General features: G+C 38.2%; 1 protein-coding gene and 1 long non-coding RNA gene across 2 annotated transcripts; one reads left to right on the plus strand and one right to left on the minus strand.

The window, feature by feature from the left end:
- Positions 1–18,459: 18,459 nt before the first annotated feature.
- On the minus strand, positions 18,460–24,092 carry LOC108987255. The gene is made up of 2 exons (XR_004801350.1): positions 23,618–24,092; positions 18,460–19,289 (listed from the first exon to the last, which is right to left on the minus strand). It is a non-coding gene; the product is annotated as an uncharacterized LOC108987255 (long non-coding RNA).
- A 1,173-nt stretch (positions 24,093–25,265) lies between these two features.
- Positions 25,266–32,748, plus strand: LOC109019071 (quinone oxidoreductase PIG3-like). The gene is made up of 6 exons (XM_019001296.2): positions 25,266–25,693; positions 26,360–26,539; positions 30,241–30,322; positions 30,396–30,503; positions 30,619–30,777; positions 32,298–32,748. Exons 1-6 carry the CDS (start codon positions 25,286–25,288, stop codon positions 32,492–32,494), a joined length of 1,134 nt encoding a protein of 377 aa, XP_018856841.2. The 5' UTR covers positions 25,266–25,285; the 3' UTR covers positions 32,495–32,748.
- The last annotated feature ends 30,538 nt before the right edge of the window (positions 32,749–63,286 follow it).

Here is a 63,286-nt window from a genome sequence, read left to right on the forward strand (position 1 = left end):
TTATATATAAAAATATAATTTGTATTATATATAAAAATATAATTATATATAAAGTAATTTTGTATTATATGATAAATTACTAATTAATATAATATTAAATTTTAAAATCATATATAAATAATTATATATTATCACTATAGTCTATTGTATTAATAGTTATTAAATATTATATTGCTATATATTATAATATACTGTAATATATCACTATATATAGTTTATAATACAATTATATTATAAATTATAGTATACTACAATATATTATCACTATATTATTATGTACTATAATATACTGGAAAAAAGAGACCGAATTGGACCGGAATCGATAAAACCGGAAGTATCGGTTTAGGGGCATAATCGGTGCGGTATTGGTTCTTCAAATGTCAAAATCGGTATATACCGATTCGGTTCTAAAATATGTCCAAAATCAAGTCGAGCCAGACCGGTTACACCCCTAAAACTAGCCCTGTTAGCCTGAGGGCATACAAGTGTCATTACATCATAGTTGGACACAAAGAGATTTATATACTTAAAACAATGAAAAAGTTTTGTGAGGGTGATATTGGCAACCAAAGTAGGAAGGATTGTGTCCTAGCTTTCCTTGTGCCCTGATAGCCATAGTAACAATCAAACACGGATAGCAGCAAAAACGAACTACTAGCACTAGTGCTTAATGGTCATTGGTAACTCCAAAGAAATTTCTGGGATAGTAATCGAATATGGGTTCACTTTAAATTATTGATATTAGCCGCATGAAGATCCATTTAATTCCTTACTAAGGCTAGCTAGGATCTAAGCTATTACCCAAATACGGCTTGAGAAAGTGCTTGCTGCTTCTTGGTGTCTAGGGCTCTACTATCCAAGTCTCAATGGGTACAATGCTACAATAGTCATGCCCAAATAGGAAAGCTACGTACCCTCATTGCCCAAAGTTCCAACTTACCAATTTTTTTTTATTAATTTATATAAATGAACTACTAACCATTAATGGACCATAAAATGAAAATGAATAACTATGATTCGATTTGCTTTCTGGAAGCCAAACTGTCTTCATGGAAGTCACTCGTTGGAAGTCAAAGTTCCTTAAACTTAAAATAATAAACATAGAAAGTGAAAGTGGGAAAATGACGAAAATGAAATCAATTTTTTTTCCAACAAATTTGCATTGAAATTAAAAGAGAAAATACAAGAAGTAAGGGGTGGGGAACCACGGCAAAAACCCATTTATAGAAATTGGAGTGAATACAATAGAAAATAATAATAAACGTGTAATGAGACCAATAAATTAGAGATGGACCCCTGTTTAAAGGGACCGCTACAATAGCGTTTAAAAAATCTAATTGGTGGATTCTTTTTTTTTTGTTTTGAATAAACCTCTTTATTTCATTGATGAATCAAGTAATACAATTTGAATTGTTATCTCTGTTTAAACATCCCACTATACAATCTGGGATAGCCTCTAGCCAAACTTTTTTTCCTTCTAAAAACAAAGCTCTTTTTGCTAAAGTATGAGCAACCATATTTTTCTCTCTATAAGCAAATTGAATAGACCAGCTTGTACTATTTTTGAAATAAAACCTAACATCTTCTACTAAAGAACCATAAGAAGTAAGCATTTCTTCTTCACTGTACACTGCCATGATGATCTCCTTTGCATCCCCTTCAAAGTTTGCTTTCTGAATATTAAGATTACTGCATAATTCTACTGCAACCCTCAGTGCATAGCCTTCTGCAATAGCTGCCTCTTCAACATTTTCTTTTTGATCACAAACAACTGCTACAACCTTTCCTTCATCATCTCTAACAATGATGCCAATACCCATTCTCCTCTTTTTCTGATTCAAAGAAGCATCCCAATTCACTTTGATACATCATTTTTCTAGTTTTTCCCACCTCTGGTTATTATCCATTCTGTTTTGTACTTTTCTGTCTGGTTTCTCAGAATTCCTCATTGCTTGATAGTCTCTTACAGTAGCCTTAGTAGATAACAATAAACTCATAGGACTTTCCATTCTATTTTCAAACAACACTCCATTCCTCCTCAACCAAACCTTCCTAAGAGTCACTGTTATTTCCTCCAGTTGGCTCTTGTTAAGAGAAGTAATACACTTCTCCCACAGCAACCAAAAGTCAGCTTCATGTCTACTCCACTTTTGAACACATCTTTTCTCACTTCCCCAAATATCATTTGCTGAATATCACTCCCATAAAACATGTATAAGAGTTTCATCTTCAGTTTCATACATAGGACAAGTTTTATCCTTCACCACTTCTCTTTTAAACAAATTTACTTTGGTAGGTAATAAGTCATCCCCAGCTTTCCATAGAAACATTTTTGTAACATTAGGAACTTCTAGATCCCATATCATTCTCCACCTTTCATCACCATCAACTACTCTAGAACACTCACAATTACTCTTCTCCATTTTTTCCATAAGCACAAAGTATGCACTTCTCACCGAGAAGATACCATTTTTTGAAGGCCCCCAAACCAACTTATCTGTTACTCTACTCTACTCAAAGGAATGGTCAATATTTTGAAAATGGATCTAATCACATCTTCCTTCCATTCTCCCTTCTGCTGATCAATTAGAGCTTCAACTCTTGCACCCTCCTGCAACACAGAAACTGGTGATTGCACCATAAAAGAAGAAGGGCTTGGAAGCCACTTGTGCCCTCATATCTTGATGATGTCTCTCCCATCCCCCACCTTCCATCTAATTCCTTCTTTTAATAAATCCCTAGCTGAGGTAATACTTCTCCATATAAGGGATGGCTGTGAACCCAGTTTAGCTTCCAAAAAGCTGGATTTTCTATAATACTTCTCCTTGAAAGTAGTAGCTACCAAGGAATTAGGAAACTTAAGAAGCCTCCATCCTTGTTTTGCAAGAAGGGCTATATTGAAGCTCTCCAAATCCCTAAATCTCATACCACCCCTACCTTTATGAGTTCCCATCTTTTCCCATTTTCTCCACACAATCCCCTTACCCCCTGCTGTCTACCCCACCAAAACTTCACAAATAATCCATTGATCTCATTACAAAGTCTCTTTGGTAGCTCGAAAACACACAGAGTGTACGTAGGAATGACCTGCAGAACAGCTTTGATCAAGATCTCTTTACCAGCTTGTGAAATAAAATTGTTCTCCCAGCTATTCATTTTCTGCCATATTCTTTCTTTGAGGTTCCTAAATGTATTAAACTTTGATTTCCTGCCATAGCAGGAAGACCAAGGTAGTTCTCATAGATTCCACAAACAAAAGAATTCCCAACATCCATAATGGCCTTCTTATCAATTGTTTGGCATTACTGCTGAAAAAAATAGTAGTTTTGTCTTTGTTGAGAAATTGGCCTGAAGCCTTTTCATATAATTGCAGTACCTCTTGTAACCTTCTCCACTCCTCTAACCTTGCTCTACCAAATAGAATACAATCATCTGCAAAAAGTAGATGATTGATACTAGTACCTCCTCAAACTACTTGCACCTCTCTAGTGATATTCCTTTTCTCATAATGATTAAGAGAGAACTCAAATCTTCAGCACAAATAAGGAAAAGATAGGGTGACAATGGATCACCTTGTCTCAACCCCCTTGATGGGTTAAACTTGTGCCCTGGAAGACCATTTATTAAAACAAAGAAAGAAACTGATTTAACACATTTCATAACAAGGCTCATCCACTTCTCACAGAACCCCAACCTTGTCATGATAGCCTCCAAAAAATCCCACTCTATACGATCATAGGCTTTAGACATATCTAACTTCATGGCCATACTCCCCACTTTTCCTTTCTTTCTAGTTTTCATGGAATGCAATAACTCATAAGCCACCATTGTATTATCATTTATCAATCTATTAGGGAGAAAGGCATTTTGGTTTGGGGATATGATTTCAGCTAAGACCAATTTGAACCTATTAGAGATAGCTTTGGAGACTATTTTATACATGACATTACACAAACTTATAGGTCTGAAATCACTCACTTTTGTTTTGGGTTTTTTGACTTTGGAATCAAGGCTATGTGTGTGTAGTTAAAGGAAGGGTCAAGAGGGTTACCATTAAGGATATCCATTGCTGCTTTACAAACTTCACCAGAGACTAAACTCCAATGACTTTGGTAGAAACATGGCCCAAATCGATCTAGACTAAGGGCTTTTAGTGGGGCCATCTACTTCACTGCATCTTCCACCTCGATTTCAGTAAAGTTTCTGGATAGCTTTTCATTCATAGCTTCTGTGACCCTTGAATTCAACCCCACGAGACAGCTCTCAATCACTTCATCACTTGGCTTTGTAGTTTGAAAAAGATTACCAAAGTACCTTTTGAAAGTTTCTTCAATATTCTTAAAGCCCACAACCACTCTATTGTTTCCATCCTCTAATTCTTTAATGAAATTTCTTTTCCTTCTTTTATTGGCACAAGCATGAAAATATTTAGTATTCATATATCCATGCTTGTACCAATTATTTTTTGCCCTTTGTTTCCAACATAGATATTCCTTTTCTAATAACATATTCAGCTCAGCCTTCAACTCTTTAATCTCCTCTACATTACTATGGCATTCCTCAGCTTGTAACCTTTTTAACAACTTTATTTTTTCTTCTATTTCCTTCATTCCCCCCTTCTTCCTCACCTTCCACCTTTGAAAAGCTTCTTTACTTCTCTGCAATAAGCCAGTTACCCTTATAACTCCTTCAGCTTCTCTTTCTTCCATACTTCTTTAACAACTCCTTCACAATCTTCTTCTAGAGCCCAACTGGCTTCATACCTGAATGGTTTTTGTTTCCACCGACACCTTTCATTAGTAGTTGCTCTTCTAGTAATTAAATGAACTACTAGGGGTTTATGATCTGATGTGCTAGCTACCATTACTTCAACCCATGCATCCTGATAAATTTCTAACCACTTAGGATTAGCCACTGCCCTATCCAACCTTTCCTTAGTAAAGCTTTCATCATTGTGAGCATTACTCCATGTAAACTTATCCCCCTTCCATCCTAGATCATATAAGTTCCTCTCAGTCAATACCTCCCTAAACCACTCCATTTGACCCTCTGGTCTTGCGCTCCCCACTTCTCATCATTTATAAGAATTTCATTGAAGTCTCCTACAATGCACCATCCTTTTCCACCTTTTGGTTTCATAGATTTCAGCATCAACCATGTTTTATTTCTCTTTATTGTCTCTGGATGTCCATAGAAACAAGTAAGCAATCATCTACTTTCACCCTCATCTTCTATCCATGCATTTATATGTCTTTGGGAGAAGTTAACAATTTCCACATTCACCCTTTGATCCCATAACAACATCAGTCCACCCCTTGTTCCCACTCCCTCTACCTCGAAACATTCCTCACAATCCAACCTTTTTTTTTTTTCATGTTCCAATAGCTTTTTTTAATCTTGGTTTCCATAAGAAAAACTAAGTTGGGTTTATTCTTCTCTGCCAAAGAACAGAGATCTTGATCTGAGTACTCCCTAATCCTCAGCAATTCCAACTTAGTATTTTCATAATACTTGGCAGCGCTGACTTCTAGCCACCGCTAACAAACCAGATTTCTCATCTGTATTACCTCTACTCTCCACCTTTCCTCACTTACTCAACTTCTCAGGACCTCTTTCTTCTATCTCTACATTGCCTTTTTTTTTTTCATTATCACTGGCTCCTTCTTTCTAGATTTTACTCTAGCCTTTCTCCTCCACACCCCCTTTTTCGCTAGCTTCTTCTCCTCCACCATACTTCCCTCCTCAAAAATAACTGTAACCTCCTAAAGACCTCCCTCCCCCTACTGGACAGGTCCTGTTCGTGTTGTTGTAATGGGGAATAAACTCTCTCCCACACTCCTTCTGCCAAACTCCACTCACCATCACTCCTCCTTATTTCACCCAACCCTTCACTGTTTTTTCTCCCTTCTAGTTCTTCCCCATTATGGTCTTTTTCACAATTAACCATATTTTCACTATTTTAAGCTTCACTTACTCCCTTTCCCTTATTTTCCTCACTCTCTTTTTCAACTCCATTGTCCCCTATATGATATGAGTTTCCCCCTTCCTTCCTCCACCAACTACATCTGATCTGCCTCTCCCATTGTAGAATGGTTTGCTTCTATGGACCTGCTTAGCCCTCAACCATGACCCATATTGCTGTTCTTTCCCTACGATACTCTCCCCTCCACTACTACATCTCTCAGTCCCATGCATTATAGATCCACATGAAAAGCATATTTTTGGCATTTTTTTCATAACTAAAAGGAACCAAAAGATTATTTCCTTTTACTTTTAGCATTCTTCCTCTAGCCAATGGCTGAGTTAAATCCATCATGATTTGAACTCTTTAAAAAATTCCCCACCCACTTCCATCATCCCTCACATCCACATCCTTAACTTTACCAACCGTACCCCCTATTTGTTTTCCTTTATCTTTTGTCATACACGATAGTGGTAAGTTGTGTAATCTAACCCAAAAAACTTCTGAATCAAACCTAATGTTCTGTAAAAGAGTATACCCATCAAACTCCTTCATAACCTACAACTGGTTATCAAACAACCAGGGTCTACCTGACCATACTCTCTGTTTATCCTCCAGATTTTGAAGTACATTGACATAGGTATTCGGGCTCACCTAAGTAAATTGGGCATCTTGCTAATTCTCCAAATCTTTGCCATCGTTGCACCCACCACTTCTCCACTTATCATCCTTGTAGGGCAAATTTTACCCATTAGAGACCTTTGTTCCTTCAAACCCAGTTCACTCGACTCTTCCTCCTCTATCTCTATCATAGCTTGCTCCTCATCCCAAAATCGAAAACTCTTCCATTTTTCCTCTAAATCCTCCATCATACGCCATTGAGTTCTCTCTTTTGTCAGCAATTTCCACCAAGACCACCGTAATCTGCCGTAACCTGCTGCCCACCAATGTTAGTAACCACCCAAATCTTCTCCGTGTATCACAGGGACCACCTTATTTCCTTTCCTTTTTTGTTATAACCACCTCCCACTCACTCATGTGCCTCTAGCACTCACTCTCCCACTCACTCACGTGCCTCTAGCACTCACTCTCGCTCCACCTCTTTTCCTGAGAGAAAAGAGAGAAGAATTTTGGTACGTAATTGGTGGATCTTTTGAATGTTGTTGTGATTCGTATTCACGATTGAGGCACGCACTGGTGGAGATGGGGTAGAGGGACCAAGATTCGAAGGATCCGGAAGTGGGGAATCTAATTGTGCCATGCGTGTGGTGGTTGGAGGTCGGAAAATGCATGGGCTAGTCAAAAAGCCGCACAACTTGGGCAGTCGTTTGGCTACTCCTCGGCTAGGGCGCATGGGACAGCTTGAAGGTCGGATTGTGATAAACCAGACATTTTCGATATAGTGAAATTAGAGAAACAAACCAAAAAAACTAATATCCAGAGGTTGAGGAGGAGGAGTCGAGCTCCTCCCAGTGCTCCCACCCCTCCCACAAAGGTTAACGGTAGAGTTTGGTTAAAGATGCCCGGTCACATTCAGTGGGTCTCAGGCTCAAAGGGTTAGAAAAATAAAATCAATATAGAATTGTTTAAACTTGGAAAAACATAAAGGAAAAAAGAAAAATAAAAAGGGAAATATGCCCTAAACTTAAAAATCTCGTTTGAATCGAAGATGTGTCATGTCCCATGGGATTTTGGCTTTAAATGGAGATGTCAGAAGCAGCAAATCAAGAAGATGATGGAGGGAAGATGACAGACGGGTGGATGGTCGTAGAAAGCTTTCCTTAGCTCATACAACAATTTGGCGGATGGGAGAATCACAACTAGATTTCACTAAGCTATTTTTTTTTTTGTTTTTCAAAAAAATAAAAAATCAATTCAAAGATTGTGAGGGTTGAATGAAGGAAAATGATCGCCATGTTACCGGTTTTTTTTTAAAATATAAAAATAAAAATGATTTATTATTCATTTGTGTTGTGGATGTATTTCGGGCCCCTATTAACACCCTCAGCGAACTTGCACCAGAAGAAGCAGAAAAGGCTTGAAGGGTATTAAATGCCTCCAACGCCTAAGTCAGATTGTGTAACGCTCGTTCTTGTGGTGAAATTTTAGAAAATAATTTAAGAAAACGAGACGAGAATTACTAAACCTTTTAAAACTTTTTTCTTTCCTTTCTAGGATATAAAAGATTCTATATTTAAAATTAAAACCTACTTTGTAAATTAAAAAGTCCTTTTACAAAATGTTGCTTTCATACATTAGATAAAAAAATGTCTAGGCTTCTATCACTCTTCACTTGGGTCATGTCTGTTCTGACGCTTCTTCCTCATTTTATTCTTGAGAGGGGGAGGGACATACATAAAAACAAAATGAGTCGAATATTCAGTAAGCATTACTTCATACTGTAAAAATATACTAATATGGGTTTTCATTCATTCATTTATCATTCTTCTCCATACTTTACATAAAATATTCATTTCCTTTGAAAACATTACAAGGTGAGATTTTTCTTAAAAAATGTTTTCATTTCTTACACCTTATACATTCATTCATTCATAAAGAAACTAAATCATTCATATATTCAATTACTCTTATCGCTTTTCCACTGGCTGGTACACACTGTTATGCCCCGTATGTTTGGTTTAACGGTCTTTTGAACCTGGATTCTGCTTGTGGCCACAGGTTGGGAATCTGTTTCAGTCAAGAGCAGCACTGGGTGCACTACTAGTACTACTTACCCAGCATTGCAATCTACCTAGTCCATTAGTACCATCATTCATTCATTTAGTCATAGTCGTTACGTAGCTTCATACATTAAAACATTCATTTCATTTCATTCATTCATTCCTTTCAGTCCTTTTCTTTCCCTTCTTTTCAGTCACTAGTCCATTTCATTTCATGAACAACATTTTGGAGCATAAGCATAAACATCATCATTAAACATCATTTCATCCCATCCTTTAAACATCATTTCATAGTATCATTTAAACTTCATTTTATAGCCTCATTTAAACATTATTTCATGGCGTCATTTAAACATTCTTTCATCGCATCATTTTCATTTTATGGAACATAAATACATTAAGTACTATATATAACATCCATTCATGTGCATAAAACTATTCTTTGAGGTGCATCAATAGGGGCTGTCAAATAAAGCTATTACATACGTATACCTTAAAACATTATTACTTAGCATACTTTCATAAACATCATTTCATTTTCCTCCATTGCATAAAAAAAAAAAAAAAATCATAAAAGCTTTATGTTATTTTTTTCATAATATTTAGAAAACCCTAGAAGAATATGAACATAATACTTACCTGGACACCATGCCATTTTCATTTCATGTAGTCCATTCATATGCGTGTCAGATGGCAACCTACATGCATACATAACCTTAACATAATTTCATTTTCAAGTGCATACATAACTTAAGTTTAGAATTTACATAATACTACCATATACTTAAACTTCCTTCACTTAGACATTCTCTACTATCCAAGTCCATCCTTCATACATTCTTTTATCACCCTTTTCTAAATTCTCAAGTTTGTAGCCTGTAACCCACTTGAGGTCACCTTCACAACTCCTAGCATTCTACTTCATGTTCTTATCATTTAAAGTGAGCCTCCTTTAAAGTGAACCTCATTGATTGTGAATGTTGTAATTGTAGCCTGGGACCCACCTGACACTTCATAACACACTATCATATCAGCAACTACATTACACTACACAACACCCCAACACTTCACACTACACAGCCACAACTTAAACTGTTCAATAATCCAATCACTTTAACTACACAGTCACATCACAAATCATTCCATTCACAATCCACAGTTCACAATACAACATATTTCACAATATTCCATTTCAATTTCACAAACATAATATTTCTTGTGATAAAGAGATAGAGATATATACCCAAAATTAAGGGGCTGAATTTCTGCTTGCCGCTTGATGTCTAGTGGTCTCATGGTGGTGGCTACAGATGTGCAAAAAAGGGCTAGATTGTGGCTTGGAAGAGATTGTTGTGACTGTGGGTGTTGCTACTGACTCGGGTGGTTGAGCATGGAGGTTTGGTGTTCTGTTTTTGGTGCAAGGGCAGTGATTGTGGCTCACGCATGGGCTTTCACGGTGGTGAAGGACGGTGGTGCTGGACTGAGGAGTAGAGGACTTGATCTGTTTAGAGGGGAAGGACCTGAGGTGATAAACGCCACAAGAAGGCTAGTTGGTGGGGGAAATGGTGCGGCAAAGCTGCTCGACAGTGGCACGGTCAGGGAGGAGGCTCATAGTGGTGGCAACTTCTATTAGTGGGTTTGAGTTACGGAAGGGAGGGGCTCCAACTTGGGGCATCTCCATGGGGCTCACAGCTTTAATGGTATATGGATGAAGGGGACGGTGGGGCTGGGCGTTTGGTAGTGCTGTAGGCGGTGGTTGGTAGCTAGTGTTTGGCGACTGTGGATGGAGGCCAATAATGAGAGAATTAGAAGGAGCTCTTGGGATGCACAACGATGGGTCGAGAGAGAGGAGAGGGGTGGTTGCGGTGAGGCTCGACGGCGTGTGCCTGGGGCTACTCACGGTGGTGCCCGACGGCGCAGCTGGTGGTGTGGTGCTGATAGATAGATATAGAGAGAGAGAGAGAGAGAGAGAGAGAGAGAGAGAGAGAGAGAGAGAGAGAGATCTACGGGATAAGGTGAGGCTACGGTGGAGGAAGGGCTAGTTGCAGGCAATGCACAACAGAGAAGACGGTGTGGTCGACGACGGCATGGCTGGTGGTGTTGTGCCGTGAGAAGAGGAGCTGAGGGACATGGGAGAGAGCTACAGGGGGTGACAGTGCCTAGAGGGAGGGGAGAGAGAGAAGAGAGGAAATGAGGGAAAATCAGAACTTTTGGGGAATTAATCTAGGCCCTACATTTTGGGGTTCCTAACCTAGACCAACGATGGAAATAAATCCAACTAAAATAAAAGACTAATAGAAATAAAGACTAGAAATAATTGGAAGGGAAATACACTGAGTTTTAGTATGGGATGTGCATGGAAGTACGGTCGCAGGTGACGGGCTGCTACCACGGGTGCGACCACTGACATTTCCACTTTAGGTTATAGGTCCCGGCTCCCCTTAAGGCTCGGCTTATGTAGTAAACTAGCTTCTATACCTTTCCCTCCTCGCATATCAGGGCTACAAACACGGCTTCCAACATGAATGAGAAATGTAAGAGCAGGGTCTCTCCTTGCTTCGCTTGACTCAAGATTCGAGGGTGTGATAAATATTCCTTGAGTTGTACGAATGACTTTTCACATTCGGCATCCCAATCATGTACCTTCCATAGGATTCGGAAGAACAGTAGGCACTTGTCCATCAACCTTGATACGAATTTGTTGAGTGCCACCACTCTCCCAACTAGCCTTTTGCACTTCATTCAGGTTCCTCGGTGGCTCCATTCTGATGATCGCCTGGACTTTTTCAGGATTAGACTCAATCCCTCTTTTGGACACCATGAAACTTAGAAACTTGCCTACATGTACCCCGAATGTACACTTTGTTGGATTGAGCTTCATTTTGTATCATCGTAGCACGCCGAAGGCTTCCGTCAAATCTTCTACGTGCTATTCTAGCCTTTTGCTCTTGACAAGCAAGTCATCAATGTACACTTCCATATTCTGCCCAATCAGTTCTTTAAACATTTAGTTCACTAGCCTCTGGTATGTTGCTCCGACGTTCTTAAAGCCGAAAGACATTACTTTGTTGCAATATTATCCTCGGTCGGTTATAAACACCATTTTGTCTTGGTCGTTTGGGCTCATCCGAATCTGGCTGTATCTGAAGTAGGTGTCCATGAAACTTAGCATCCAGTGTCCTGCTATGGAGTCCACTATGAGATCAATTCGTCGTAACGGAAAGCCATCTTTGGGGCAAGCCTTACTAAGGTCCGTAAAGTTGACGCACATTCACCATTTTCCATTGGATGTTTTTACTAGAACCACGTTTGAGAGCCATTCTGGGTAGTGGGTTTCTCTGATAAATCCTATCGCTAAGAGGCAATCGACTTCCTCAGCTATAGCTGTGTATTTCTCAGTACTAGAGCTTTTTTTTCTTTGCTTGACCGCTGTTATCTCAGGGTTGGAGCTCATTTGATGTCCTACAACCTCGGCATCAATCGCTGGCATGTCCTCATAGCTCTAGGAGAAGACATCGTTATGCTCGGTGAGTAGTTGTTTGAGCTACTGCCTTCCTCCCATTTGGTCCTCATCCTCATTGTGGCCTTTGGGTGAGTTGGATCGAGAGTAGTTAGTTTGGGAGTTTCATCGACTTCGCCTTGTTTTAGGGCTCCTTCATCCCGGGTCTCTACCTCATGTACAATGATCTTGAGAGGAAGGGGAGGGTTTTGGTCGCCTAGTTTGGGAAGCTTGACCATTCTGATGTTCTTTTCTCCATCTTTGAGCTCCTGTACATAACATTCTCTTATGAGAACCTGCTCACCATTCACCTCCCTAACACTTACTTTTGTGGAGAATTTCATCTTCTAGTGGTATGTAGAGGTAATGGCTTTGAGAGCATTCAGGGTCAATCCTCCAATAATGGCATGCCAGACGAATGAATTTTGACTACCAAGAAATATGTCATTATGGTGGTTGTATTGGGCCGGACCCTATTGATACTGGTAGGGCGATGGATCCAACTGGCCGAACCGCTTATCCTTAAAACCCTTTCAAAGGGGTGGGTATCGTTCGCAGTCTGCTCTTGTTGGTCCCCATCTTAATGAAAGCATTCCAAAAGAGGATGTCAGCCTAACTGCCATTATTGCCCAGTATCCTTTGTGTGGTGTAATTGTCTACCAACATAGTTACTACCAACACATCATCATGCAGGTAAATCACTCCCTTGCAATCATCATCGTTGAAGGATATAATGGTCCTTGGTCGTAACTTTGGTTGTTTTACTAATCTTCTGATGCTGAAAACTTCTTCGAATCTGGCCTTGCGAGCATAGACTTCTCGTCTAGAAGAGGTTGGGCCCCCCAACGAACCCTCAAGCAATGGTGCGTATTTCCACAAGAGGTTCTTGATTTTGACCAGGAGCTCAATCGTGGTTTTCTCTCAAGGTTCTTCTCTTTCTAAGGCTTCCACTCCTTCACCACCTTTGCTCTTGGTCTTGCCTCCTTTCGCCTGGTCACCTTGGGGGCAAGGAATTCCAAGTGACTAGACACTTAAGCTCGTTGTTGTTTTGCATTTCCTCAATTTTTCACTTCAAGGTATGGCAGTCTTCTATTCGATGGCCCCTTACATTATGATTGGTGCAAAATTGTTGAGTTCTTTGAGCAAGGTCATTGTTGCCTTGAATTGGCTCCTCGATCTTGTCTTGGACATTCATGTTGGAATATTGTACCCTGGGATTCAACGTTCGCATTAGAATGCCTCTTTCTCACCTTATTTCGTTCATGTTCTTTGAGCAAGGTCGTTGTTGCCTTGAATTGGCTCCTTAGTCTATCTTGGACATTCGAGCATTATACCCTGGGATTTAACGTTCGTGTTGGAACACCTCTTTCTCTCCTTCTTTCGCACAAGTTCTTTTTTGCCCTCAAATCCCTCTCTCGGTCTCTTCCCTAGGGGCCTCTTTTTGTTTAGTCCTCCGATTTCTCCGCTTCTGACTTTCTCGGTGCGGTCAAGGACCTTGACAAAGTCATCCGCCCTATCCATGAATTTGCATAGAGTGGTTGGGGTCTTTCTCACCAACTCTGTCATGAATGGGTTTATGGGCTAGATTCTTGCCAATAAGGCCGCTAATGTGATCTTTTCGTCTTAGTCGTCTGTCATCATGCATTCCTTGTTGAAACAAGCGAGGTAAGCCTTCAAGTTTTCATCCTCCCTTTGCTTTGTGGTGAGGAGATACACAGCTGGCCTCCTTTTGCTTCTACTCACCATAAATTGGGTCAGGAATTACCTACCCAGCTCCTCAAAGCTATCTATGGAGCCCGACTGCAATGCGCCAAACCATCCCCAAGGGCCTTCTTTTAGTATTAAAGGGAATGCCTAGTATGCGATCTCCCCGAAAAATAGTGGAGTGTCATATAAGCTTTGAACGTTTCTAGATGTTTGACGAGATCCTTAGATCCTTTATAGATCTCGACCTGTGGAACCTTGAACTTTGGCAGGAGTGGTATCGCCTTGATCTTCGCACTATATGGTAGGTTAGTGCTGGTGAGCATCTGGTTGGCAGCCATGTTGTGGTTCTACCTCTGCCCATTCAACATGGCTTGGCGCAGCATCTTCCCCCGAGATGACATTCCTACGCATCAGGGTTCATTCTCGCACTAGAGAGCCTCCCTTTCTACTGTCATTCTTCTTAACCTTTCTTCCATTTTGGCTAGTCCTCCCTCCATGTTCGTAGAAGTGGCTTCCTGGTCTGGAGTTGCAAGAGAGCATGCTGTTATAGGCATGCGAAAGCCACGTTTAGATGCAAAAATCCCATAGACGGCGCCAACTGTAGTGGACGTGTTTCGCACCCTTGTGAACACCCTTAGTGAACCTGCACCAAAAGAACCAGAGAAGGCTTGAAGGGTATTAAACGCCTCCGATGCCTAAGTCAGATTGCTTGTATAATATCTTTGTGAATCAACTATCAAAGACTCTAATCAACTTACCTCGATTGTGAATTTTCTCTAGTATATGTAGAGTAGGGGAGTGCTTGCTCAGGCTCGCATAACAATCCAATCTCTTCATTCAAATTGGGTTCGGGTTTGTTACCATTTGAATTTCCCATTATCTGGTCCAAGGTGGTTATCCGAGGTCGGACTGTTCATCCAGGTTTCAGACTAGATATCCGGGTATACCCAGCTCGAAACCGGGGTTTCAAACCCGGGCCGATTTTCGGCCCGAGTGTACGCGGGTTAGAACCCGGTTCGGAACCCGAGTTTTTGAAACCCGAAATCTGGATTTCAGGCTCTTTTTTATTTTATTTTTTTTAAAAAAACCAAAAACCTATATCATTCAGTTTCTTTCAAGAAGCTTTTTTTTTTTATTATTCTAAGAGCCTATATCTTATTGTAAATTTTTCAAGAAAAAATATTCATATTCTTATATATATAAAAATAATTACCTTTATAACTAAATGCATCTAAAAAAACATAATGCAATTACTACATATTTCATTATTTAGTATTTATACATTACATTACAAAACACAAATTACAATATATAAAATTACATGTCAAAAGGGGATTACATAGAGCCACCAATACATAATATGTCTGCTTCATTCAATCAATGCATTCCTCCACAATTGAGTTTAGTTTCTAATGAATTTCCTGTCTTAGAATAGCCATTGTTGGTCCAAGCTTATCAGCAAGATGTATTCAACAGAAAGGTGAAAACTGCAACTCTGTGGCATTAGTTGAATCTGGGACTACATGACCATTCCTTCATTAAAGAAATAATTAAAACATCTACACAAAGGAATGGGAAGTGGGAAACCAACCACAGGTAAATAATTAAAACATGCTTAAAAAGACCAGAGAAAGAGGGAGACAGTGACCCATAACATTTTGCTGACATTTCTAGCACCAAAAACCTTGTGAACAATGGCAAACTTGTGTGGGTCATCAGAAGGGACAAGGCGGGCTCCATTTGGGTCTTACACTTGCACAGTTACATGTGTCCATTACACAACAAACATCATACTTGGTAACCAGAAAATATGTCCATTACACAAAAAATGGACGTAATGGCATAAAAGAGTTCAGAAAATACCGAGTCCCTTGCAACCAGCTTCTTGTGGTTCACGAATGTGCTTCACCCAGTTGTCAACAGAGCATAATGGCATAAAAGAGTCCAGAAAATACCGAGTCCCTTGCAACCAGCCACGAATGTGCTCCACCCAGTCATCAACAAAGCATAATGGCATAAAAGAGTTCAGATAGAAAAATAACAAAAAAACCCATGTTTACACCCATGTTTAACTGCATATACTTTATACCCAAGTTTAACAAAATAACAAAAAAAAAACCAAGATCTATCAAAGATTCTTCCCTTCAAACATTTTCATCAAAACAAACCCAAATCAACAAAGTAATAAAACGAAAAAACCCTAAAAAAATTGTTGTCGAGAAAGCAAGCCAAGACCAGTACTACTTGTTGCTTCGAGGGTGAGTTTTTTCCCCTTTTCATTTTCTGTACCACACTCCATTCTGGATCGTTATTCATTTTCTACACAAATGTTATAGAGAAATATTGCCTTGGTTCTTCGTTTTCTACACAAATGTTACGCAAATCACAGAGAACAAACCTTGGGGTCAAAACTTTAGGGGTGCTAAAAAAAATCGTCTTCTATGTAGCCGACAGGGAAAGGCAGACAAGAGTCATAAGTTTGGGAGTGAAAAAGTAAACTATGTGGCCGACAAGAAAAGGGCGATGAGAGACAACCACAAAGGCATGCAAGAAGGAATATTCTTTAAAAAAAATTGATATGCAAATACAAGAGTAAAGAGAGAGATACTTAAAAGTACAATAAAGAGAAGTATGTTGAGAGAGTCACAATGAGTGAGAAGAGATGTTTGTGTTAGAAGTGAGAATGCTCTTTTTGTTCTATTGTTGAGTTCAAACTTAAGTTCTCTTACTTTGTTTGAGTCCTACATTTTCTTTATAGCCCTCACCCTAGCCTTACATTACAAGCTTAATAAATACCTATTAATCCCTAGTGATAGTTTCTGTTCTATATTAGTAGAGAGTGATTTAACAAGCCTATGGAGTGTTTGGAGATTCATTACTTATTTGCTTGTTTGCATAACACTATCCAGGGAGCTATTGGTGAAGTGAGAATGAGAGGTATGCATGAATAGGAGATTGGATAATGCGGTGGATTTGAGCTTTCAATTAACTGTTGGACTTGGTTGATTGTGAATGATTCCTTTGAATTATAAACTTTAGGCAATCTATGAGGAAAAAAAAAATTGAAATAACCCAATGCTTGTTTTAATTGTTTTTCTCTTCTTCTTTGCTCAGGGGCGAGCAAAGCTTAAGCTTGGGGGTATTTGATAAGTGTGTTTTTTATGTGATTTTTATTACTCCTTCATTTATGAAAAGTGTCAGTTTTCCTTCAATAATTTTGATTTTATTTATTTCTACATATTTTTCTTTATTTTGAAGGAATGAAAAGATTTAGTATAAAATGAGAGCATTTTGGTACAAAAGAAGAAACCAAGGATCCAGACCGAAGAGAGGCAATGAGATTCAAAGAGAGCCGAGGAGATTTGGGCAATGAGCCTTGTACCGTGGGAAGCAAAGAGAAGTCGTTCCTCTCGATAAGCGAGGAGACCCAATGGCGATCAGAATTGGTGACAAGAGTTAGGCGATAAGCGATATATTTTACCTCTCAGTAGGCGAGAAGAGCTGGCGACAATGCTCTATGTTGTTAGATTGGACGACCAGTCTAACGACCAATTCAAAAGACTAACCTGAACGACATCGTAGGCAACAACTAGCAATGCAAAGCAGCTTTACCGCTCGGAACGTAAACGCACACACATGGCACCCAGCAAAGTCGATGGAAGAAATAATTGACTGTGAAAAAAAAGCACATGCATGCTTGGACACCTTGGGACTTGGTGGAGCCTGACGCCTTGGGACTTGGTGGAGTTGACATGCTGGAACCCCTAGGGACTTAGTGGGACTTTTTGAAGCCTACATAAAGGCTTGTAATTGGGAGGAAAAAAAAAAAGGTTGAGAAAGTCGAGAGTTTAAGTTCGGAGTTTGAGTCTAAGTTGTAGCTTGAGTTTGAGAGTTTTTATCTTTAAATTTCGTTGTTCAATTGTTTTTCCTTTCAGTTTTATTATGACCTAATTTTATTTTCTAGAGCATTGATGTACTCTAGCGTTGAACACATAATTTACATTCTAAATTATTTTATATTCAATATTTTTATAATTGAGTGTTTATTCTTTGTTCTTAATACTTGCAATTTTCTAGCTAACGATTGCTCAATCTATTGGATTGAAATGAGACCGAGAGGTGATTTGTGATTAGAGCTCTAGGATTAAAAACCATTAGTAGAGTGAAAGTAGAGATACTTTACCACAATTAGTGTGATTTTCAAGAAAACTCCAAAGAACTTATGAGTTTCCAATTGATTAAACTCACATAGAGATATGGAGTTATTAATTGAAGATATTTTTTATATTATTTGAGAAAAAATATTGAATACTTAAGAGATATTTATCATCAATGTGTGATAATTGGAATTATATAATAAGGAAGAATAAATTGTGTGAGATTCGTTAGGTGAAATCAAACGCTCTAGATCTGTTCTTATTATCTTTTAAAAATTAAAATTTTAATGCTCTTTTATTTAGTTTAAGTTAGATCATCTATTCTCCAAATTTTCTAAATAGTAATTAATTTAGTCAATTTCAATACCCAATAGCATAATTAATCCTTGTGGGTTCGATATCTATTTTTTTGAAAACACTTTACTACTTGTTATGATTTTGTGCACTTGCAGATAATTACCAAAAGAAGTAACAATATTAACTTCCTCCCTTATCCTCAAGAACTTCTCCCATCCAATGCCTCTGTCATCAACCTGGACAGTTATTACTCTACCAATATTTTCACCAATCTGGACTCCAACCTCGTATGTCATGCTTGCAAGTGGCATGTTATGAGCCTGCACCCAGAACTCTTCTTTATTGAAGGGAACTTCATTTATGGATATGTTGCGTTCAAACACTTGTAGACACAGCAGCCATTTGTCAAAGGACCAACATTTGCCACTAATAACTTACTGAAGAACCTTCTCTTTGTTAAACTCGATTAGCAACTTGTTCATGCCAACTTCTGAGAATTTAAACCAACTCTGACATCTTCATATATTGGCCATTGAAGACTTAAAAGCTTCTCGGTTGACTGGTCTTTCTACAATGGTCAGGGCCAACAAACAAAACTTGCCAAGTTGTGATTCTTTGGCAATCAAGTTTGGATAAAGCCTTCCCATTATCTAGCTAAATCCTCCTCCATTGCAACCTCATCAAACCAACCAAGCTCGTCTAAGAGACCGAACGCTCCCTAGAGAGAAAAACCTCACCCTGCTAGGAGAGGATAGGTCAATCCTTGCTTTTTCCTCCTTTTACATGGCATGGATAGGTGTATTAACAAAAACTGCTAAACTAGACAACTCAATGAAGTTAGCTCCACCTGCTATGTTGTAATCAAAACGAGATGAGCAGGTGCCTAGAAATAATGAGATCAGAAAATTGCCATTTGGCTCTTTGAATCATTGGAAAGGATCCCCATCTCTGGTTCCTTCATCTTGCTATAAACATCAATTGGCAACCTGGGAAGCATAAGTGTAAATATGAGACTCTAAAGTAGTAGACTTTGAATGGTGAAAAGTTAGTATAAAAAATATATCGAGAAAGGAAGTGGGTATGTGAAGAGGAAAACTAAATGAAGAACTGAATTCGACTTCTTCAAACAAGAAATCATGAAATAAAACAAAATAGAAAGGAAAATCACAATTTGGAGCATTTCCAAAACATTCCACATTAAGCATTTGGTTTGAAAATTGCACTGCATGCCTGCAAACCATGTCAATCTCCAAGACATCTACCACTCAAACCTTCTGATTTTTCTTGATGACAACAATTCTCATTCTTATTAAAAATTGCAAAATTCGGCAAAAAAAAAAAAGGATGAAGAAGAAGAGGCGAAGATGCCTCTACAGACTACTACAAGATCATATGTCAATAAAGTATTTGTCCTGAATGTTTCTTGGGAAACCGCTAACCATCCTAAGCCAATAATATCTTCAAGCCATGCCAGTATGAAATTTCTCTTTAAGATGTTGAGGATAAAGTTGAAATTTCCCCACTTTGATGGACATAATAACTCAGGTTCATCAATCCACAAAAAAATGTTTGGTTTATGAAGACATCTAAGAAAAGCAAAGTCACAAATTGATGTAATATATCATATTGTAAAAAAAAAAAAAAAAATCCTATAAAGCAGATTTAATGTATCACACATAAACACGTTAATTTGTGAGCTTTACTTAAATCTCTTTCTAAACATAACACTCCCAAAATCTATTTTAGACAATCTATTTATTTTAGTCAAAATAATCTATTACAGAATAAAGCTCCTATGATCCTATCCAGTCCGATCACCACTTCCCCTTTATGTTATTAAATAAAAATTAGAAATGCCAACTCTCTTAAAACAGAGATGTAACGCCCCGATCCCGCAGGGATCGAAGAGTTACTCCTTATAACTTAAAACTCACAATTCATCAATAAATTTATAGACTCCAAAATATAACATCATCAGAATACTACAAAGTCTCTTAATAAAATCCTCCACTTCTCAGAAATCTTCTATGAGTAACCCCACTATGCTTAAATAATCATCTCATCGATACTCCATAATCCTGATCCTTAGCTGGTCTATTCAAAAATCATCTGAAAAATAAATGGAGATAAGAGGTGAGTTATCAACAACTCAGTAAGCAGAGGACATATACTAGTATGTAAACATGAGCATTTTTACATAGTTCAGAATGCAGAAACAAAACATTTCAGTATCAATATGCAAATCTCAAAAATACATATTATCATAAAATCAGAACGACTTTTCAAACATTTCATATTCAAAAACCCAACTTTTCATGTTCAAAGACTCATTTGGCACAACATGACTGAACATCTTCGTCTTATCATATCATATCATAGCATCATATCAGAACAGAGACCATGTTTAACCCCCGTGGTAGGGTTGTGCATCCTGCGGAAAGCCAAGCAGAACATAAATCACCGTGTTACCAAAGCGATTGCACTCTGAACAGAAAACCACTATTATATCCCGTGGTGGGCCAGAGGTCACTATTGTATCCAGTGACAGGACCAGAGGTCACTATTATCTCCCGTGACAGGGCCAGAGGTCACTATTGTATCCCGTCACAGGGCCAGATATCACTATTATCTCCAGTGACATGGCCACATATCAGAGCAAAACATAATCTGAATCACCATATCAGAGTCAGAATCAGAGTCAGAAAGTCATGCCAAAAGTTTTTCAGAAGCCACATCATAACAAAGTACAGAACAGAACAGAATCAGATCACAAAACATACTTTATGCACAAAATTTCATATTCGCTCTATTTTCAAAGTTCAGAAACAGAATGTCAAAAATAAGCTCATGTCTACACCAGTCATGATAGAAAATAATTTATTCTTAAACAGAATCTCATGGGTAATGCAGAACAAATAACTGAGGCAGTTCAAATTTCTTTTCAACATCAAATATGTATATTTTCCAAAAATAACCTCAACTCATTTTATTTTAAATGCAAAGTTTAGCATAAGAACCCCGCTTACCTGAACTTCTTAACTTTTTCGAAATTCCTCAAAAACATCGGACAATAATTAATTATCACCTATAAAATAATCACATAATTCTCATAAATTTTCAATTTATCACGTATTTCGATATTTAATCCTAAGCTTATAAAATAATCTATTTAATTCCTCAAAACCTAAAATTACCAATCATCACTTTCTAAAATCGTCAATGCTAATTTAATACTATAACTAAAACATTTAAAAGTCAGACCTATTTACTAATGAAAACAACTTATGAAGCTTAATACTAAGTAATATAATTATTCCAAAATATTTTAAAATAAACCATAACTATTATTAATTAGACTAAAATATATCTAAAATGTAGAAATAACATTACACCAATATTGTTTGCTCTTAAAATAAACATTTACTTAATAACATGTTAAAATACTTAAGCGATTTAAGGTAAGTACAAATAAAAAAAATTCGTTAAATAATAATAAACAAATAGCTTTAATCGTAATTTAAAAGTTTAAAATAAAATTTCACAATTACTAAAATAATTTGCTACCAAAGTGCAATTTGAAAATCCTATTTATTGTCTGTAAAATTTTCTTATACCACCCGTATAAACCACATAAAAACAGACCAAAAATATCAACTTGAACACATTCTAAAAATAAGGGTAAAACTGTAATTCCCTTTCAAATACTATGCAAAATAAAAGTTTATGTAGACTACAAATGCATTCACGCAGTCTTGGTGCAAAAACCGTAAGAACAGGGGCACGAGGTACTCACCGCCAAGGGAGGAGCTGCGCGCGACGCGGCGAAGAAGGTCACGGTGGTGAGGCACTGAGAGAGAGAGAGAGAGAGAGAGAGAGAGAGAGAACAACACAATGAGAGAGAGAAACACGATGAGAGAGTATGGTATGCGGAAGGGGAGAGAGCTCACCGTGGGACAGCACGAAGGCGTGCGACTGGTTGGGAGCTACGTGCGGTGGTTTTGGTCGTGTAACGTGGCTGAAAAACCGAGGGGCACCGGGAGATGGAGAGGCCAGCGGACTACTCTGTTTCGAGAGTGGAAAAACATAGTATGTCGTGTGTTCCTCCTTCAACCGCTGGGTGACGGTGGTTGGCCTTCCGTGGAGGCGAGGACGGCTTGGAGGGTGGTGTGCTGCTTGCAAGGAGGAGTTGCAGTCTGTGAGTTCGTGTGGCAGTGTAGCGGCGTCACGGAGATTCAACCCGTGTTACGCTACGGGCTTGGCCAGTGACTGGGTGTTGCACGGCTGCACTGAGGGGAAGGTCTCACAGTGAGGAGAAGACGTGGCTATGGTGATGCTTTGGGCTGGGGCGATGGTCGTTTACGGTGGAAAAAGGTTGCTGCAGAGGAAACGCGGTCGCTATTTATTTGTGGGGAGGACTGGCATGGTTGATGAGTGCTGAACCGCGAACGCGGAGGGACAGTGAACTAGAAGGAGTTATGCGTGAGTTGCTGCGGCTACTACTTTTTCAGGAGAAAAACATGCATTTATAGAGTTGATTAAAACCATAGATGCGAAAAGAAAGGAAGGTAACTGAGTTGATTAAAACATGCATGAGAGACGTGCATGCGGAAACTAAGTTGTGCGTGTGTATGCATGGAGTGTACGAGAGGAAAACTTACGGGAATTAAGAGATATAGACGGAAAGGGAAAAAAAAAACAAAATAAAACATGCGGGAAAAAAATAAACGTGTGAAGAAAAGAAAATAAATAAAAGAAAATAAAATAAAATGAACTAAAATAAATAAAAATTGGGCTTGATTGGGTCCGGGTGTTACAAGAGATGCTTAGATTTTCTCAACTCATGTCTATTTAGTTTAATAATCGATAGATTAATAATAGGTAATGAAGTTCATAGAAGTTGAAAGAGCATATAACTCAAGATTCTCATATGGAAATAATGACATTGATTGAACTTGATCTCCACAGTGAAGCAAAATTTGTGAGATTTTTGTCACTAGTGACATCTACTCTGCACATCAACCAGTAATAATAAATATTCAACCATCCAGCATATCTGCATCCCACCTCTCTAATAATGTTATACCATCACCAAATTCAAATCACAGACAAAAACCCTAGATTATTATCAATTTAGGACAAATTACAAAAACCAAGAAATCAGTAGGAAGAAATTATAGAGAAGGTAGGGGTGGGGTGGGGCAAATCATAGACAAAACCCTAGATTATTATCAATTTGGGGCAAATTACATAGACATTCAAATAAAAAACCAAGAAATCAATGGGAAGAAATCGTAGAGAAGGGGACGAGCTTCACACAAAACCAAGAAATCACAAAGAAGACGTGCGTGGGGGGGTTGAGGGGCAGGCTTCGCTGCTTGGGGACTGAGGGCTTTCATTGGGCTGAAGTTGAAAACAACTGTTGTGCTTGGGGTCGGGGGCAGATTGGAAGCTTCACATGCTTGGGGATTGAGGGCTTCCGTCAAGCTTGAGGTCGAAGATGAAGCTGTGCTTTGCGGGGGAACTAATGTTATGAATCTTGTTGGTTGGCTGTTTGTATCAAGGAAAATGGATGGTGTAAACGCAGAAGAGCTGCTGCAATGGGGACTCAGAGTGCATGCAAGATGTTTGATAAAAGGTAGAAGAGAATATCACAAGTGTATTGCTACGGGAATCTTCGAGGGTTCCCAACCTCCATACAAAATGCTCCAGTTCTACAAAATTCCAGAATACCTCTCCCTCCCTTCAGTCCCTTCTCATATACTCATGCAGAATAACAAACCATACAAATAAAAGATTGACACGTATACATCTAGCAACTGACTATTACAAAGAGACAGAATACAATAATAAGCTGAAATTCTATAAGGATGCCAAACGCTGCGTATAGCATTGACTATTGAAGCTCTGCGTTTAATCTCATTTCTCCAAATGGTGCGCTATATCAGGTTCCTAACATAAGGGCTCTCTCGCTTGGGGACAAGCAGGGGGGACTGAATTAGGGAATTGAGGGCTCTCTCGCTGGCTTCTCCCAATTCATGGGCAATTAGTGAACCTGATCCCCACGTAGGGTGTGGAGAGTGTGTCGGGGGATCGGCTGATTAGTAGACTTTTTCTAATAAAAACTAACTATGTTGAGTTAGAGTATTGGCATTAAATTAATCATCTCAATTTTTAAAATTTGATTAATATAAAACCTTTTTACTTTTATATAATACTCAAAACTTGAAATCTACATTAGATTAACCATTACACTCTCTATAATAATAAAATATTATTTTTTTTATTATTAATATTTCTTTAATTAAATTATATAGATGAACATTACTTATATTATACTTTGTTATAAGATAAGATTATTGTATTATTTAGTATTTTATAAATAATTAATATTATTTATTAATATTAATATTAATATATTGCATTATTGCATTAATATAATGCATTATTAATATACTTATAAATATTAATATAATTAATATTATTGCATTATAAATAAGAAAGATGATTAATATTATTTTATAAAATATAATTAATAATAAAAAAATATATCGTAATTGTAGGAATGAAGTTACTGTAGAGATGAACGAAGCTACACTAGAAGAAAGGAAAATGGAAACACATAAAATAATAAAATATTATAATGAAAATGTTATAGTTTCATTCACATATGACTCTAAGGTTGCGTTTGGATGTTGAAATGAGTTGAGTTGAGTTGAGTTGAGATGATAAAATATTGTTAGAATATTATTTTTTAATATTATTATTATTTTGAGATTTGAAAAAGTTGAATTATTTATTATATTTTATGTTGAAATTTGAAAAAGTTGTAATGATAAATTGAGATGAGATGAGTTGAGAGATGTTTAATAACCAAACGAAGCTTTTGATGAAGTTACTGTAATTCATTTTTTAGATAAATTGTGTTTAATTAATTCAATATAGCAAAAATTTAATATACATTCTTGAACTTCACAATGTTCACATGCCAGTGCTCTTACAATTCCACGCCTGTTCAGACATCAGCCGGGCAGAGTCTAATGTTATTCATGGTCTTATCATCCAACATCCTTCAAAATTAATTGCACCTCTCTTTCTCCGCACGCTATCCGGGAGGTCTCTGCTACTGTCAACGCCAAGAATGAAGGCCGTTGTGATAACCAGTCCCGGTGGCCCAGAAGTGCTGCAACTGCAAGAGGTGCGGGAGCCCGAGCTCAAAGACGACGAGGTCTTGATCAAGGTCGAGGCCACGGCGCTGAACCGGGCGGACACAGTGCAGAGGAAAGGCTCGTACCCACCCCCCAAGGGTGCGAGTGAGTTCCCCGGTCTCGAATGTTCCGGGACCATCGTGGCCGTTGGAAAAAAGGTTTCCCGCTGGAAAATCGGCGATGAGGTGAAGTATTACTGGGTGATCTGTTGATTACTGGGAAATGAGAAGGAAAAACTCGATTCTTGGGTGATCTTGTGGCATCTAAATAGATGAATGAGTCACCTGGATGGTCGTTTAGTTGGGGTTTCCCTTCTCATTTTGGTCTTCTTTTAGAGAAATTACTTTTGTGGATCTTATCTGAAAATTCTGAGACTAAAACAATTAACTTGTTTTTTTTTTGGTGAATAATTGTATATACGTTATTTTCTTTCATTGGATTTTTCCGTGTTCATCATGTCCTTTAAATTACTAATTGCGGTGAAGAAAATTATGACAAGCGTTCTGGCTTAATGCGCCTTTGTAGCTTGAACTTAAGAAGAGAAAACAAATGGGGAACTTAGATGTGTTAACAAGATTCTGTAAAACTCAGTAATGTAATTGTAAATTACTTTTTGGAGCTTCTTTGTTCATTTGAAGTGTATAGTAGATGTTTTAGTTCTAATTTGTAGTTATCCGTTGATCCTTTGAAGAGTATCGAAGATTTGAACTTCTGTTATTTTGGTTTTTTTTACTAGTACACAGAATTAAAAACTCTATTAGACAGTAGTGGCAAACACAGCAGAAAGGAGCTTTCCTAGATGCCAATGGAATTGCACCTTGTGCATAACTTTGATTATTGGTGATGTACAGGTTTGTGCTCTTCTTAGTGGAGGAGGGTATGCTGAAAAGGTGGCTGTTCCGGATGGACAAGTTCTTCCTCTCCCACATGGTGTTTCATTGCAGGATGCTGCTAGCTTGCCTGAAGTGGCATGCACTGTTTGGTCAACCGTCTTCATGATGAGTCGACTTTCTGCAGGGGAAACATTTCTGGTAATTTCTCAGCCAACTTATACATGTGTGTATCCGTCTGTGTGCATATATTAACTTCCTTGTTGAGATTTCAGTGGATCAGATCCTTAGTGCACCTAGAGGGGGGTTAATAGGTGCTCTCCGACTTTTTAAACTTTCCATTCAATAATTTAAATTAACAACAAATAAAATCAACCAATCAACAAAATAATCACAGCACAAATTTTGTTAATGAAGTTGAAACTCATTTAAAGAACATGTTCAAAATTTAAAACACTCTGGGTATAAGTCACCTCCTAAATTCACTTATAAAAAAAAAAAAAAATCACCTCCTAAAATCCAAATAAGGCATTCCAACAGATTAAACTTTTCATGTCTATAGTGTAAAGGCATTCGAGCTGCATCTTAACTAAATTAAGGGTAAGGACCCGAACTATCTCTTCTGTAGATAGTTAGTTTGGTACAACCAATTTATAAAAACTTACAAAACCTCTGAAGTATCTAAATCTTGCTTGCAAGTAAAAACCTTGATCTCTGCAACTTAGCAACTTTGGATCTCCAACCCCTTCTATAGGTGCTCCATGAGTGACCCACTCGATCTTTGTGATTCGGCAGCTCTGGACCTCCGGCCTCTTCAATTATATCTCTAGAAAAAGAACTCATCCACGCCAATGAACTCAACAACAACCCAACATGAACATAAAATAATGGGTGTCTATTTATGAGGAGAAAGAGTGTCTTGACGGTTCAATGGATCTCCTTAAGATTTTTTCTCAAGAATGTAATGAAAATAAGCAATTGTGGTATCTCACATAACCCTCAAAATCTTCCATATTAAACTTTATATCCTTAGGGTTTGTATAAGGTACTTAGAGAGTTCAAATTCAAGTTAACTTGCTCGAGCGAACTTTCTGTGTAAACTTTGCTCAAAACAGTGCCACATGAGTGTCAAATGATCTCTTTGTGTGGACTTCGCTCGAGCCAATATTGAACGGGTGTCGAGTGAGCTCTTCGCCCAAGTCCCACTCAAGCCAATAACAAGCTGAAGTCGAGCAGACTCACTGCATGAGTTTCATTGGAGCAAAGGTTGAGCGCAAGTAAAGCGACTTCACTGTTTGGCCATTTTCTTCACTTTTTCTTCAAGCAAACTGTCCTTTAACTTTAAATAAGAAATTAGAACTCAAATGAACTAGGCATTGTCACAAGTATATGCCAACAAACATATTTAGATTAAAACTTGGTTTATGATTGGCAGGTGTAATTTATGTTCCAATGCATAAATCTTAGTGTTTTGAATCAGTTGGACTATTTATTGTAGCTCTTTCTTTTTCTTTCTTTTACGTATACATTTCTTGTAGCATCCCCTTCCTGTAGATTAGTAGTGTTACATACTTTTGTAATTGGGCCTGGTAAAGAGGCCCAACATAATAAAAATACCTAATTTATCAAAAATAAGTTCCCAAAAATTTAACATAAAAAATAGTGTCATAGCAAGAAAATTTAAAATTGATCTTTTCGTGAAAAATAAAAAGAAAAACACTTATTAACTAAGTCTGAAAATTCCTTGACATGATCTATGCCTGGCCGTCAGGTCGTCAACACTATCTTCTTTACCAAGACATTTAAAAACACAAAAACAAACAATCAAAATGAGTTGAATACTCAATAAGTAGTATATCATACAGTAAACATAATAAACATAGGGCTTTCTTGAAAAACATGCATGCTTAATACTTGTACTAACATAAACATGTAACATGTACTATGCATAACTCACTAAATGGCCAGCACACCTTAGCCCCCGTGTGCAGGGTTGTGCACCGATTGAACTGCCTGTGGCCACAAGGGGAACTGCTTAACTTATCATAACATACAATGGTGGACAATGCTTAGGTCCGTGGCTTGCACATCCACCCATAATTGCATTGGTACCATACATCTCTTATGGCCATTGTTAAAGCTTCTTTCATAACTTGTCTTTTATTTTTCTTATCATGAGGCATGTAAAACATATAATAACACAGCTTATGCTTTAAAAAAATTGTTTACCATATACCTAAGGGTATCTACTTACCTCTTTGCTTCTATCAATAACAAACACTTCAATAATCACCTACTTGAAGTTGCTGGAAAAGGTTGGACTTGATAGGGTGAGGCAGGTTCTTTTTTCAATCTCCTGAAATTCCAGCAGTTATCTAGGGATAGGGATTGGTTTTCTTGAACATCACATGGGATTGCTATAAAAACTTTCCAGACTCACAGCAGCCTCTGTTTTTTCTAGTTTTCTGGCCAGACAATCCTTTTAATTTTTTTTATAAGTAAAAATATTATATATATCAATAGAAATAACCAAGTACATTGAATGTATACAAGAAAAGACCTTGCCCATATTAGAAAGCCCCTAATGACCCAAAAAGCCCGTGAAAAACAACCCAAAATACACCAAGCCCAACCCCAACCCCCTGTTTCCCGTAGAACTAAAACTCTACCCAAAAACGCAACTCCAACCCCTTGTTTCCCCCTGTCTTCGCAATGCCCTCCCTTTTAATAAGACCTGAAAAACCTAATAATAGGGCCGTACGAATTTAACTTTGTTTAAAAAAGGGTTCTATGAATCCTAATGGCTAGGAGTTGTATGGAAAATATGTTTCTAATGTTTGGATCCGTTTAGGAGTCAAACGGGGCTGACTTCTACTTCTCCAGATCTGGAACAGCTCAAATCCTATCTTGTTATGATCCTGAGGGTTAAAAGCCTAACCAAACTAGTATCCAACAGTCCTAAGGCTTTTGGATTAATCGTTGGGTCTTTAACAATTGGTATCAGAGCATGGACCACATCACGAGTTCAAGTCACAAAGGGGGTGATTTATAGGCTGGATTAAAATGCCTTGGTACTATGTATGGGTATAGTGTTAAGTCATTGAATACTGGTAGATGAGTGAAGTCGCCAAAAGGGAAAGAGCTACCACCGAGTCAGTGTCGATAGAGTGGGCTGCCATGGACGTCGGATTTGGAAACATGGTAAAATGTTATAATCCTGAGAGTTAAAAGTTTAACCAAATTAGTATCTAACAGTCCTAGGGCTTTTGGATAAATGTTTGGTTCTTTAACATATCTCAAAAGAGTCCTGGCAGGCTTTAACGGACTCCGATTGGTGCACAAGACTGCTTCTCTAACAATGTAAGTCTGGATAGCCTTCATCCAGAGGGTTTCTTGGCATCTAATCTGGTTCTAACTTCTACAAAAAGGGCTGGTTTTCAATTATCACGAATTAAACAGCCAAAAATCAAATGGGCTTTGGCTAGTAAATACTTGGCCTTATCCATTATATGGGCCTATTGAGCCGAACCTACTCCATTTTGAATCAAGGTCCATAATTTCATATCCAATCTTATCTTCTTGATACTAGATCCTCAAATAATACGTATGGGCTAATGGCCCAGTAAAATAATCTTCCTTCTAGCTGTAATAAAATTGGGCCCATGGTCCAAACTCATAAAGCCTAAAGAAATTTGGGTCTGGATGTCAAATTTCTCTCTTGGCTTTTTTTTTTTCAACGAAAATAACTGAAATATCCTTGGTAAGAAAAGGTTGACACTTTTTAGTTGATACTATTAGCCACTTTGCATGATACATGACCAGAATGATAATTTCTATCCCTTTTTGTGGATCTTTATCAAGATGGTATCTTCAAACACAACTCATGAATTCTAAAACCACAGATTCATGGGGGCTCCAGCGGTATCGGAACGTTTGCAATTCAGATAGCTAAATATCAAGGAGCAAAAGTGCTTGTCACAGCAGGTCCAGTATCAGTTTCTTCCTGTGCCTAAGTTTAGTTTCCATGTGTTCATATGTTTAAGGTCTTGATTGTCAGGGTCTGAGGAAAAATTAGCTGTTTGCAAGAATCTCGGGGCTGATGTATGCATCAACTACAAGACACAGGATTTTGTTCAACGGGTGAAGGAAGAAACTGGTGGAAAAGGTATTTTCTTTAGTATTAAAACCTTATTTTTCTTCTATGATTATAGAGATGGATACTTTTTGCAATGATTATTTGGAAAGGAGAAAAAGGACAACTCTTTGATGTTCAATGGCAGGCGTTGATGTTATTCTGGATCATATTGGAGCATCCTACTTAAAGCAAAACCTTGAGAGCTTAAATTTTGATGGGAGGCTCTTTATCATTGGCTTTATGGGTGGCACAGTTGCGGAAGTCGATCTCCGTGTAATGCTTGCAAGGCGCCTCACAGTGCAATGTATGACAGTTTGCTCCTGGTTTTAATTTATTTTATAGCGTTGGAGGTGATGATTTCAGGGTTTCTTTATCTTTTCTTTTTGGTTGCAGTCTTATAAGATGCAACTACTGGATTCATATAAGGATATTATAATATATGAATATTGCGAAATAAAACATGACATCTAACATGTAGCTTGTTGTGCTTGGATGGATAACATATGTACCCAGCTCTTAAAAAAAAAAAGTAAACCCAGCTGTACAATAAAGTTACTGGGTTCTCCCTCCTCTATGGAAAGTGATAGAGATTCAACAGAGGCTGGGGGTACCTCCCCAAACCCCCTAGCAACTCCCCTACAATGGATTACCACTTCCGGGAGTCGCTTCAAAGGCTCCCTTTTAGTACGCCTTTTACACTCTCCGCTTCAAGGTCTGTTTTGAGCCCTTTATGCAGGCCATGGAAGCACCCCTAAACTAAATGAGCAATAATGCTGTATTAAATCTCTTGAAGGATGCCTATCATGGAAGAAAATAGATAATAACTGTCGGTGGACGGTGAATGTTGCTAGGTAGTGAGAAAACTATGCTATCAGGGGGGAAACTATGGCTTGCAATGAATTATTTTCTTTGGAGAGAGAGAGAAAGAGAGAGAGAGGGGGGGGGGGTTATGGAAAACCACTTCTAAATGACATTCCGAGTTCATGAAATTGCAGCAGCGACTGTTTAGCTGTTCCTAACAAGTATTTCTAGTGGAGAGGGGAGATTACAAACTGTATCCAAACTTATGGAGGAAATGTTGTTCCTTGAAGTTTCTGTATTGTAAGAACCTTTCTATTTTAGGCTCTGCTGTCTTTTCCTCTGTTTTTTAGCCCTTTTTCTGGTAATTAATGGTTCTTTTGGGTAAACTTTGTTTTTTTTTTTTTTTTTTGATAGATTCACAATTATGCAAAGTGTTTTATGCCACAGATTGACCATAGGAGGGTGGTGAACGGGGGATCCTACATTACATGAGAGAAAAAAGTTATTGCCTTTTATAATGATTCCAAAGAGCTCCAATTATAACTGACACTTGTGGAGTACGGCCCAAATGTGGCTTGATATATCTTTGGGTCATTACAAATGATGTTAGAGCTAAGTTATAGGAAGTGTAGGACTTGAGCTGTGTCGCCTATAATAAAATGATCTGACGAGGATGTTAAATAATTAAGAGGGAAATTATAATACTTCAGATTGACTATAGGAGGGTGGTGAATAGGATCCTGTCTTGCATGAGATAGAAATTTTTGTCCTTTATAATTGATTCCAAAGGAATGCAGTTGTAACCAGGAATCTTCCTTTGAGTGTATAGGCCAATATGTGACTTGGGCCTTTTCTTGGATTGTTGTAAAAATCCTCTTGCCATCTTTCTTTACACTAGTAGTATACCTTGTATATCAGTCTATGTTTGATCATGTATATGCTCATGGTTGTCGATATCTTTATTTTTCTGCATATAATTATTGTGATTGTATGGGCTGATATTTATGGTGATTGTGTATGTAGCGGCTGGCCTACGACACAGAAGTCCGGAAAACAAAGCAGTGATTGTTAGTGAGGTGGAGAAAATTGTTTGGCCTGCTATTAGGGCTGGCAAGGTGAAGCCAGTGGTTTACAAGTCTTTTCCACTATCTGAAGCAGCAGAGGCTCACCGGTTGATGGAGAGCAGCGAACATATTGGAAAGATACTGCTTGTTCCATGATTCTGTGGATGGATGTTCTTGTCACTGAAGTGCGTGATATGGTTTTAGACATGGTGAGCTTAACTACGATCTTGGACAATGTCACTAGTGCATGTATAGTCTGTCACTGCTTTTTACATGTTTGTTTTCTTGTGAGGGGAATAAAGCTAGCATAATAGATCTTCGACACTGAAAGTTAGCTACTTGCATTTTACATTATTAGTTATTGGAAGATTAATTTCTAATACAAAAAGATATGCTTCTTAACCCTCTAATTTTTAGCAAATTTGTGGAGTGAGATTCTAGCTACGAATCTGGAAGTGAATATGTTGTCTAAACCACCGAAGAAATCCTGTCAAGGGTTTAATAATTCCTGTCAAGGCCTCCATGATATCTACACGAAGCCCAAACGAAAGTAGTGTCTATGCAATTCGTGTAATGACTGATATATAGTAGTACTGTGCATCTATCTTCGAACTCGTACAATCAATGGTGCAAATCAATTGGTTCGGTCTGGTCCGGCGATGGACCGGTAGCTATTGGTCCGGCCTAATTACTTATTTTTTAAATCAATTAATAAAAAAAATTATTTAAAATACTAAATTAAACCAAGTGACTTATTAATGTAGATTATATAACAAACTCAATAAAAAAAATATTTTATAAGGTTAATGATAATAAATTAGATAAAAATTACATTATTAATTTATATAATTACTATATAATTAACTAATTGATATTATATATTAGTTAATTGATAGAATATTAACAAGTGTTAATAACATATTTAAAATTTTATATTGTTAATAGTGATAGGTTAGATGAATATATATATAAAATATTGTTAATTTATAGAATATTAACAAGTACTAATAATATATTTAAAATTTTATATTGTTAATTATACAATTATTATATAAATAATATATATAAAATATTTTTTTTATTTTTATTTTTGGTTTGGTCCGATCCGAGGTGGAAAAACCCTGGACCAGGCTGAAACTTTTCGGTCCTCTAAAACATGGATCGAGACTGACCGGTCTCAGCCTCAATTCGGTCCGGACTGACCGTTTATCACCCCTATGTACAATCCCACCTATCACTCCCCTCTTTCAAGTTGACTCCTTTTGAATGCCTCTATGGATATATGCCCTTAAAAGTTATTGTCTTATTATGTATCGGGTACCTCTGCAAATGAGAGAGAATCTGTGGATTCTTAGCTGCGAACCCAAGATCAAATCAAGAGCCTAAAAGAGAATTTTCCTCCTGTGGACAGCAATGGTAAGATTCAACCTGAACCCAAAGCCATTTGTGGATCACTGACTGAAACACCAGGGAAATCGATCTGTGACTGAGATTCTCATCAAGTGGAAGGTTCTAGGGTGGAACTCAAACAAGTGGAGTCCATGCTGTCGAAGTAAGAAGTGAAGAGAGTGTGAGGTGTTTGTTGAAAGCGTGACTAGAGGTAAGAAGTGTGCAGAGAATATGGTTGTGCAAAAATTTGAAAATTTGACTCCTACTTTGATTTTAATAAAAATATGTATTATTTATATTGATTATATATTGTGACGTCCTCATACCCTACTTGGAATTGGACAGAGATTGAAGCGTCGGGATATGCAACTCAAGATTACACACTCCTTGTTCATGACAATTAATATGCAATGCACCTAGCATGTTTATAACAGTATGCAATAATCGTAGTAAAAAAAGTTCAATTCTAAGTAAAGCTTTGAGCAATTAAAGTATGGTATCAAATAAAGAAACTGTTAATCCCAAAAGTACTTTGTTTAATAATCTCCCAACACAAAATGAAAGGGTTTAAGCTTTAAACACAACTCTTGACTTTCAAAATCCCATTATCCAAAATCAAATTGTTTCTTAACAGAGTTTGGAGATGTCTTTATCCAAAATCTTCTGCAAGTCCTCAAAGCGCTTTAGCACTTCACATATAAAGTTCTTGGCTGACTCAAGCCACTCTACTAGCGTTGGTTCCACCGAGCACTCAGGGCTCTTCGAGGCCTCTTTCCCTTTTGGGACATCCTCACATTTGTGTTTCCCCCAATCGCTATCGTCTAATCTTGTACAACTTCTATCATTTCGGGGGAAATGGTAGTGGAAACTACTATGATGAGATTTTAAGAAATATCAGCAAGTTAAACCAATAACTACAATAAGATAATATAAAGCATGTAAAGGCAAACCATGAGTATGAATGCATAAGTATGGACATGAATTTGACTAAAAAATCCTTCGTTCTTGTACGTATTCGTTTCCAAAATATTGACCATGTAATAATGTAACAGAGTAATGAAGTGACCATGTAAAAATATCATTTTCAATTCATATTAGTCACTTAAAACCATTAAGCCATATGATACTGTGGGTGGACACCTCATGGCTCCCCTAAGCATCGTGGGCTCCCTGCTAGTTACCGTATCACATTGTCGACCCTCTTGACCAGGTGTGGGTACATCAAAGTCCATATGATACTACAGTTCGCAATTCGCCTTCACTGCATTTCCAATGTATTGCACCCACTAGCGTTAGGTACTACTTCGCTCCGAAATCCTTTTAAAAAGAACTCATTCGATGTCCGTTGGCTGTGTTTCGCCAACTCAGGGGTTACCACTTCAATTTAAGCACTCCAGAGTGGATAGATGAGTTCTACCAGGATATTCCTCCATCCTAACAATTTGGAATCATGATAAAACTATTTCTTTTAATACATAACCCGAAAAACATGTGACATGTGACCATGTAAATTTCATGCAACAATGTCATGTATTTATGCCATATATAAAGAGTGAATCACATTTATAGCTTGAAAGAATTAGAACATGTAGAAAACACATATGTATAATCTATGAAAGCTCGTCAAAGCATGCATCGTTTATCAAAACTCCGAACATGTCTTTTGAACCAACCATTTGACAAACAACATTTGAACATAGCAGGCTCATATAAGATATGAATCATAACATGTCACAAGTAGAAATTCCATAATCCAATTTGAACAAGCAACTGTAGAGTTTACACATAAACATAAATACATTATCCAAGACTAAGTTAGAGGCTAACTTACGAAAATTTCGATGTAAAGATAATGCCAACAATCAAGTAAGCTGAAAGTGTACATTTAACCATTAGACTTTTTGAAAGAAAAACACTAGAACCAAGCGTGTGTGTTAGGGTTTGGATTTTCTAACCCCAATCGATTTTAAACCATAACATGCAAGCATTAGAAACCCTAAGGCCAAAAGATATCAACCCTCCATATCTCTTTGCGAACCCTAATGGTCGAGTGTGTGTATGGTTTCACTCCAACAATCCTTAGCAGCCAAATGGTGCATGATTTTCTTCAAATGATGACTAGATCAAATTCTTCATGAAACCCTAGCTATGGCCAAAGCTCACTTTGCCATTCAAGACTCCATTTTCTAAAGGCTAACCATACTTAAGTCTGAACTTTGAGCATGGTTCATCCTTCTATGGCCAATTCTTCTACTCCAATTCTATGGTGCTTTTCTTTACTAAACATCACACTTCCCTTGGTCTTCACAAACCAAAATTGTAATACCATGCTCCTTCCTTCTTATGTACGCTTCTTCTTTTTGACGTGCGTTCCGTCTTTATGACGTAAGCAAATCCCGAGGGCAAAGATTTTGTGATTGTTTGCCCCTTCTATCTAGCGACTGCGAGACTTGTTATGCGTGTCGAACGATAATGGCGTGTTTTGAAAGATATTGTGTGACTTCTAGGACACATCCAGTGTTTTAAATATGCTGGAAATATTTATAAGGAGTATTTCCAGTGTTATTGAATTAAGATTGATCTTAAATACGACAATCATGATATTCTTGAAGAACTCCAAAAATATTATAATTTTTGGAAATCATTTTAATATTTATTAAAATGATTTCAACTATTATAAGATATTATGAGATTTAAATTATGTTAAAAGTTTTAATTAATTAAATGGTTTTATCCATTTAAATATGTTAAGTGAGACTTCATCATTTTATTAATGATGAAGGAATATAATTTTATAAACTAAAGTTAGTTTAAATAATATTCTACCTTAATTCCTCTAAGTGTTTTTAATTAAGTTAAGGTTTATGCATTTTCAAATCAGTGTTTAATTTCCTATCGTTAGATCATTGCGTAGACCCCAAGACAAAGGGACTGGGTTAAATACTCAGACCCCTCTTCCTTCTCCCTCACTTTTCCCCAGCCCTCTCTCTCTCCTCCCTCTCTCCTTCGGCTTGCATTGCACGACACTCTCTCTCTCGCCGATGCTCCACTGCCCAGCCCAGTGCTGCCGTGTGCCCATAAGCCTCACCACCGCCACCACTAGCACCACCTCACGCCGGCGAGCTCCCACCGGCAAACTCAGCTTCCACCTTGCAGTTGTCCTCCCCCACGCACGCACGCAACCTCTCACGCATGGTTTCACCGTGCGCAGCCTCTTCAACTCCGTACGCGGCCACCCAGGCCACCACACCTCCACCAATGGCCTCCCCTCTCACCAGTGAACCTCCTCCATGGAACCCCAAGCCATGGGAAGCTCCTTCTCCCCCTCCGTCGTACGCACGCACGAAACCCATTTATGGGTTTCGCACGGCTTCAAGGCCACCGATGGCCTTAGCGCCGCCATGTGCCGGTTCTAGCTCCACCAAGCACCTCACTTGGTCACCATGGCTCCTCCTCGAGCTCCTCTATGCTAGCCAAGTACTCCCCCTCTCCCAAGCTCTCTCACGGACTCTCCCTCCTTCCCAAGCTCGATCCGCCGCCATAGGCCACTATGGCGCCACCCCAGTGCCACCACAAGCTCCACCAGCACCCCCTCAGCTCCTCCATGGACAGCCATGACCAGCCAAGCCTTCCTCTCCCATTTCCATGCATTGAGGCACACGGGTTCCCCTTGGAAACCCACAGCTCCGCCGTACTCCACCACTTCAGCCGCCATGAGACCACCAGCAGCCTCCCTTGACCCCCTTAGCCGAACCCTAGGTCCAAACCACCACTTTAGGTGGTGGGTAGCCACTGCACGTGATGGATAACCATTGCGCGTGGCTGACCGCCACTGTACACGGCTAGATCTACCGTGTTATGCTCCTTTCCACCATCACATGGCCACCACGAGCCCATCCAAGGCCACACTTAGCTATCCAAATGTCCAAACAACCACTGTACGTGGGTTAGCCGCCACGTACGACACTTCCAACATCATCGACCGTGATGATCAGCTAGCAACGCACGGGTTATCCCGTCGATGGTATAAACCTCTATCCCTCATTAATTATGTTAGATATTGATTAGTTGATTGATTAGGTTATGGACTGTGTTGTTAGTATTGTGTGGTTCGTTGTGTTGGGATGTTCAGTGTAGTGAAGTGTTGGGCATTCTGTGTATTGAAGTGTGGGGCATTCTATGTAGTGAAGTGTTGGGCATATCTGTGTAGTGTGGTGATGTGATGTGCCATCTATGTGAAATGTTGGACTTATCTGTGTAGTGTGCTATGATGTGTTGGGCGTAGTTGGGAAGTGTGCTGTGAAATGTTGTGAACTGTGCCGTGTAGTGTGGTTGTGGAGTATGTGTTGTATTGGTGACGTGGCAGATGGAATAGGAACAGTACACGTTGAGTGTACTCTGTGTGTGGGGTAGTGTGGGATAAGGAGAGTATATATAAAATATACCTTCCTGGCATATTGTGGAACGGGATGAGTACATGTGTACTCTGTGGCGTAGTGCGTGTAAAAGGAGTACACATGGAGTGTACTCCATATGGTGGAATGTACTCCGTATGGTGGAATGATGCACCATTTGGCAGGTATGTCATAATGGTGATGTGGCGTGGTGTGTATGAAAGTAGTACATGTGGAATGTACTCCGTATGGCCGAGTGATACACCGTATGGCGGAGTAATACACCATATGGCGAGTATGCCATAATGGTGATGTGGCGTAATGCATGTGAATGGAGTACACGTGAAGTGTACTCCATGTGGTGGAGTGATGCACCATATGGCGGGTATGCCATAATGGTGATGTGGCATAGTGTGTATGAAGGGAGTACACATGGAGTGTACTCCATGTGGTGGGGTGATGCACCATATGGCGGGTATGCCATAATGGTGATGTGGTGTAGTGTGTGTGAAAGGAGTACACGTGGAGTGTACTCCATATGGTGGAGTAATGCACCATATGGCGGGTATGCCATAATGGTAATGTGGCGTAGTGTGTACGAAGGGAGTACACGAGGAGTGTACTCCGTGTGGTAGAGGGATGCACTATATGGTGGATATGTCATAATGGTGACGTGGCGTGGTGTGTATGAAGAGAGTACTTGCGGAATGTATTCCGTATGGCGAAGTGATGCACCATATGGCATGTACGCCATAGTGGTGATGAGTCATAGCGTGTGAAAAGGGAGTATATGTGGTGTGTACTCTACAAGGTAGCAACACTTCGTGTGCCGTGTCGCAGAGATAATGATGGTTGTATGATTGGTGGGCGTGGAACGTGATGAGTAGTGTCGAGAACTGTGGAACAGTGTCCCAAAGTAGTTATGGCATAGCTTGTAGTCTGAGGTGACAAGTGTCACCATGATGGACTTATGGCTAGGAGAATCGTGAAGTAGTAGAACAAGTGTAAGAGTGCGCAGCGGAAGCATGACTGGGGAATGTCACAAAGTGTCATAACTATTGACAGTCGTGCTTGTGATGGACGAAGTAGCAGAACAATTGTAAGAGTATGCAGCGGAAGCATGACTGGGCAACATCACGAAGTGACGAGGTTACTGACAGTCATGCTTATGATGGGTGAGGAGTTAGTGTAGAAATGATGTAGCAAGATCATGATGAGATGTCACGGTGTGACAGTATGTGAGGAACCGTACTCGTGATGAGTTAAGGGTTTATGTAAAAATGAAGTAGCAGAATGTTGGGTAACGCGACAAGGTCACGGTGTAGCTTTGGAGCAATCTCGAGCTATATGACGTGACATAAGGCGTAGTTGTGAATGGTGTAACACCCGGACCCAAAATTGGTATAGTTGGATTATGGATTTTATTTATTTATTTATTTGAGCTTGATATTTTAGGTTTTTAATATTACGGACTTGAGTTGTGATTTTCTTTTTATTTGGAGATCTTGGCCGTTTATTTTTTTTCCCCGCATGTTTTATTTTGTTTTCTTCTCTTTCCGTCTATATTTTCTTTTTACACCTAAGTTTCTTGTCTCCCACGGCACGCATGATCACACATGTCTCTAGTGTATTTTTATCCACTTCCATGCACACGCACGACTCTTTTTCTGTCCGCACACACGTCTCTCATCCCTCTAGGGTTTTCTCATCACATATATATATACTTTCTGCAAAACACCAAGCCACAACACCCTCAGTTTCTTCCCACCGTTCGAAAATCAGCCCAACGTCTCGTCCACGCATGTACGTTCCCAGCATGCTTACATTACGGCTCAGCCTCCGTCGAACAGTCCACCAAGTTCCAGCCGCTGCTACTGTCTTCAGCCACCACTCCACTGCCGCAAATGAGACAGCCGAGACACAACTTGGCGTCATTTTTCATGCATTGCTTCCTTAAAAACCAACTTTCGTGCGACTTCACCATCAGCAGATGCAACATGGGTTGTCCACCGCGCATAACCAACTGTTCAGACCTCACCACCGTGCCCACTGCCCAGCCACACGAAGTTGTCGCCTAGCGTCCCGTAGCCTCTACTACAAGCTTTGGTTTCCTCTGTTTTTGTATCCAAAAACAGAGCAGCTTTTAGCCACCATAAACCGCTACAATACTCTCCACGTAGAGCCCCACCACGTTGTGACCCCACCTCACGAAAACCACCACTGTTAACTCTACCGCGAGCCACCCCTCTCACGAGAACCCAGCCATTTATTCCCCTATTTTTAGCCTCCCGAAACAGAGGTCCACCCACTTGAGGGTGTTCAGATAAGGGCGCTGAACATCCTCAAGCCACCCCAGCAGTAGCACCCCCCACGGTGAGTACCTCCCTCGGTTACTCCCTCCTTTCTCTTAGCCCTCTCTCGCTCACCTCTCCCTCTCTTTGTCTCGTGCCCAACGCTACTCGACGGAAGCTCCGCCACGCTCCTTCTCTTTTGCCACGCCACTGCAGTCCCTCCAGCCAGCCCAGTCGCGCCTCACTCTCGACGCGTGCCTCTGTTTCCCTTGGGTAACTTCCTGCTGCCGCATGTGTTAATCTCATGTGTTTATTTGTTTGGTTTATGTTTATAAGTTATATATACGTACTTTATATATAGATTATATATATGAAAAGTTTTAACGTACTTACTAGTTTTGACCCAATATATGTATATATATATATATTTATAGAAGGTAGGTTTAACCTATTGTTTTCGGGTGAAAAGTTTTATTTTTGGGGTTTATGTTTAAATGAGTTTTGCTTTAAGTTTCAATAAATATTATATTTGTATTTTAATAATTTTTTTAATTAAAGGAAGTAAACCTATTTTTTTAAGAGATGAGTTTTTCATGACTTATTTTATGGAAATTTTTGTAACCAATGTATTCTTTTTATTTATAAAATGTTGCTGGTATTTTAAATATGTTGAATATTAATTTTTATTGAGTTTTATATTTTTTTTAATACTTGCTTGATTAAATTCTTATTCGGTAAGAATTCGTTTAAGTGGATATTGATGGTTTTTGGAAAATGAGGGTATTTTGGAAATTATGAGAATTTTAGGTTTTGAGAAATTAAATAGGTTATTTTAGAAGTTTAGGATTAAATATTGAAATAAGTGGTTGATTGGAAATTTACGGGAAATACTTGATTATTTTATAGGTGACGATTGTTAATTGTTCGACATTTTGAGAAAAATTTTGAAAAGCTAAGAAGTCTAGGTAAGCAGGGTTCCTATGCTAGACTTTGCATTAAAATAAAATGAGCTGAGGTTATTTTTGGAAAATATGCATATTTTGTAATGAAAAGAAATTTGAACTACCTCAGTTATTTGTTCTGCATTACTCATGAGATTCTGTTTAAGAAGAAAGTATTGTCTGTCATGACTGGTGTAGACATGAGCTTATTTTTTACATTCTGTTTTTGCACTTTGAAAAAGATAGCGAATATGAAATTTTGTGCATAAATTATGTTGTGATATGATTTTGTTCTATTCTGAAAATTTTGTTCAGTACTCTGTTTGGATAAGACGTGATTTCTGAAAACCTTTGGCATGACTCTCTTATTCTGTTTCCGCTCTGTTCAGTTACGGCCCTGCCACGGGCGATAATAGTGGCATACAACCCAACCACGGGTTACAATAGTGGATACGGCCCAACCACAGGTAATAATAGTGGATACGGCCCAACCACAGGTTATAATAGTGGATACAGCCCAACCACGGGTAATAATAGTGGATACGGCCCAACCACGGGTTATAGTAGTGGTCTCTGTTTTGAGTGCACACCTTGGTGACAGAGTGATTTATGTTCTGCTTGGCTATCCGTAGATGCACAACCCTACCACGGAGGTTATACATGGCCTCTATTCTGATATGATGTTTTGATGATGATGATGATCATTTATGCTATGCCAAAGAATATTTTTGAATGAAATTATTTCTAAATCTTTACTCTGATATTTTGATAACATGTTTTTCTTCCGCACTCTGAAAATGAAAATGTTTTGTTCTGCATTCTGTAAATGCTCATGTTTACACACTGGTATATGTTCTCTACTTAATGAGTTGTTAATAACTCACCCCTTATCTCCATATATTTTTCAGATGATTTTGAATAGTCCAGCTAAGGATCAGGATTATAGAGCATCAGTGAGATGATTATTTAAGTATAGTGGTTTACTCATAGAATATTTCTGAGAAGTGGCGGATTTTATTGAGAGATTTTGTAGTATTCTGATGACTTTATATTTTGGAGTCTATAATTACATTGATGAATTGTGAGTTTTAAGTTATAGGGAGTAACTCTACGATCCCTGCGGGACCGGGGCATTACAAATGGAGTCTTGTCGTGTTAAGTGTTGGGATGAACTGTCAAAATGGACGGGTAGCGTGAAGAGTCATGCTAGCCAGGTTAAGAGAAGGTTGATATCGGAGTATGGTGTTTGTTTACACAAGCAGGTGATCAATGTGTCATATGTTGATCTTAGGTGATAAAGGGGTAAGGTACATGTGTAATCTGGTTAGACACATGTGCCGGACGGATTCACCATATGTAATGGGTAATCTGTCCTTAGCACAGTTACACGGTACTTAAGCCTCAGAGTTGGCTTAGAGCCGTGTGGCTTGTATGGATGGGAATGGGGATTTAGTGTGGGCTAAGGTGCATGAAGGTAGTGACGGGTGTATTGCTAGGATTGGGATGCGTGATTCCATCGGTCGGAATCATGCGTCAAATGTGGTTAGTAAGAAAAGTAAGACGAATGTATTAGTGTCTTAATCCTAAGGTGAATCATGGGTTCTCTTTAGTGGATGAGCACTCGAGGCAAGACTTTGAGTTGAAAGATGTGGTGACTGTAAGTGGTCCCCGAAGGGTTTAGCATAGTAAAGGGCATGTAAGTGCACGAGATAGAAGGAGAGTGTTCTAAGTGATGTGTAGCTCTATTTCTAGTTTAAGTTGCTTATGCATTAGATAGAGAATGACGCTAAGGTATGTGTATGCATGTAGGTTGCCATCTGACAAGCACATGAATGGACTGCATGATGTGCAAGTAGCATGGAGTCCAGGTAAGTATTACGTTCATACTCTTCTAGAGTCTTCCAAGATACAAGAAATGTTTTTCTTTTAAGATGCTTATGAAAAGAGATGAAAGGCGTTTTACGAAAGAAAATGCTAAGTATTCAAAAGTATAAGTATGTACGGCCCCTCCTTGGCAGCCTCTACCCAAAGTATTAATTGTACGCATGTGAATGGATGACTATACGCTATATCTATTGTATGTATTTTCTAAGAAAATCCATGAACTGATGAAAATGCATGAAAGGGATGAAAACGGATGGCTTTTATGGATCCTACGAACCGATGCTTTCATGTGCGCCATGAGGTGATGCTTATGGATGCCATGAAAGACGACGTTTAAGGTGATGCTTATGGATGCCATGGAAGCTAATGTTTAAGCCCATATATGTTCTTAAATTACGTTTTCCATGAATGAACTGTTAAAGAAATGATAGAGCTGAAATGAACTGAAAAAGGAAAGACGATTTTTGGACTTACGCTCCAAACGATGTTTTTCTCATGAAATGATGCTTCCTCATGAAAATGAATGTTTTCTCATGAAAGGACTATTAAATGAAAGAAGGAACTGAATGAAAGCTCCATCTCTTTCGGGCTGACATGAATGAATGAATGAAAAGTAAAGAAAGACATGAAAGCATGAAATGTATGAAGATACGTAACAGCCACATGAATGAATGAATGAAAAGGGTACCAATGAATGGGCAGATTGCAATGCCGGGTAAGTAGTACTGGTAGTGAACCTAGTGCTGCCCCCTGACTGAAAAGGGATTCCCAACCCATGGCCACGGGAGGAGTCCGGGTCCAAAAGAAGACCGCTAACCCCAACACACGGGGCGTAACAGTGTGTACTGGCCTATGAAAGTGATCAGAAGAATAGATGAATGCATGTATGTATGAACGCACGAATGCACGAACCTTTAAGAAATGAAAGTACTGACGGGAGAAACGTTTTACGAAAAGAAAGCCTTTTAAAGCTAAACTCTCGTCCAGTAACGTTTTCAAACGAATGCACGTATGACACGTATGCATGCACGTAACAGTATGTATGAATCATGAATGCATGAATGAAAGCCAATGTTGTTATATTTTAACTGTATGAAGTAATGCTTACGAGTCATCGACTCATTTTAGTTTTTATGTATGTCCCTCCCCCCTCACAGGGACGGAATGAAAAGCACGCGTCAGGACGGACACGACCCATGGGGAAGAGCACGAAAATCTAGGCATGAGTTTTAAATGTACGAGAGGCCTTTTATTGTAAAAATTAATGTTTTCCATTGTAAACCTCTTTTATTGTCAAAGCACATTTTATTTTATAAACGTAGAGTCTTGCACTCTAGGTATGCAAGTAAAAAAAAAAAGTTTTAAATCGAACGGTAATTCCCGTCATCATTTCTAAAATTATTTTGTAAAAAGTCCCACCACAAGGACGGGCGTTACAAAAACCTTCCTCACCCTCCTTTGGTATGTGCGTGTGTGTAAGAAGAGAACATGACTAGGTTTCAAGTGTTCTTACCGTGCTAGGATCCACCAAATAATGCTCTTGACTCCTTCTGTGGTTGTACGAAAAATGGTGTTTGGTTAGAATGAAAATAGTGTCTAGTTGTCTTCTTCTAAGGTAGGAGAGATAGAGCAGAGGAGAGGGAAAAATCTAAAAATGAAGCAAATGACTCTTTGTGTGCCTTTGGTGGGGATAAGGGTGCCGGTCCATTAATGCCCTCCTTATATACTTCCTTCAAATCCCACTCATTCTCTCTCCTATCATCATTTCTGATGTGGAAGCCAAAGGATCTCTTTGTGCATGGGAGCCATATGGCGTTTTGCTACTTGCTTTGGCCGAAAATCACCTCTTCTTCTTCCCTCATCATTGCTCCTCTTGGAAATGTCAAGAGACACTTCTTGCAGGAGGACAAGTGGCAAATTCTTGCCTTAGCCGAAATCTTAAAGCCTTCTTCCAACCCTTTTTTGTGTCTAGATGCAACGAACCTAAAGTTGAGCAATGCATGGTTGCCAAATAGCATGGGGTGGGCATGTGGCTCTTACCATTCCCAAAATCCTTCTTGTCTCTTTTATCAAAGATTCTTCTAGAGGCTATTTTGTGAGTGGCGTGTATATCACATGGCTAAAACCCTAGAGATCTTCTAGCGACTTGTGTCCTACTTTGCATGCTTGTCAAGTGTCCTACTTCCCTAAGATTTTTGGAACCCAAATCCTAAATTCAAAATTCCCTATGTGTCTCTTTTACTTCCTCATGATTGCTTCTTCTAGAGATTCTTATGCATGAATGCCATATGGCAAACATGGGGTAGTTGGCATGTGTGTCCCTTGGGTATCCGAAATCCACTCCTTTCTTCCCTTTATCCACTTTTATGTCCATATACAATGAATCTAATGGAGGGATATGGCACCAAAAGCCATGTGGCATGTGGCTCCCCAAAATTGAAACTCTTATGGTATATTTCCTTCTTGAAAACTCAAAAGTCTCATCTTGCATGTCCTTCCCTATTACCGAAAATGGCCTTTCTCCTCCCTCCTTTAAGCTTCTTCTAGAAGCTTGGTTGCACGCTTGCCAAGTGGCAAGTTTTCTAGTCAAAACCTAAACCCCTAAATGATTAGGGCTTGGGAAAACTCAAGGATCTCTTTCCCAATTGGCGCCCACTCCTTGTACCCATTGGGAACTGAAGTCAAATGCTGCATTTGATGTGAAGTCCAAAATATTTTGCGTGTATGTAGGCTTTTTCTTTAAGAGAAGATTTGAGCCCAAGTGGCTATTTGTCCATTAATTATTTATTTTGAGTGTTGTGGGCAGAATCTAGGCATGAGAGAGGAAGAAAACGAGCCCAGCCCTTGTGTTAGTGTAGGAGCCCACCCCTCCCACCAAAATGGCGTCGTTCTGATGGCTTTGGAGGTGAATTTTGCCCTACTCCTATACGGCATCGTTTTGAGCATTGAAGGAAACCCTAATTTCTTTTTCTCCCCTGGCGCCGAATGATCCCCTTCTTCTTCTTTCCTTTTCTTTTCTTCTTCTCCCTCCCTCTTCCCTCAACCTGTGCCTTGCAACGCCTCCTTCTATAGCCATCCCTCCATCACCGCGTTTCCGTTGAGCACTGGCCACCGCCTTCGTCTACCGCCACCTTTATTTCCACCAATCTGCTCGAACCACTCTCTCTCTCTCTCTGACCTATGAAGACTCGGCCATGGCAAAGGCATGCAGCCGCTGCCCACCACCCATCGAGTGCCACGCTCATGGTTCCCCCATCGTCCCACACCCCCTATCACGGTTGTGCCTACGTTCGCTGAGCCCCAACCCATAGCCTATAAATAGGTCATGCGTTGGGCTATAAAATATGTAGTTATGATGAATGTCGGCCTAGGGCCAGGTGGAGCATTGGGAATCATGTGTAGTTTGAAGAATTGTGAATTTACTAGAATTGTGACAACTGTGATGTTTGTTTGTGCTATGCTATGTCATCCAAAAACTGCCTGTCATGCATCTGCATTTTTTAAATTTTCATTATTTATCATGATTTTATTAATTGTACTTTGTTCTATATTGTGAAATCTGGGAAAAAAGCATATTTTATGGGTGCGTGCCTATCACGACCCCAAGTCAAGATGTGGTATTATCTCGATGGAGCTCCTTTAGTCACTCGGCCAAGCCGGTAACGCTCTTAGCACGACCCCATGGCCCCTCTGTTGGCGGGGGGCTCGAGGATGTCTGGTACATACGCGCCTGGCGCGGAGCTGGGCATCGCTCGTTACGAACTCACATGCACTGTCGTTACCCATGGTGTGACAAAGAGAGCCAGAGTGTACGGATGGTCCCAAGGGGAGACCATGGTGCACACCATAATAAATGGATGTAAATTGGGTATAAATGGGATTTTTGGCATGAGTGGCTATAATTAAATGATTTTTTTGGCAAGGTCACAAAAATGGGTATTTTGGGAAAGCCTCTCGTGACTATTCTGCATGTTTGTTTGTATGCTTCCATGTTTGAAATTCTTGGTTGTTGATCTATGGATTTATTTGCTGAGATTGTGAGATCTCATTGCGGTGTTCCCACCTACAATTCTGTTTAACCATAGATTTTGATGCAGAGGACGGGTTTGAGCTTGAGGGACCGACCCCACCTGAGGGGTGATGACTTGGGATTTATTTTCGTTATTATTGGTGGACCTTTATTTATTTTCTTTTCATCTGCTGGATGACTGTTGTTTTTTTTTTTTCTTGTTGGGTTGTAGTTTTTTTTTTGGTACTTAGTTTTAGACTGCTTTATTATTTTTCCGCTACTATATAATTTACACACATATTGTATGCTCACACACACTTGCTCTTGGCGATGGGATGTGTGACTCGAGTGGTCATCACCCCAGTGTCGTGACTTCTACCAAATCACATGTGGGGGTTGAGGGTGCCACATTCGAAGATAGTGATGCGGTGCGATTTGTAGGAAGTGGAGCAAACTCATTCTTTGGTTGATTCAAGAAAATTTCTTGAGCTGTAGATGTTTGGGTTGCCTCTTATAAGGATAAAGACAATTCAAATTCAAAAGAGAACAACTCCAGGTTGAACTCCATCTTAAGTGTTCGGATACCTTCATCTCAGTCCCATAATTATAGGAGAAGATAACTATTGTAACAGATACTAGCTTGTAGACTGATTCCAGTTTGTAAACAAATTCTATATATATACAACCTCTCGTAAGCCATGAATGGCAGCGAGATATACTCCTACAAATTCATCTTTTGTTTTATGGTATCAAGAGCCATTGTGACTAAAATCAATGGCTTCATCTTCCGCTTTCCCCTTAACCCCTCTCACAAACACACCTGTCACCCCTCCTAGCATTCAGAGCTTGGTTACTATCAAGTTGACCAGTGAGAACTACCTGTTATGGAAGGCTCAAATCACTCCCTATCTTAGAGGCAAATGTCTTTTTGGCTATGTCAATGGGAGTCTTCTCCCGCCAACCTAACAAATTTCAAACCTAGAGGCAGCTTTGTCATCTACTGCTCCTCATCTGATTATCAATCCCAAGTTTACTCACTGGGTTAATCAAGACCAGATTGTCTTGAGTATTCTCATGTCCTTTTTATCGGAAAACATCCTGGCCAAGGTGGTTGGTGTTACTGCTTCTCGAGAAGTATGGTCTGCTCTTGAAAATATGTATTCTTCTCACTCCCGAGCTTGGCTCTCAACGACTCGGCATCAACTCTCTACTCTTAAGAAGGGCGGCATGTCTATTTCAGACTACTTCCAGACCGTGAAATCTTTTACTGATACTCTTGTGGTTTTCGAGCATCCCTCCCTGATACTGAGATAGTTTCATATCTCCTTGGTGGCCTAGATTCCTCTTATGATCCCATTGTTACGTCCATTCAAACAAGGGATGATCCCAAGGAGCTTGAAGATGTCTTTGGTCATCTTCTCAACTTTGAGTTGAGACTACAGCAACACATTCAAGCTCTTGAAGCCACCAACGAATCTACAAATGTTGCAACCCGCACAGACCAACATCGTGGTCCTCCTAGTAAGATACAATACCATAATTGTGCTCCTTCTCACTCATTTTCACATGGTCGTGGTAGGGGCCGAGGTGATCGTAATGGTTCTTCTCCTAGTCATGTAGCTGTCAAGTGTTTTCATCGCTTTGATCAGGCATATCAAAGCATGCCTAACAACATGTTTGCCTTCCTTACAGCACAACAAACTCCAACTGATAATAGTTGGTATCCTGACACTGGCTCTACCAATCATCTTACCAATGATATTCAAAATTTGAACCTCCATGTCGAGTCCTATGACGGTTTGGATCAAATTCAAGTAGGAGACAAGGCAGGTTTGGCTATATCTCATATTGGTTCATCTAAAATTCAGTCCTCACAACCTTCTTTTCATCTTCACAATTTTTTCATGTCCCACAAATCAAGAAAAATCTTATATCTGTGAGCCAATTTACCAAAGAGAACAATGTATTTGTTGAATTTCACTCCTCTCTTTTTTTGTGAAGGACGAGGTCACGAAGAAGGTTTTTCTGCAAGGCACGCCTAAGGATGGACTCTACCCCTTCCCCGACATAGCCTCCACTATGTCGGCTTCATCCTCTTCTCAATCCTTTTTATGTCAGCGTGTTCCTTTGGAAATATGGCATCGTAGTTTGGGGCATCCCACCTATAAAATAGTGAAACATCTTGTGTCCAAATTCTCCCTACCGGTCTCCTCAAATAAAATAACAGGCGTTTGTCCTGCATGTCAGCAAGGGTAGAGCCACCGCCTACCTTTTCCAGTCTCTCAATCTATTTATGATCATCCTTTAGATTTAATTTTTTCTAATGTATGGGGTCCTTCCCCTATTTTATCTACCAAAGGCAATAAATATTATGTTTTTTTTGTTGATCACTTCAGCAAATTTATTTGGCTCTGCCCCCTTGCAAATAAATCTGATGTTTTGACTATTTTTACTAAATTCCAAAAAATGGTTGAACGTCAATTTAATTTTCAAATCAAGAGTGTCCAAACAGTTTGGGGTGGTGAGTTTCAAACACTTAATCAGCTTTTTCACAAAGTGGGAATTCAACATCATGTCTGCTACCCTCACACCTCTCAACAAAGTGGTTCTATTGAAAGAAAACATTGTCATGTTGTTGAAATGGGCTTAACCTTATTATCTCAAAGTTTTACTCCTCATTGTTTTTGGGATGATGCCTTTTTAATGGCAACCTATCTCATTAACAGACTTCCCACTGCTCCTCTTGGCATCTCTCCTTTTGAGAAAATCTTTAACAAAGCACCCGATTTCTCTATCATTAAGATTTTTGGTTGTGCTTGTTATCCCTACCTCCGACCCTTTAACAAACACATGGTAGATTTTCGATCTAAAAAATATATCTTCATTGGCATCAGCAACCTCCTTAAAGGTCACAAATGTCTTGATCCTGACTTTAGCAGAGTTTTTATTTCTTGGCATGTTATTTTTTATGAGTCTTTGTTTCCTTTCTCATCACCCACGACATCTCAAGCACATGCCGAATCCACTCCTACAGTGTCGTTATCCACACACAATGTTCTACCTTTTTCAGCTCTTACCAACGACAATCGTGCTCCTGTCGTTTATACCCATCCATCACTTAACAATACGACGTCGCCTACATCTTCATCGTCTTCCTCTACTACGTCAACTTCATCTTCTACTCTAGTTTCACCGACTCCATCATTGACACCTGCATTGTCCTCTGTTCCTCGTCCATCCCCAACTACCTTGCCGTATGAACCTCCTCCATCTCGTTCTCATCCGATGGTCACCCACTCACAAAATAACATTGTGCAACCCAAGCAATATTCAGATGGCACTATCAGGTATCCTCTGCCCACTGCTCTCCTTACCATCTCCACCACTCCAGCTAACCCCACCTGCTACTTTGAGGCTCATAAATTTTCAGAATGACGTGAGGCCATGCATGCAGAATTTTCTGCCCTCATGAAGCAAGGAACGTGATCACTGGTACCATATGAAGATGGTATGAACCTAGTTGGCAACAAATGGGTGTACAAAACAAAAATCACCTCTGATGTCACCACTGAATGACGGAAGGCCCGCCTAGTTGCTAAAGGCTACAGCAAGGATTGGACTATGATGATACTTTCAGTCTGGTCATTAAGCCTACAACGATTCGACTTGTTCTCAGTCATGTTGTGTCTAACAATTGGCCCATTCACCAGATTGATATTTAGAATGCTTTTCTCCATGGTTTTTTCTCAGAAGTCGTATACATGCAGGATATGTTCATCCTCAATTTCCCACTCACGTTTACAAACTCAACAAAGCATTATACGGTTTAAAACAAGCCTCGTGGGCTTGGTTTTCTCGCCTCAATGACAAACTGGTGGATCTTGGGTTTACTAATTCTCAGTCCAACAGCTCTTTATTTGTGTATATCTCAGAGTCTCTTACAATGTATGTACTGGTGTATGTTGATAACATCTTAATCACAGGTTCAAATGCAGGCACCATCTCTCATCTTCTAGCTCAACTGAACTATGATTTTGCAGTAAAAGACTTGGGGCCACTACATTAATTTTTAGGCATGGAGGCTATTTCAGTACCTGCAGGTCTTTTACTTTCCCAAAGGTAGTACATTCTTAATCTCTTGAAACGCACCAACATGATAGAGGCCAAACCTGTATCCTTTCCCATGTCTTCTTCTCAGCAACTATCTCTTTTTTATGGCAACCTGTATCCTGATGCGACCCTTTTCCGCAGCGTTGTAGGAGCTCTTCAGTATCTCTCACTCACTCGCCCGGATATCTCTTTTGCAGTGAACAAGGTGTGCCAATTCATGCACAAGCCAACGGACAGACTGCAGTTAAATGAATTCTGAGGTATCTTAAATTTTCAATTGATTTTGATCTACTCATCAAGCCTAGTTCCTCCACACAGCTCTCAGTTTATTCTGATGCGGACTAGGTTGGTTCTCTAGACGATCATAAGTCCACCTTTGGCTACTGCATCTATTATGCACACAATCTTATTTCCTGGAGCTCCAAAAAGCAGCCCACCGTGGCTCAATCAAGCATCGAGGTAGAATATCATGATGTAGCTCATGCTACTGCCAAAACATTATGGCTCCTATCCCTACTTCATGAGCTTCACATTTTTATTCCTTCTCGACCAGTCCTATGGTGTTAACATAGGAGCGACCTATTTGAAAGCTAATCCAGTATTTCATGCTCGTACAAAGTACGTGAAAATTGATTAACATTTTGTCTGTGAGAAGGTTCATAACAAATCTCTGGATGTTCTGTTCCTATCAAACAAGGATCAAATTGCTTATGTGCTCACTAAACCACTAGTTTCAGTTCGGTTCTCATTTCTTCAAGACAAGCCCAACGTGAGATCTCCCCCGTTGAACTTGCAGGGGTGTGATAAGGATTAAGACAATTCAAATTCAAAAGAGAACAACTCCAAGTTGAACTCCATCTCAAGTATTCGGATACCTTCATCTCAATCCCATAATTATAGGAGACAATAACTATTGTAACAGATACTAGCTTGTAGACTGATTCCAGTTTGTAACCTCTCGTAAGCCATGAATGGCAGAGAGATATATTCCTTCAAATTCATCTTTTGTTTTAGCCTCGAACAGCCCTACACTCAATATAATTTCATTCTCATTCTCTCATTTTCTCTCAAGATTCTTTCATCTCTTACAAAATTACATTCCAAAAGAGGGTACCTAACAATCCGAAACATAGCCCTCTCCGTGTGTGAATCGCGGGTCCATGCCTTACGGCTTAAGCAAATCATTTACAGATTGAAGTTCAATTAAAGCATGCTTATGATGTTATGAACTAAGGATTACAAGTTTAAAACCTAACATCATAAGCCCCCTCCATGTGATACCTGATATACTTGAGAGAAGTTGTTATTATTATTATTATTATTATTATTATGTTTATTATGTTAATGTTATTATTTATGCTAATTATTTATTTAGTTATTAGTGATTATTTTACTTAGGATTTTATTTTATGAAATCTAGTTCGGGTAGAGTTTTATCAAGCCTTATTTATTTATGAGATTAAATAGAAAAGGATGGAATTGGACCCTAGAGAGGATTTTAGGTTTTAAAATAGTGAGTTTGGAAGTTAAATTAGAGTTGGGTTAGCATTGCGTAGTTACCCAAGCCCATCTATTAAACAAGGAACCAAGGAAAGGACTATGTCCCATGATCCAACCCAACCAAAGGCCCATGAGAAAGATCTAACCAAATTGCATGGCCCATCTAAGAAATCTGACTTGTTCTATATCATAGCAGACTCGACACTACTGAAAAAAAAAGAAAAAAAAAAAAGCATGTTTATAAACGCTAGCAACTTGGAGGCAAACGTCGGCACCATATTTACCAGCGTTTGTTTGTTGACCCTCAGGTTATTCTTCCCATATAGGAAAAAGGTTTTTTTTGCTATTTATTGATTCTGATATTTGACAAACATGCCCGAATGATCAACATGATGCTACCTAGAGATGAAAATAATGCACAATGAAGTATATCACTGCATTTTTAGCTAAATAGTTATAAAATGATAAAATCAGTCGATTCAATCGATAATTGGAACTGCAAACTTTGGCAGATATTGGAACACAACACCAGACTTTAGTAGGACAACCTATGAATCTCACAAGTCACAACAACCGAAACTTGGGTTGTGGTTGTCCTATATTCTGAAGTCTATGCTACTAATAATTGTCAAGACCATAATTATTCTAGGAGAAACATAGCACAAAAACAAAATATTAAGCTTTTTTTGTGACGCTCCAAAATTCCATTTGGGATCGAACGGACTCTGAAGCATTGGGACATGCAACACAACATTATCTTCTCCTGTTCATGACAATTAAAGATGTAATGCACATAACATGCATCTAGCAATATGGAATATTCGCAGTGGGTAATTTTTTTTCTTTGAGCAATACATAAAAGTACTAGAATGCTAATCCCAAACTTAACTACTTATTCATAGCTATTCACATATACCGAATCTACATAAATCATTCAGAGACTAGTTTAAACTATGCATAAACAAAAGTAGGGTCCCTACAACATGGGTCCTCTCCAACCTCAAAAGAGAATTACTTTAGTATAAATTATAATATCTTAGTCATCATCCTGTAATTTCCAAAGTTCTACGATCTCCTCCAAGATTCCCACGACTCTAGCAGTATAGTAATATTCGCTTAGCAGCCTATTAGTCGAAAGCGATCGCCTATAGTAAAATCAGTACTACTCGCTTCTGGTCATGCCAAGCTTAGCCTGGTCCAGTTTGGTTCCATTTATCCCTATCACAGTACCTACCATTCTGGGGAGAATGGTAGTTGGGAATACCATGATGAAATTTGAGTACAAATCTCAGCAAGTTAATAAAACTAAACATGACATAAAGTTGAACATGAACTGAACGTGAACATTAACTGAACTGAGACTGAACATGAACTGAACTGAATGTTAAATAACATGAACATGAACGTGAAATACATGAATTTGGAATCTTGTTCAATAATTAAACATGATTAATAAAAGTGAAATGTGGGTGCTACACGGGTCCCCTTGAGCCATATGTCCTTGTCGATTATCACATCACAACACATGTATATGCACTAGCTGTGAGTGCATTAACATACGTACCAATTCATAGGTATCTGCACCTGCTATAGAAAACGTAATGTATGCATCTCGTAACAGGTATCTACACCAGTACGAGTACATATAGCATGAAATTGAAAGTATGGGGGGCACCATCGGTGTTAGTGCCTAACTTGACATAACATGAAAGCAGACAAACATTTTGTGACATGGCATAACATATAACAGATAAATATTACATGACAGAATATAATGTATAACAGATAAATATTGCATGAAAGAATATATCGTGTAACAAATAAATATTTCATGACATAATATTATGTGTAACAGATAAACATGTAGTGACATAGCATAACATGACAAATATGATAACATAAATACATAAACAATAGTTCACTTACCAACATACATACACAGTAATCTGGTCATAAGTTAGAAGCTAACTTACAGTGACTGTCGCGTTATGGAGTAAAATGCGAAACATGAGAAACTATAAGTAGGGATTTCTTAATGCTAAAAACTTCATCACTAACAACTTAGTAACATGAAAATACTATCTTAGATTAAAATTATCATTTTACCCTCTATATGTAGAAAAATAATCATTTTACCCTTAACTTAAGGATGTTACATCCTAACTCCAAAACTCACCAGACCTTACATTCCTCATATAAATTTTATCCTAAATCTAAATAACTAATGAGAGAAATTTAAAACATATCATAACCATGAAAAATACACCAAGGTCGAAGCACACATAGGCCCTTATTCTTGATTTTTGTTGCAATCCTATCAAATCTCATTTCTCACGCGTAAATCAAAATATTACAACACAGAAAATCATATCCTATGTCCAAATAGCATACTAAAACAACCAACAAAAATCCACTTCACTAAATCATAAAACTCTTTAATAAAAAGTTTCAAGTTTTTTCACTGAAACACAACCCTTGATTCCCAAAGTTGTCTTTTTTTAAAACATCTCCAAGAACACCAAAATTTAAAAAATAAACTTCCAATATATTAATAACACACTTGTAAGAATTATCATACTTTGAATCATCAAGCAAATATCACAAAATCACAAGATCTAACACCAACTTTCGGCTTCAACATTCAAACTCAAATCCTTTGATTCAAAACATACCATGTCAAAAATCATAAACCAACAACATCACATAGTTAAAAATCATGTCCTAGAGTATATCCAAGTATTAAAATCAAGATCACATGGCCATATTAGCATCAAAACATCCATATACCTGAAAGCCTCAAATCTGTGACCTAACCGAGTCTCTTCATGTATAAAACTCATATATTTAAGACCAACACCAAAAATCTTTAAACTAACATCCTAACATGTATATAAAAAGACTTGGGATCATCATATAAAAATATCAAAGCCATTGGAGTATATTTTACTACAAAAGATCCAAACTTTAATAAAACATAAATTGTTTTACTCTTTCTAGTTTCCAACTTTTGAGATCTAAGAAAACTTTCATCAAAATTTTAAATAAACATGTTTAATACACACCATAAAAAATGCAGACCAAGATCTTTCCAGTAGCTTGGTCAAAAACACCAAAATATCAAGCACGGTCTAGTTTACTACTCAAAATGGCCTTTTCATGCTTAACACAACATGTTACCAATCAAATGACCATAAAAATCAACATAAAATATATCCAAAGAAACTCAAAGGAGAACCATTTTTGTGAAGAGAACTTGATGAGAAAATACTTACAACAGCTTCAAAATCAAAGAGCAAAGTGACTCAGGAAAATTGTTCGAGAGGATCTTTAGGTTTCTCTTCAAGAAAAGTGTGGGAAATGGACGAAATGAAAGGGAAGGTACTTGGAAGCTTTCTTACACAACTAAGGGATGATGAGAGGGCTATGAATGAAACTTGAGTGATGGTTGTGTCAACCAAAATAAGGGGCAAAACCAACCCATGGTTTTGGTGCCTAAAGTTGTTGTGTGAGAGGGAGGTGGTGAGGTAGCCTTGGCCTTCACATCAAGTACAACTTAGGGTGCTTTAGGCAGTGTTTGGTCAGCCATGGCAGGGAGAAACTTTCTCCACAAGCCTTGCCAAGGTAACTAAATTCCATGGGCCGTAATGGGCCTTAACCGAATGGGCTTCAATTTGAGGTTTAAAGAGGGTTTGACTAGGGTTTGGATTGCTATCAAGCCAAAATCTAACTTTTCTTGGCCCAAAAGAATTTTCAAGATTTAAAAGATCGAATAATTATGTCAGAACATGAATTTGAGTGGTTAATAGTTTGTAAAAGTGACTTAATCAAGTGATTAAACGCTAAACTAAAACTAGGCCCATTTAGGATTTGGAGGCAAACTTTGGAGGTTTGGGGAAACAATTTAGGGTTTCGATTTCAACCAAGTTTTTGGGGTTTAATTAGATTCTAAGTATTTGGGATTTTACCAGGGTTCAAACTCTCTTTGGTTTGGCACAAAATGGATGGTTGGATGGAATGGTATTTTGCTTAGGTGACATGATCACAAAGCTTGATTACCATCACTTTTCTCATCTCATGGTTCCTCTTGGTGCCAAGTGTCCAATACTATTCATCAAGCGTGGCTAAGATATTGCCAAGTGTCCAAATAAAACTTTCCTAATCTAATTTGGGCAATTCACACTATGATTTTGAAAACATTGCTCTTAGGTGCTACTATCAAGGGTACTATTCACTCCAAAAAAAAGTGAAAAATAAACTTTACACTGTGAAATCTGAAATAATCATACTAACCTTAGAGTGCAAATCGTTTATTAAAATTCGACTCCAAAGTGTCTTCAAATAATCAAAACGCGTTTTCAAACAAACATTTAGTCCGAAAACTGAAAATAGGTTTATTGTGGCATAAAATTCTAAATATTTAAACAAAACTGATGGTATTGATCATATCTCATTCTGACACTTCTAGCTATCTCAAATAAATGAAATTACATTTCTGGCACCATAGTGAATGGCAATACTGACTATGCTAACAGACTAAAACCTACCTGATTGGGTTGATTTGTGAAAACTTTTGCGTTTTCACGAGATTTCTAAAGCCTAAGAAATCATCCCTTGAATTTCTGCCGGGCTGTTATATTTTTATCATTCCTCGATTTTTACGTATTCCAACCATGTCCATGATGGGGCCAATACAGAAATTATAAGAAGCATCCATCCATCCATTTTGGTAATCAAATCTAGTGGGTAAATCATATATAGGTCAAATTATATATCTATCATTTAAAGAGAGAATCGATAGATTAGGAAGATATCCAACATTTGCAGCTGATAATACTAGAAAGGTTATTCTCTAGCCACTAACCAATTTTTTGCTTTTGAAGTTTTGGAGATTGTGTTTTTGGTGCTTCGAAATGCTGGTAATGGAGCAATTTGTCTCCCGTAAATTGGAAATTGTTTTTATCAACGTTTTTCTTTATCAACGTCTTTCAAGCGCCAGTAAAGTGTTTTGCACTTGACGTCTTGGGGATTGTGTTACCGGCACTTCCAAATACTAGCAATAGATCAATTCGTCTCCCATAAACTTGCTTACCGCCATCCAAGAACTTCGAGCAATTTAACTGTTAGCTATTTTCTCGACACCCATGAATACTACAAGCAGTTTTTTTTTTTTTTTTTTTACCAACATCTACAAGCACCGATAACGTTTTTGTTATCAGGATTTGCAAATGTCGATAACTTGACAGTCCTTCCAATATATAAGAGAAAACCATAAGAAAAAGCAAGAAGAATTGAAACTAAGAGAAAGCAAGGATAAAATAAATGTATAGTTATGCTCTAGTACAAATTTATTTATTTTTTCATCAATTTGTAATTAGTTACTGGACGTCCATTGTGGGCAAATCGGTTACTATTAGATAATTAGATGGTAATGATCTACCAATCAGGTTGATTTGTAGGCTAGAATGATCTTCTAGCTTGGAGCATCATAATGTATAGTTGCTGAGAAAAATGTTTATATTCTCTGCTACTAGATCGTTTTTCCATTTAATTGTTGAAATGTGTGTAATCCTTACGCTTGTTGGTATTTATAAACAATTATTCCTGTAAATTACTAAAGAGTTCAAATATATACAAGAAAACCAACAATAAATAAATACTAAAAACATAAAAATACATACCCACTCATTAACATATTGGGCATAACTTTATGTTTGTGACATCATTTTTGTGAGTATTACTTGTAGCATATTTCAAGACCCTTTGCAAGAAATTAAATGTTATCTTCCATTTTTCATCAAACCAAGTAGTTGTCAAATCTGCCAATTGGCTCAAGTCAACCTTATTGGGCATCATTTGCTTTAAGCAACGTTTTATTCAAATCGTGCGCATAAACCTTTCTATAAATGAGTCGAACCCTTCAAGCTTTTCATTAGGAACCATAAACTTAGACTACATTAGGTACCTGATCTTAACCATATTATTGTCACGTAAAATATTTTTGAAACATTATATAGATTATAATTATTAGTGTTATAATTTTAATTAAATACTTTAATAATGCCCCACATTGTATCCTTGAAATGTCAAAGCACCAACCTCCAATATGAGGAATTAATTGGTCGATCCCTCACCAGGTTTCGAACAAACCTCCTTACCTTTGAAGTTTTCAAATTCATGTGATGAGACATCTCATTGAGATCCATCTCAATTAATTTATCATTCAACAAGTACCATATATCATTAATGTAGTGTAATATCTGTTGTCTTTTGTTACCATGAATATTTGCATATGAAATTGTGCAAGAAATTATTAGTACTTTGAATAGATTAGATTTATGGATAGAATTCACACATCTGAATTTACCAATAGTGGTGACATAACGGTCTTCAGGGTCAAAGTATTCATTGTTATCCTCTGTATGCACATGTTCCCCTTATTGAGCAGATGATGGTGATGACTCTTCTTGTGTGAAAGTGGATGGTTGGCATCATCCATGTGTGAGTGTAGACGACTGTGTTGTAGGCTCAACGGAGGTTGATTTATGGGCCGCACTCTTTGTTAATGTAGCTTTTTGTGCTTATCCATGTGCAAATATGATCAATGGTAGGTGACGCATGCACACTTTTAACGGATGTAGAACCCTTTACTGCAAGTCTAGGTATAGGTGGTTGTGATGCAAGTTGAGCAAGTGTAGATGGCTACTCTTCTCCAATAGAATATGCATATGGCTCTTGCACACTTCTAATGAACATAGAACTATGTACCCCTTTGAGTGTAGATCTTTGTGGTTTTGTTGTATCATGAGTGAGAGTAGATGGTTGTATTCCTCCATGAGGATGGGGAGAATTTTGTGTTGATGAGGACACTATCACTAGGCCCTTATCTACTGTTGGTAAAGCGGTGGATCAATTGCTCATGAGTGATTTTATAGTCTTTGTCTTCTTTTTTAGTGTCATTCAACCTGCACAAAAATTAATGCATTAGAGATGCAACAAAAAAAATGACGTTTAATACAATTGAAAAATTGAAAGCAAAACAAAAATATACCAATGGATACATTAGTATTAATACTACAAGCTTAAATTTCCATTTTTAATGATCAAGTGAGATTGACTATTATTGCTACTATGTCATTTCAAGAATACACAACATCATCAGTGACTACATCAATAACATCATAAATTTTGGAGTTATTTCGCTCACTGAGTATATATTCGTCTTCATCGTCTATGATTTCTTCTTGATTGATGTCATATATATCTCTTGGTTTTATCTTGACAACAACAGTCCAATTTGGTTCTCTTTCTTTGGCAACATAAAACACCTGAAAAATTTACAAGGACAATACAAATGAGTCATCAGTAATCCACTCCTCAATATATATTAGACGCAAGAAATTCACAAGGCTAAATCCAAATTCATCCTTCTTGTAACTTCTGCCTCCAGGAATGTTTGTCTTGTCACACTTAAATAGTATATATCGAGATTCATCATAATATTGCAACTCAATTATGCATGTTAGTACATCGTAACAAGTAGGTCAATCTTCTGTGCATACACTCACCCCACAATTTTGAGTTGTCCTCCCATTTTCATTATTTTTTGTGCAAAACGTGATGTCATTTACAACAAATCGCTTAAGTTCTTTGACTGTCCATATGAACCCTTTAGAATGTAATTCAATTTTTCAAGCTAACTCATTTCTTCAATTTTCATCCATATTCAGAATCTGGTAATTGATTTACAAAAAAATTCATTCTAACGACTATAACGAACTAAACGTAATGTGAGTTATATATGTGTGTAATATACTAATGGATGAAATGTAGAGCTTACATAGTCTCAAAAACATTCACAAAATTGGTCTCAATATTTCTTTTATATGTTATCTTTCGATAATTCAATTTGATTGAAGATATTCCTTAGAATTTCCATATGGATTCTATATATTTACATAGTATGAGAACTAAATCTTGTAATTCTACCAATATAATTAAAGTGTGATTTGAGTAGTACATATTAAGAATTTAAAAGGAACATTCACTTATCGAATGGAATAAAATCATCAGAGTTGAAGAGTATATATTGATGCGCCTAAGTCAATGACTTCATATCAAAATGAACCTCAACAACCTCCCCTCTAAAAAATCATTAACGACCTCATCAGGTTTTCTAGATTGTCCATTGAATATTGTTTATGCAAATTCTAAATAATGAGAACATAATGGCAACAATTCCTCCAATAAATACCCTTTAGAAATGGAGCTTTCCAATACAGCTTTGTTATATACATTAAACTTAAGCCAATCCAAATACCTCACATGATAACAAACCTAGTATCATTTTAAAGAAGTTGTGCCAAAGCTGAGTAGATGTCATTAATATTAAATATAATACTTAAAACATACCTCTCTACGAGATATATCCATCGATAATGAACTGGCCCAACAAGTTTTCATTTAGCAACTAAATGCACAGTCAAATGCACTATAATCATGAAGAACCCAAGTGGAAAGATCATTTTCAATTAGCACAATATATAGGGTATTCTAGACTCCGATCGATCTAAATCTTTTACTAACAATGACTTGAAATAAACTTCCCTACAGAAGGCAAACAACTCTATTAATGGTTATGCAACCTTCTTAGATATGAACTTGCATAGTACAACTTGTAGCAGTGGTTGCATTAGTATGTGACCATCATGACCCTTCATACTCTCCAGAGTATGTTTTTTAAATTTAACCCGGTGAAACATTTGAGACGAACCATTTGGCATCTTTATATTTTTAATAATCTTTAATAAATCATATTTACATTTTTAATCATTTTTAAGAAATCTTTAATAAGCTGGAAGTAAATTTGTCTTATTTGCAGCTTTGGAAATTTGGTGAAGTTGTGGCTAAAAACCCATCTCTTGCAAGTTAAGGCGTGCCTGCAAATTATCTTTTAATTTCTTATCAATGTTTAACAACGTGCCAACTATATTATGAATAACTTTTTTCTCTATGTGCATTATATCAAGATTATGTTATAACAATTTATTTTCCAATAAAGAAAGTCAAAAGAAAAATGTGGTTCTTCCATATGGATTGTCTATCAAGACCTTATTCATTATTCCATTTTCTTTTCTACATGTTAGCAACACATCCTTCATTCTCTAATTGTCTCATAATGTCATTTCCATTTGGCATAATACGTGGATTATCCATTTCTTTTGTACCATCAAATGCAACAGCTTGCTTTCTCTACCATTAACCCATTGGTAAGAATCTTCTATGTCTCATATAGGAAAAAAAATTTCCATGTTTTTAATCACTTAGATCATGCATTACGTACCCATACAATAAAGACATGCAAAATGACCTTTCGTACTTCATTCAGATATATTACTATACACAAGAAAGTCATCGATTATCCACAACAAAGCCACATGCATCGTAAGAATTCTTGCAGAGCAAGCATCATAGGTCAGTAATTTTACCTCCTCCCATAATTGCTTCAATTATGCTATTAGAGGCTCTCGGTATACATATATTTTAATAGAGGGTGAAGATGGGACTGAGATTATCAATGATTAACATGAAAGTTGATTGCCTCATGCACATCCAAGGAAGCAAATTATAAGATATAAGCATAACTGGCCAAAAACTGTAAGAGATGATCATATTACCAAAAGGATTAAATCCATTCATGGCTAATCAAGGTTTAACATTGCATGGATCAGATGCAAAATCATTGTATTATGAATCAAATGTCTTCCAAGCTCTCCTATTTGCCGGATGTCGTAATACCCCATTGTTGGTTTGACCTTAAGCGTGCCACTTCATGAGTGAAGTAGTTTTTTATCACATAAAAAATCCTAGCATTTTTGTTGCAGCCCATAACTCCTCTCTAGTACCACCATCCAATCTTCTGTGCACCGCCTATCACCACCCAGTAAGGCCTCTCCTTGTTATTGCACCAATAGCACACAAAGCACACACGATTTTTTCACATCGCATGCATGAAATCATACATGGTCCTTTGCTCTATGTTGAGCCTCCATCCCCTAACCCTTCTGTCATGCATTAGTCATTAGAAAACACCCCAATGCCAACACTCAAGCCCATAAGCCACAAACAACTGCTAGGCAACTGTGAAGACCTGCAAGTTATTATTGCTCTATTTTGATGAATAAAAACTACACCACTTTGGTTCAGATCTTTTTCTAAATTTTAATTACTTGTGTAACATATAGTCAACCCCAACATCCACCTAGGACCAGGCCGAAGTCACCCTATGCCACTAGATAGCCACTATAGCCCACAGGTTAAAATTCAACCACTATTATTGACCTCGAAACCCACACAGCCTTAAATTCTCTTCAAGCAACCTTGAACCACTCTTTAGGTATGTTCATTTCAGTATGACTCTTTTTCTTCATAGT

The sequence above is a fragment of the Juglans regia genome, chromosome 4 (assembly GCF_001411555.2).
Source record: "Juglans regia cultivar Chandler chromosome 4, Walnut 2.0, whole genome shotgun sequence".
Lineage (NCBI taxonomy): Eukaryota > Viridiplantae > Streptophyta > Magnoliopsida > Fagales > Juglandaceae > Juglans > Juglans regia.

What these genes read in the sequence shown, in the direction of transcription:
- LOC109019071 (XM_019001296.2), top strand. Translation starts at nt 25,286, where the DNA reads ATGCCAGTGCTCTTACAATTCCACGCCTGTTCAGACATCAGCCGGGCA. An exon ending in GGAAGAAACTGGTGGAAAAG is followed by an intron (nt 30,504 to 30,618) that starts GTATTTTCTTTA and finishes GTTCAATGGCAG; the next exon opens with GCGTTGATGTTATTCTGGAT. An exon ending in AAGGCGCCTCACAGTGCAAT is followed by an intron (nt 30,778 to 32,297) that starts GTATGACAGTTT and finishes TTGTGTATGTAG; the next exon opens with CGGCTGGCCTACGACACAGA.